This window comes from Pipra filicauda, unplaced genomic scaffold (assembly GCF_003945595.2).
Source record: "Pipra filicauda isolate LSUMZ 115617 unplaced genomic scaffold, ASM394559v2 scaffold475_size475193_pilon, whole genome shotgun sequence".
NCBI classification, from domain to species: Eukaryota; Metazoa; Chordata; class Aves; order Passeriformes; family Pipridae; genus Pipra; species Pipra filicauda.
Window position 1 is genome coordinate 155,056 of NW_024104615.1, and position 72,089 is coordinate 227,144.

A 72,089-nucleotide genomic window follows, 5' to 3' on the forward strand; every position below is an offset into this window, starting at 1 on the left:
AGCAGCCCACAAACGGTGGCCTCGGTGTGGCCTGATTATGTTTCAGCTAGGTTTGGATGGGACTTTGCAATCTTGGTAGAGGAAGGGAGAAGAAATTTGATACCCTGGCTCAGAGAATGTTCAAAACATAGGAAAGAAAAGGAAGGGGAATAGGAAGGAGGAAGAAGAAGAGGAGGAAGAGAAATAACTGCAATAAGGAAGTTTCAGTTCATGATGATATTGATGAATATGAAGAGTGTGGTAACTTCCACCACTTGCTTTGGAACAGCAGCCGTTTTATTTTCACTGCCCAATGAAAGACAAGGGGATTTGGAGGCATTGATGTAAATATGTTATTTTTTTCTTATTCTCCCTTTCTTTAGGGACAAGAGACCACCAGGTCACAGGATGTCTAGGTGCAGCATTGTGCAGTTTGTTTAAATGCCTATTAGCCCTTAGCCCCTTTAAGTTGCTATCAGATGAAAGGGCACTGCACTGGAATCTATGGGTATTCTTATATTTATAAGGGGACATTACATGTGATCATTGGGAAGTGAGCAGGGGTGAAAAATAGAGTGAAAATTAAGGGCAAAGAGGAAGGTACAAGAAAACAAAGAGTAGCCCAAGGGTAAATGTACTGCAACTTCATTAAATGAAAGCAGCATTGATGACCTTCACAGAAGATGGTCTTTCAGAAGATAGTCTGTCAGATGGTGTCTAAATTATTAAAGAGTTGCAAATACACTGGCATACTAATACTACAGGACACAGTTACCACCGTTACAATTTGAGAAGAATTAACAATACAGAAGTACCCCAAGAATTATCAAAGGAAACCAAGGTAGTATGTTTAGCAGCTGGAGTGTAGTGCTAGTTATAGTTCAGGAGCTGATTTTTGTTGCCTGCTACCCCAAAAGTAGAATAAGAGAGGAGAATACCAATCTCTTCACTCTCCAGTGACCAGTGACAGGACTCAAGGAAATGGCATGAAGCTGAGTTAGGGGAGGCTTGGATAAGATATTGGGAAAAAGTTTTTCACCCAGAGGGTGGTTGGGCACTGGAACAGGCTCCTCAGGGAAGTAGTCACAGCACCAAGCCTGTCTGAGTCCAAGAAGTGTTTGGACAATGTTGTCAGGTGCATGGTGTGATTCTTGTGATGTCCTGTGCAGGGCCAGGAGTTGAACTTGATGATCCTGATGGGTCTCTGCCAACTCAGCATATTCTATGATTCTGTGGTCTTCTGATAACGCTGTGGATTGGGAATGGTGTTTCTTAGGCTTTCTGTTTCTCACCCTGGCTTTAGCACAGTGAGGAAATAAAGTACTCTTCATCCTCTAACCTTTTCCATTAGTTGTTGGAACCCATTAGAGGGCTGAAATTAAAGGATGATGGGGTGGAGATTGGCAGTGAACATATACAAAAGAAAGATGACCTGTACTGGATGAGTTGCTGCCTACATAGTTCCCACATTCAACTATATCTCTAGAAGTCAGGGGCAAAGTGTTTATTCATTTCAATAGAAACATGATCTGAACTCTACTCACTTTTAGTGCCTTATATATGGTTTGGTTAACATTCTTTTAATATTTCTGCCTGGCTAATAACAGCAGCTTTAGCAAAAGAACTTCTAAATTATAATCTAGCTTTAATGTGCAATAAAAAGTAGCTAGAGATTTTTAGTGCTACTTATAAATAAAACTCTTACGTTTCATCTTTTTAGTCAGAGTTTGACATGTAATGGTGATACCTTTGAAAATGTACCAGCTCAACAAACAGTAAGTAGCAATTGTAAAAGCACTTTCAGATTCCAGTTGCTCCCATTCTCACACTTTATGGCCTGAGAAAGCAATTACCTTTTAGGTTGGAGAAGAAGCAATATACTTTTTAAGTTTAGCCAGGATTCTCCTGCATATTACTTCCTTTTTTTTTTTTTTTTAATTTTTGGTATAGGCATTAGCCAGGGCTTTACTGCCTTGAATGCTATTTTCTAGGTGATGAAAAGAATGGTATCATTTTTCTATTTTTCGAGGTTAATGTAAGTAGCAGAAGCCTAGATGCAAAACATTTTTGGATTTAAGTAAGTAGAGATTGTCTTTTTATGTGAAGACTATGTAAAGTTGATTGTTTTCGAATTTGAAATGATGTATCCTATCATTGCCTACCTAACTACACTGGATTGTCCCCTTCTCAGGACATACAAACCCAATAAAATTGGTACAGTTTTCACTTTTTTTGCAGGGCAGCTCCTATTCCCTGTTTCTCTTTCCAAGGTGTGTTCATTGTTGCCATTTACTCCTTTGTTTCATGCTGTTGCATGCTGCTGTGTGAGCCCCATCTTACACATGGACTCAGAATAGGAAATAAGGAAAAGCTACTATGAGTAGCTGCTTTCATTGCCTTTCTCAAGCACCTGAAGTTTCTCATTCTTCATTTTACACTCTTGGTCACTGATTTAAAAAGAAAGGAGATAGAATTGTCTCTAAAAGAAGCAAATAAAGAGCTTTTTCTTAAAAAAAATAAAAATAAAAGCTCATACAACCCTAATTCTGATACCCAAACTGACAATACTGTTATTATTTTTCGTGATGAATTTCAGAAATATTAGAGGCTTTAAAAATATCTTCACCAGCAATTTTAATAATTTTGACCCTCTAGGTCTGCATAAGGAAAGCTTTGCTCCTTCCAACTGGACTCTGTGCCTGGCTGGGGAATAGCTTCAAGCAGGTTGGTCCTTCCTTTGCTTACTAGAGAAGTGAGACTGACACAATTGCGATGAAGCTGAGCTTTCTAACTTTACACTAAAACACCAAATGACCATTCAAAAAGCTGAATTTGGATCTTCCATGGGAAGCAGTCACCAGTCGTATCACCTGCCAGTTGTGCTCCGTGGTGGCTGACACCACAGCAAAGGTGCAAAGGTGCATTAGGAAGGTCACTGGACTGAGCCCTGACACCTGAGGTGGGACCGTACCTGCAGGATGCTCCAGTGAATGCTGACCAGGAGTGAAAACTGTTAAGTACCTAGACAGATTGTCAAAAGTTTTCTACTACCCTGATCTTCCATCCTTGGCACTATTGCTTGGATAGTGGTGGCTTGAAGGTGTGTCACGTCTTAAAGCATGTTAAAGAAACAGTGGAGGACGCAGGAGGTGCCATGAGGAGGTCAACTTTATCCCTGAACCAGAGGGAGGAAATGGATGTCTGTAGGGGTGGTGAATCAGAGAGCTTCAATCAGACACCTTAAATAGTATTGTTGATATCCAGCCTATCTTCTGCCAATATAATATGACATCCCTGCAAAGGTTAATCAATTTGAATGTTAATATCATTCTTATTTTCCAACCATTATCTTTCAAATATATGGTATGCGCTTGTCGTCATTCGGGATTAACAATATGACAAGTCTGAACTTTTAAAAGCAAGACACTTTTTAGTTACTGGAGAGCAGAAAAAGGTCACAACGCTTCGTACAAAACAGAACCATGTACATTTCCAGGCCCATAATTTGCCTGTTTTTTCAATAATTTATAAAAACCCATGGAGAATAAATGTACCAATTCAGTAAGAAGAGGGACTGCTCTGCTTATGTGTACAGTGTAAGAGGAATTATTGTACAGGATAAAAGGAATTATCCATGTAGGTTGACTCTTGCACCTTTGTTCTGGTTGGCACAATATAATAAGTTCATTTGTTTCCTAAGAATGATACACACAGGGCCCAATTCACCATTCTGCCTAATTCTCTCTAGAAGTTATTTTTGGTTGCCAGTAATAGTCACAGAGAAATAGGAAAATGTATTGGTGTCAGTGTTCTCTTGATCAGTGTAAGGCAAAGGCAAACTCAAGTATTTACTTTTCTGCTGTGACTGCTATTGTCCTTGGGGACTGCTGAAACTTTAAATCAGAGTCCTAATTGGCACTCGGATAGCCATGAAATACTAGAAGCTTCAAAAGGAGCTTAAGAGAGTAGCTGCTGCCTTTTCTCTGCTCCATCCTTTGCTATCCACAGCACACACATAACAAGGATTTTGGAGGTAGAGTTATCGGCATTAAATCTTGCTGTGTGACTAGCTCAGACTTTGTAAGACTGGATACCCCTGAGCAAGGAGCTGACACTGAAGTCATAAACCTGAAGCAAATTGCACTGTGTAAGTAAGTGATTGGACGTGTGACATGATTTGCCCTGACTCATCCACTGATGTTTTTGCTGCTCTTCAGGTAAGCCTGCAATTTTTTTAAGAGGTGTGTTGTCATTTACAGCTTTTTAAAATCAAGATAGCTTGCAAAAGTCAGTATGTTCATGTGCCCATAGCCTAAATAGTCAGGAAGGGTGGAATAGCAGCTAAAGGGATGAATGTCATTTGTGGGAGAATGGAGGCAGAGAGGCTCCCCGCTTGGCTGGTACACTTCCACGTTACCTGGTTTGGAGTTTACCAGTTCAGAGCAACTTGGTTGCCTAATGGCTGCCTCCACTGCTCCCCCACCTCTGGTACATACTTTGAACCTATTAACCTGGCACCAAAACCTACTTTTATCAGTAAGCCCCCTTCACAATTGTAGCAATCAGGGTAGTTACTACTCAGGGTAGTAGCAATCACACAGCATTAATGGAAAGTCTTGCTGATCTGCACAGTGCTGGTCCCAGTGCTTTTGAATCCACTCTATTGCAGTGTTCAAGCGTGATGTAGGAACAAGCACAGCTGGAGCCATCAGGCTGTTTTAGTCTAGCTGGATGAAGGCAGCAGTGGTCATTGGAAACCAGGGAAATTGATTTTTTTGCATACCAAACATTATCTACTCCTGATTTCATTTCTCCAGGTTAGACCTGCTATCTAGCTGTTGAAAGCTGTTCTTGGTGACCATGTGTACACCATACTGGAGAGACAGCACAGCTGGAGTAGCTGTTCTCTCTCCTTTCTGCTGGCAAAATGGAGGAAAGTGTGAAAAGGACTCTAAATCTCATGCCAAGGTAATGACAGTTCAAAATTCACTTTAAACAGGTGAACCTTTACTTTCAATAGAAAGAAAATGCTCCTTGTACAGTGATGGGGTGGTTCTACTGTTCTTAACAAAGCAGGTCGTTGTAGGCCTGGGAATTTTGAGCAAGTTTTACTGGGTTTTAAAGAATCCTGAGTGTAATGACTTGGTTTTTAGGCCTTCCTTGGTGACCAGATTGAAACCAAGGAAGTGCCTCTCTCTTGGTATTCCCTCCTATTTTTTACATAAGTAAGGGTATAAATAGGAAAGAGAGGGGAGGTTCTCCCCTCTTGTCTTCCGGTGGACTCGAGAACGGCAGGTCCCTGTGGCTGGTCTCGCTCATCTGGGAGTTGAGGATCTGCAGGGCCTGTTGTTTCTGCCGATCCAGGAGGCAGTCCAGTAGCGTGGCGTGGTCCTGTTTTCTCAAGGGAAGTATTAAGGTTCTTTTTGTTTGCTAGCTCTCTATTAGCGGTGTATATTTGAGTATATCAGTTTTGCTGGTTTTTTTTTTTCCTTTTTCCCCTCCCTTTCCTTTGGGGAAGGAGGGGGTGTTTGGGGTTCTTTTTTATACGTACATAGTATTGTAACTGTATAGAACTGTGATATATGTAAATATATATATTTTGCTATAGTTCTGCTATTTCTTTTTTTTTTTTTTTTATATATAGTTTTTTTCCTCTTGCTCTTTTGCCAAAGAAGGAGCAGGGGGAGGAGGGAGCTTTCGTTGGGGATTCAGGGACTTGGCAGGGAGCCAGGTCCAAACCAAAACACTGAGAGACCTAAAACTCTATGATACCCCCAGAGCTGATACCCTCAGGCACCTCAGGCTAGCATAGATCAGTTAGGTAGGCTGGGAGGACATCAGAGGAACACTTCTTGTTTTGTTCTTTTTCAGCTCTGTGCAAAGAGAAGTGGCTGCACCATGCCCTGAACTGCCTTTGTTCCAAATCTCTGACTCTAGTAACTCCAAGAAGGGCTTCCTAGAGGAGAGAAGACCCATCATTTCAAGAGGAAGCCATCAAATTTGGTAAGAGAAACCGCAAAAGTTATAAGGAAAAGTCAATATCGTTTATGCAACATTGAATCTGGACCGAAACTCTGTTGCCTGGAGTAGGTTGTTTGTAGTTTTGAGTTGTTTTCTTACAGTTGTATAAGTAGCTGTGTTTCCATTTGCAGATGCTGATGGTTCAAGAGTTATGTCATGGAAATGGCACTTATAGCAGGAGTATAGGATTTTGATTACGGAAGAGCAGAGAGTAGAGCTTCATAAATTCATTCCCCTCCTGCATGGGAGTGGCCATTTAGGCTCTCACAGGGTCTGTACCCCCAAAAAGCCATCATTCCACAGATCTGAAACTGGTGCTGAGAGATCCCTATGGTTGTGCTCCCATGTCACCACCTTCTTGATCTGCAAGCTCATCAGATTTTTCTCTGAACTCTTCCCTTACCCCCTTCTGCCATAAAAATGTGTGTATGTGTGTAGGTATATACAGAAGTAATATCATCAAACATAAAGATAAAATAATTAAAGATAGCAACAGTTAAAAATAGTGGTGGGAACTACTTACTAACCCTCATTTAGTTAGTTCTTTATGAATTCCCAAGTATCCATATTATACTAGCATTAGCTTGTTCTCTGATAAAGGACTTAAAGTACAGATTCTGGACACTTGACTAATTTTGTGTGAAGTATTTTCAGCCTCCATCACATGAAATGGGTTCTTCCTTTGCTTTTCAGCTGTGGAACTGAAGCCTAAAGTCAGAGTTAGGCTCAGTTTTCCCAAGTAATATCAGTTGGCAAGCAATATCCCAAGTAATATCAGTTTTCCCAAGTAATATCAGTTGCCCAGTGACGCCTGGGCAACCTCACTGACCATCCAGGGTTTGCTCACATGTGACAGTCTGGAATTTGGCTAGCAATTCAGGTGGCAATGTGGTATAATGTGGAGAGAACAGTCCATCCATCAATCCCTCCATCTCTATGTCTATCTCTTTCAATGTTGTAAATTTGAAAAGGAAAGTAACAAGTTTTTTAGTTTGTGTAAGTGGAAAGTGCCCATTCGGTGTAATCTCTTCCTGCATGAGAGCTGCATTTTGATGCCAGGTTCCTTGTTAGAGGAACTTGATAGGTCCTCAGTGCTGTGTTTGGGGGAGAGTGTAATTAAAGCATGATACTTAATTATTTGTTTGTTTGGTTATTACATGTATCCATGCATTATATAGAAGTAACTTATTTTTACTTCCAATTTTCTTTTACTGGAAACTTAGAAGCCACATTGCACAGCTGGAATGGAGAGTATCTTTCAATTATTCATTTCTTGATTCCATCAAGAAAAATATATACCTTCTTTCATAATAGTACATTACCTTTGAAAGAAGTAATAATAAGAGAAATATTGGTTTTTGCCAAATAGAAAAAACAGCATTTTATAACATTGCAATCAGAAAAATCTGTATTAGGTTATTTAAAAAACATTTAATACTCATGAATGCATTCATTCAGTGGAAACTTAGTTAAATACTTACTGTTTGTTTGCACAAATTGTTGTTTGCTGCTTTGTTAGAAGATATCCTTTGCAGCCATTTTAACTTTTGATGTTGCTCTTATTTTAAACACCCAAATGTTGTTGGCAAGGTTCTTTACCTTCAATCAAGGCTATTATTATAAAAATTTCACAATTTTGCCAATGAGAATGAGATAGTCAGTTGTCTTGGCAGGCTAATTTAGATAACTTCTCAGGTATGCTTTTTTAAACAAGAGATGCATGAGAAATGAGAAAAATGTTATCTCTTACTGGAAATGCAAATGTGGCATTTGTTCAGCCTAATATGAATGCCTCTGCACCAGGCAACAACACCAGAAGTGCCAATTAGGATGCAGTCATGGTTCCAAAAATTCACCCTTTCTTTTCAGCTAATATGACATTTACGTGTCGTGTCTTTTTCTTTCAAAGAGTGGCTGTGCTTCAACCTACTTGTACAGAAATGCCAGTTGTGCTTGAATTTTATTTTAGCTAAAAACCTGTTATTGGGCCAGGCATCAATACAGAATGGTTATGCATGTTACGTGTTTTCTTATGGCTAGAATTTAAAGACCTGTGCCATATAGGTCAATCAGTGTTACAAATGACAGCAGTTGTTATCTGCTAGTGAGGACAGCAGTATAATAATAATGTTTATTGCACATCATTTTTCAATGATTTTATGCTATCATTTAGGAGATGAATGAAATGGCTCTCTAGCTGACATGAATGTAAATAAATTAAGCATTAAGAACCAGAGAGTTCTAATCACCTTTCTTTAAGATTGCACTAAATGGTTGCAATCAGTGAAATAGATGAGAGATTGCATTAAATTGCTCTCCCAGATACTATATCATGCCAGCTCAAACAAGGTTCACATGCATTACAAAACGGCTCGTTGAAGGAGCAGCTGGAATGCCTCATAGGCATGCATTAGCTGAGAGTAATGCACTGGACGTGTACCGCTGCTTACAGTCTTTTATATTAACATACATGGAGTGAAAAAGAGAAACCCAAACAAACAGACAAGGGAAAACCTGTGCTGTTTTGTTCCAGGGCTTTAGTCTTAATATAGATTTGTATTAATATATGCCACGGTTTAGAGGATTATGCAGGAGCATAGCACTGGTTGCAGTATTTTCTCAGCTCTTTCATTCAGCCTCTGCTGTTTTTTGAGGATGTTATTGGAAATTCACAGGGTGAAAAGATGACAGGTTGGAGAATGAAAGGAGGTTTGTTACTGTTACGAGGAGAGAATACAGGCACTGTGATATGGGTAGCAGATAGGCAATATCTGAGAAGCTGTCAACAGGACACATTAAGGCTGGGTTTTCAGGAGCTGACCTCTTATTCTGCCAGTACAAATCCACAAATTAAATTGTGTGAGCAGTTAGGTTACAGAAAGGTAGAGACTTCTGTATTCATCTGACCTATGGCAGATGCATGAAAGTGAACCTGGAATAGGGAGGGTCTCGGGGTCAGAAAAGACAGATTGGAAATTTGTCTCTTTGTACTCAAATTAAAATTGTGATTGTTCAGGTCCTCTGTTACCAACAGTAGGAGGAGCACCCCTTTTCATTTAAGGGTAATGTGTCCCAAAGTTATATCATTGCTGATAGCATACCAATCCTGACTGTGTGGCACTGCCTTGGTGGGATGCTTCAAGCACCTCTCCAGCGTCTGCTCTAAAGCCAGTTACAGCCCAAGCCCTTAGCACAAGGCTGTGCTGGAAGGAATGGGAGACTATAACTATATCCAGTTTATGGGTTCAAGTCCTGTCAAATAGTTGTCCTATTAAGAATTAGAAAATTCCATATTTCTAGATTTCCTTTTCCCTTGCTGAAGCATTCATTGAACATGCCAAGCTGACATGCTAGTTCTTACTTAACTGAAAAAACGAGTCTGTGTTGAATGCTTACATGTAGTATTTCTTCACCACAGTAAGAGAAAACAGTGTATGAAAGAAAAAGCTCCATTATCAGGTTTTACCCAATATTTTCAGTGACTACTTAAATTGTAGAGCACTTTTTTGTTGGTTTCATTTAGTTCACTTTGATTTGATTTAGTTTAGTTTAGTTTGGTTTGGTTTGGTTTGGTTTGGTTTAACTTTGTTGGTTTTGTTATTTTTGTTGTATTGGATATTCATTCAATAGCTTTTACTCAGGGCTAGACAGGAACCAGCCAGGTCATATCCTACACAAACATCAAATACAAACACTTGGGTAAACATCTGTGTATGTACATTATAATTGCATGTTCTTCACAGCCCAATATCCCTTTTAAAGAGTGACACCTGCATCTTTCTTTAAATGCCTTAAGATTCAATAAAAAAGCCTTTCAAGCTACAGTGGGAGGCAAAAGGAATAATTCTGAATTAATTTTTTTTGTAATATTGCTCATCCTTCTCAGTGGGCCAAAGTTTATGGTAAGGAGAAGCAAGGTTAACAAAGGTCTTCACCAAGATTTTCAGAACAGATACTTACTCATTCCACAAAGGGGAAAATCTTACTCCTTATCTCATAACTTCAGGGAAAAGAAAGATGGGAGCACCTAATTTGTCCCCGTGGCTCCCAACTTCACTTGCGGTCACTACAAAACTCATTGAGTGTCTACAGTGTCTGGTGCATTTATAATCCTGAAATACTCCCAATAAGAGTGCTTTTCTGAACCCAGCAAGAATTTAGTATCTAGACTGAGAGATTCCTCAGCAAACAGAGGAGTTCCTTTGTGGCACACCTGGTGCCCAAGGAGTGAAGACATTAGTGGACTATGTTGCAAATAGACATAATTTGTATTTGGTAAGTAACATCTGAACATGTTGCCTTCTGAGTCATACAACATTTTCCCTGTGCCTTTCACATTTAGAATCATAGAATCAACCGGGTTGGAAATGACCTCCGCGATCATCAAGTCCAACCCTTGATCCAACACTGCCACTGCTACTAGACCATGGCACTAAGTGTCACATTCAGTCTCATCTTAAAAACCTCCAGGGATGGAGAATCCACCACCTCCCTGGGCAGCCCATTCCAATGTCTGATCACTCTCTCTGTAAAAAATTTCTTCCTAATATCCAACCTAAACCTTCCCTGGCAGAGCTTAAGATCATGCCTTCTTGTCCTACTGCTGGTTGACTGGGAGAAGAGACCGACCCCCACTTGGCTAAAACCTCCTTTCAGGGAGTTGTAGAGAGTGATGAGGTCTCCCCTGAGCCTCCTCTTCTCCAGGCTGAACAACCCCAGCTCCCTCAGCCTCTACTCACAGGACTCGTGTTCGAGTCCTTTCACCAGCCTTGTTGCTATTCTCTGGACCTGCTCCAGCACCTCAATATCCTTCCTAAACTGAGGGACCCAGAGCTGGACACAGTACTCCAGGTGTGGCCTCACCAGCACTGAGTACAGGGGAAGAATCTCTTCCCTGGTCCTGTTGGCCACATTGTTCCTGATCCAGGTCAGGATGCCATTGGCCTTCTTGGCCACCTGGGCACACTGCTGGCTCATGTTCAGCTTCCTGTCAATCCAAACTCCCAGGTCCCTTTCTGCCTGGCTGCTCTCCAGCCACTCTGTCCCCAGCCTGTAGCGCTGCAGGGGGTTGTGGCCAAAGTGCAGGACCCGGCACTTAGCCTTGTTGAACCTCATCCCATTGGAATCAGACCATCTCTCCAGCTTGTCCAGGTCCCTCTGAAGAGCCCTCCTAACTTCCAGCAGATCAACATGCCCCCCCAGCTTGGTGTCATCTGCAAATTTGCTAATATGATGTGATATTTTCAGTACTACAGAAAGCTTCTAACTCAAGTCTCTGAAACAGACTTGCAGTTAAGACTCTGCAGTTATCACTGAAGTTAATGAAAGGTATGAGAAAATTGTACTTTAACTATGAAATTTCTGGTACTCAAGGGGTTGAAAGACTTATGTTATCTTTCCATTAATATTAGCTAATACACTTGGGTCCTCTGCCGTTCTTTGGTTTATTTAAGACTTTAATCTTTTACCTTACAGACAAAAATCTGCAAAAGTCCCGAGCATGAGAGCTGGCCACATAACCAGTACCACTTGTCTTATATAGACAACAATTTGCTGTCTGCTGAGGGGACACAGGACATATAATCCTATTACCTTTTTAATTTTTCTCTCCAGAACTTAACTGCCGAATTTAGAGACTTCCACCCAGAAGGTAGGGAGCTGTTCAAGTGGGATTTTGCCCCTATTTATCAAGTATTATCTCATATTTCATTGAATTTCAGAGGTTTATTGTTTTAATTCCCAATCAGGTAAATTATATCAAAACTAGAACAATAGTGTGATGTATAAAGGAATTCCAAGGTGATTCCGTCTGAATTGTTAGCAAATATTTGAGATACGGCTGTAGTCCAGAGCAGGAGGATGCAACACTGGCTTGATGGATGTGGTGACTGAGGCTGAGATTCAGATTCATTGGTTGTTCTTAACAGAGTTTCTGAAAGAACTCCCAGTGCAGCTAAGAGCAGCCTGTTTTTCTGCATTTCCACATCACTTGATCTGGAAGCCTTATGGTTTTGTCATTGCAGCTTGTCACTGTTTGAATGGTTTCTAAATCCTATCCAGGTCAATTCTGATATCCATGTTCCCATAGTTAGCAATTTGCAGGTGATGTCTGCAATCTGCAAGGAGAGCTTTTCAGCCAAACCCTGTTATGAGGGAGAAGTGCACTGAAAATGATGAAAGGTACCTCAACAAGATAATAAAGTCCATCTTTCATTTACCTATGTAACACACAAGAAGAAAGCAGGAGAAATCAAGGATATTACTGGTGTCTTGTGTTTCTGTAGCAGAAGTGATTTTGATAAGTGAAACTGTGGTTAGACTGCAAAGGTAGAAGAAGAACAGATACTGCCTGAAATTATATGAGTTTTGCTGACAGATATTTCAAGAGTGTTACGATACACATCCAGATACCTGAGGCTGTACCAAGTCAACTAAAGGAAATATGTGTAAAAAGGGATATACAGGTGTTTTCCTATTTCTAAAACAGGTAGACAGCAGTGAAATAGGATGTGGTGATGAAAACCTGTTTCTACAGTGCTAAAGAGCTTGAAATATATGTTGTGTTTTGATGGGGGTGGGGCACTTAGTGTGGAAATGGAAGTAGGTCCATGTCTGACTGGAGAGACTAGCAATGCATCTGTATAATGCATCAAAGTGGTGATGGGGATAAGGCAGTGTAACAGCTTGTGATATCATGGTGCAAAGCCTTTGCTAACAAAACAGGATAATGCCCCACAAAGGGAGCATCCTCCTGTCCGGAAGCACCAGCTCAAACACTGGCCTGTGACACCTCTGTGAGTTGAGACAGAAGACCTCCCAACTTTCTCTTTCTCTTTACTTTCTGGGTTAATTTTTCAGCCAATTAACCCCCGGGTTGGTTTGCTGTGTGGTGCAGAAGCAGCTGTGCTGATAATGCTGGAATGTGTGTGTGTGATTAGGTTGGGAGGTGGCCAGGAGAGCTGTGACTCTGTTTCAGGGTGTTGGCACCAGTCATCCTCCCTTGTGCACTCCCAGCTGGTCTGAGGTCCACAAAAGCAAAACATCATCAGCTTTTTTGCGTGTGTGTAGCTTATGTTTTTCTAGGCTTCCACTTGGCTGCAGTTTTTTTAATTGCTTTAACTCTATCTGAGAGGAGTATAAGTTTTTGTCTCCCAAAGTGTAACTCTGAGCAGAGATACCATTAGACCAACACTACAGTATCTTCTGCCAGTACAGTTTATTACAGTTTAGTACCTTGTGGGAACTAAAAGCAGAAAACTTGTGCTGATAACAGCATTTTCTGTGAGTGCATCTGTGTTCACATCCATTTTTGATCCTGGAGTATTTAAGACAACACACATTTCAGGGCTTTACCCTTTTATCCCCAAATGACTGTCAGGTCATTGCTGGGAAAATTCATTAACTATTTATGGCAGTAAGGCCAGTCCCTTGCACTGGCACAAGGGGTGGGTGATATCTGCTGAGGATGCTGTTTCCAGCCTGAGCCTAGTGCTAAGGCTGAAATACAGGTCAGCTGTGACTGGTAAAGAAGGTGCAATTGTTGTGTTGATGCCATGCTGCAAAGATGATCGGTCCAAGCTTGTCAGAAGTGCAACTGTTTTAAATACCACAGAGATAAATGCCCTGGGGGATACTATTGGCTCACAGGCCACTGCCATTCTCTACAATTCACCACAGAATCCCAGGAACCCTTATTTTCCAAAGATTTTATAACCTCCTATGGAGGAGTTAGGCATTTCTACCAAGCAGCTGCACTATAGCTAGTGTCTGCACCACTCCTGGTTTGCAGGCCACAGCCTGGAGACACTGCTGGTTCAGTACTGTACTTACTGATCTGAAAGTCATCACACTTAGGACTGTCCTAAGATGTTGCTAACATTTTTTTCTCACAAAAGGAAAATAAGAGACCTTGGAGGCTGCATGGCTAGTCTGGAAAACATTCATGTCTCACACTGCTTTTAGAGTAGCAGAAATCAAAGCTAAAATCAGTGAAAGGTATTTTGAAAGGAAAAACAGCAGAGGTTGGGTTGCAGAGGTTGCATTATAGGAAGGTACCAAAGCAACGTTCATGCTAGCTTGAATAAGTTATTGTAAGTGCCCCAAAATCACCATCGTGATGTTATCAAAAGCCTCATCACCTTTTTGTCAGGGATGAGACTGATGAAGAATAAGAAAAGTGGAGAAAAGAACAAGAATCATACGGCCCTCCTGACGAGGAAACCTCCGTTTGAAGTTATTGAGAGCATTGGACTTTGTTGTGTTTATTATACCAAGATGCAGTTTACAGTTTTATTGTATCTTCCCCTGTTTTGTACTCTAAAAGTTGTTTTTTAATAATTCTATATTCTCTGTACCCTCAAACCCTTCCCCTTATTGGCCGATGCTTGCTGCATTGCAGTGTTGCCTTTTATGGCCATCCTCTCCCTTGAATGGATTGTTACTGCCCTATTTTCCCTTGTTCGGATTGTAACCACCCTTATGTTCCCTTGTTTGGTCATCTTTTGCACACTCCGCCCTCGCTCCTCCCCTTCTTCCAGCAAGTTCTCTTCCAACATTATATAAGCCAGAACTCCCCTAATAAAGAGGCCGTTCTCCTTCAAACCTACCCCAAGTGTGGCTTACCCTTTCTCCAACTGGGGCCATGTCACCTTTTTAAAAAAAAAAAAAATGGATCAAGTTTAATCCAGTGACTTTAGGACAATTTGCTGATTTTATTAAGTAAAATGCAGAATTCTGCTTCAGGCGTCTCTTGCTTCTGAAATTTGTCTTAAAAACAAATGGAATGAATAGGAAAAACTTTCCACTCTTTCTGTTGTGGAATGAAGGTCCTTGCAATTATTTTGTTGATTAATGGCACATTTTCCATGGGATTATTTTTGAGACAGAGTACTTTTCATAGCAAATATTTTTAATGCAAGTAATGGGAAATGTACTGGTAAACCACAGGCTTTGCTATTGCATTGCATCGACACAGGGAAATTATGTTGGATGGATGATGGAAAATATATTTTGAAGACAAGTAATAATGCTAGTAAAGGAACTGAAGCTTTAAGCTTTTACAGCCATTTCTCTCTGATAAAGAATAAAAGGTGGGATTTGGAAGCTCCACAAGTCATCAGCTGGAATTATCTTTTTGGAGATCCAGGAGAAAATAGAAGTCTGTGGACAAGACCATTTTTAACAGACATGAACAGTAAAAGCTAACTGAACAGGCTAGTTTTCTTCCTGGTAAAGTGTTTTCTTCTAGAAGAGTTTTATTTCATCATCTCTTGTTCCTGATTTTTCTCTTGATTGAGCAGGTATTGTTGAAGGGACAAATGAGAGAGAACAAACTAATCTTTTTCTTTGATGATGGTTATCTTTACTTGACAATAATTTGTATGTAGCAGAACTATAGACATTCTCAAACACTTTACTCTTAAATCACTAAAAAGAATAAGGAAAAGTCTTAAAGCAGACAGTCAACAAGGCTGGAGAATTGGTGGCAAGTATAACCTCTACTTCTTGGTATTCATTGTGAGGTTTCTGATTGTTAAATCTACATTTTTCTTCGCTGTTACAGTAGTCAAGGATTCCAAGGATGTTTTAAAGGAGGTATTAACGGCTTCTGGTATTTTGAATTGTTTACACAGAGTGGAAGGGTTGTGATGGTAAACACTGGAGGTAATTTCAGTGAGAAGCTTGAGTGGAGCCAAGTTACACAGAGCAGATGAATGCAGGCTGATGCAGTGTCCGCTGGGACCAGGAGAGTTGATTCTCCTGCTCAGCTTTGGGGCTCAGCTTTTTGATATCAGTACCAAAAAAGTGCAGACACAAAGAAAGATATAAGCAAATTCCTAATGACTTGACCTTTCAGAAGACACTGTATACGTGACTTCTGCCCTTTTCATTGTTACCATCCAGTAGCCTTTCCTTAAAAAAGAGAAAAAAAGAGTCTAGGACAAAACAAACAAAACCTGAATTAATTAATGTGAATATGACAAGTTATAGGATGATCTCCTGGGACCCAGGCAGAGATATGGCTGGGATTTTGAAGTATCTTGCTTGCATGTAAAGAATGACATTTCAGCACAGTCCTCATGACTGCATATGATGAACTTTGTATTCAGGCCTAATGAGACTGTGTGGCTTTTGCGTTGGTTGGTTTGGGGTTTTTTTATAGAAATAGTGGAAATAATAGAGGAAAGCAAGGAGCAACAAGGAAAATAAAGTGAGAACCATACTACTTAAAAGTGAGAAACTGATAATGGACTTTGGCATAGGACTTTTGCAATAAGTAAAAGAACATTCACAGAGATTTCCTCTGACAGAAATCCAGAGCTTAGGGTTTCTTCACACACATTATTCCTTTCTGAGCATTTGGACTGAGAACAGGCACAGCATGACAGAGTTTCCAGACTAAAACTTCTGCTAGCATAATAGGGTATGTCAGCCAAAACCCAACTAAATTCCTGTAATTTTTTTCCAGTGTTTTACATTGTTCAGGGGTTTGTAAAAATGGAAGCCTAGTGGATCCCCTAGGGAGTTCTTTTAGTAAAAGCATACACCATTGAAAACATATATCCTATAAGTACATATCCTATAAATTGTAGCTTGGGACACTGAAAGACGATATAGCTAAACTCCTGGGAAATGGGCTGCGGGCTGGCAGCAGCGTGGTGAGGAGTACATTTGTTGTAATATGCAGCAGGCAGCAGGACAAGAGAGGTGTTCTATGAGAGATGTCAATGGGATTTGATAAGGGTACTTCCCATATAGTACCTGGCATATCTGAGCATCAACGGAAGGAAACAATTGCTTGTGGCACTGTAAAGGGGCAGTAATGCTGTGGAATAGGAGGCTTGAAGATTCTGGCTGATTTGTTGCAAATGCTGATTCTAGCAGCAATACTAGATGAAGGAATGACTTTTTGACAAGAAGCATAGGCATTGCTGTTCTGGGGGCTACTTAGTTACAGACACTTTGCACTATAGAATAGAATACAGAATTTTGTACAGTATTTCCATTTATTTTTTCAGTGAATAACTCTGAGAGCCAGTATGATATACCACCTGAGGTTTTCTCTGATGCTGAATCAATTTTCTTTTGCTGATACTTTATTGTTATAGTTATTGGTGTTGAATAACCTCTGAAAGCTTACTGCCATATATGAAACTGTTCCTTCATTAGTGTTTGACAATCCATAGGGACATTTTCATGGAAACTTCTAAATCTTGACCTGTAAATTTTCTAGGATTTGAGCAATCTTAATGTGAGCAAAAATCTCTGCTACTACAGAGAGGGGGAATTATTTATTTGTACAGTCAGCGGTGACTTTACCTCTAAGCTATAATAAAATGTTAAAACCAAGTGTTCACTAACTTCCCATCTAGGAATATTTTCTGAACCTTTCACTGTATACTTTTCTGTGGTTTGAATTATCACTTGTTAAATATATTATGACATACTATTTACCACAGACCACAGCTTTGAGACCTTTGTGTGGCTGTGTCCCCCAGGAATTTCATAAATAAATCACTGAAAAATAAAATATACCTCAATCTCTTTTGCTGTATTTTATGTCTTCTGAATGATATCTGCTTTAACTTAGATGAGACCAGGTTTATAAATGTTGCTTTATCAGTTGCTGAGGGCTGTGATGTGCTGAAGTGGAATTTGGACACTGCTGCTTCTTAACATGTATGACTTGTAGACTATAAAGCTATTATCCCAGATGGAGGGGGGGGATAAAAAAAGAAAAGGAGAGAGGGAAAAAAAGGGACTTATTATTCAAGACAGTTGAGCAAATTGAAAACTCTTGGTTCATCTGAAAACCTCTACTGAACTCTCCCCAAACAGGAAAATTAATGAAATGCTGCTTGACTATGCTTTTTATGCATTGTATTTTGACATTAATTTGATCTGAAATTTCATCTTGACTAATAGTCAGAATCCTTAATATTCATATTCCTTTGATGGCCCAGGTCTGTACACTCAAGGATTTGCTGATGAAATAGCAGTGTTTTGTAAAAGTCGGTGGTTTTCCTTGGTTGCTTACAGAAAGTAAATCTAAGAGAATTGGTCTATTACTGTATGTGCATCTGATTCTGTCAGTGAGAGCTGTAGATGCTCAACATTTCTCATTATTGAGACATACAAATAAGGAGGCACCTCAGGTTGGCTCATACATGCTTTTGAAAAGATAAAATTAAAAATGGCCTAATTCTGAGCAGCTCAATTCAAATCTTACTGCTTATCATTTAGGCATCATTCATTTAATAATGTAGCCTTATCATATAACACATTTAAGCATATATCTAACTGAACCTTAATTGTTACTTTGGTGCAATACTGAATATGGACAGGCCCAAAGGATGTGGGTTTAGATCTTGTTGCTGAAGCATTTGTGAACTCAACACAAACAAGACTCAGAACAGTGCTAACAAATGCCTGTGCTTACTGCTTTGCCTCGCTGGGACCAATTGCTGTCACACTGTCCTGTAAAATGCATTCCCTGTTCTGATTTTGTTTGAATTCAATATGATGCCTTTTGTACGGCTTTTGTCATATTAATTTTTTGAACAGAAGAAAGATTTTTAATCTGAGTTGCCTTTTTTGTCCTACCTGAATAAAATAACCAGATGGTAATAAAACTTATTTAGATGTTATATTTACTTTTATAATAATAAATAGATGGGATACTTACCTTTCATAACATTTTTTAATAAGTCATCATGCTCTTGGACCTCTTTGGCCATATATATGTACTCTTTGGCTATATTTATATACATGCATTTCATCTACACTGAAATAGAAGTTTTTAAGTTGTTCTAATAATTGTTACATAGAAATATTTGATTATTTTTCATGTGCAAATTTGGCAAGTTCTTCTTGTAAATAATTTATTACTGTTACAATACAATCAGTATTTTTACTTTATATATTTCAGCAGAAGGCATGTACTTTGGGATGTAGTGTAGTGAGATCAGCCATCCATTTATGAAATGCCCTCTTGGCATTTAGAAGCAGTATCCATTCTGCAAGATCAACAAAGTGTGAAAACCTCTAGGAAGTAACATAAATAATGGTTTATCCACTTGAAATATAGAGCCATTGGTTTGTAAATAGGACAGGTGTAACTCATATACTGCAATTTGGACGCTATTCTGTCATAAAATCATCTGATTTTTGCCATGTCCAAGATATGTCACATAGTGTATCACCTAGTTCATGCTCTATAGCTGGTGATTCATCTTTTTGTGATCTCTGAGAAATTAATTATTAGATCTAATGGCTTGATGAGATTAGATAAATTCTCAAGCTGAAGTAGAACATCTTCAGTGTATCTCCCTTTATCTTGGGCCTCTCAAATAGTGAATATCGTATTTATTCTTAATTACAAATAGGTGATTTGCATTTGCATTAACCTTTCTTTATTCTGCCATTTGAGGAAGTAAATTAGTGGGACTGAGACTATAACATTTTTTAAAAAGTGTAGCCAACTGCTATAGCAACATATCACAAAGCAGAAAAAGGTGTTTATGGAAAATTGCTGAGATTTTGAAACCTAACAGTAGAGAATTAAGCTTTTTGTGTGCTGTAGAATAATTTGTCTGTTAATTTAGCTTTAATTCACATTTTCACAATTAATTAAACATCAACCTAATCATTATACGGATAAAGCATTTAAATTGATGTATGAAGAATGATGGGAAATGAATAATGCTTTGAAGATCCATTTCAAATTAGTTGTTTGATTAATGAATATTCCACAAGGGCATCTGTGTGATGACCTCTGTTGATGACTTAAGGAAAGGCATGTCTGTTTAGATAATGAGAAGACAAAGTGAGTGAGAGTTATCTCTGAGAATAAGCAATGTAGAATTACAAGGATTAATCTATACAAAGCGTATTACTTTTTTACATTGCTTGTAAAAGATAACACAGAACTGTAAGTTCAGTAAGTAAGTTTGACATTTGAAGATGCTGCTTAATGACAAAATGTGCTGGCTGTATACGTTGGTTGTCTTTCTCCGGTTATGGAGGACCATAGTGGAAGGCTGTTCTCTCTTCCTAGGCCCATTGCGATCCTTCACAGCACCTGATTTTTCATTTTCTTGCATGCAACAGAAGTAAAATGTTTCAAGCTGCAGCTCATTCACTTCTCATTGCTTCTATAGTTACAAAGATGAATTGTAAATGTTTTACCTGGTAACCTTACTTAACAGATTTGGTTTTCAGCTGTTTTACTTCAGCAGTGTACAAAATATGTGTATAAAAGTAGTAGTAATCTTATATATATCAGAAATAGAGTGTACTTTGGCACCCAGAAGAGTTTCCATGGTGGAGGGTTCCTGCAACCCTCTGAGCTGCTGACTGTTCAAGACAGGATACAGCACTGGAGGGACCGAACAGATGTTCAGTCTGGTCATGTCTACCTTCCACAACCAAGAAAATATTGGGAAGAAAATGTTGCTGGGTATCAGTCTGGCCATTTTTTGTTTGTCACAAGATCCCAATGAAATATTTTAAGTATCTTGGGCAGCACTCTCTTCCCTGTGTTCAGCTTGTCACACAGGGGCAGTGTAGGGAAAATTAAGCCCTTTGGAGACTGCTCTCGAAAGTACTAGAGTCTAAGGAGCTCTTCAACAGACCAGGGGTACATGGCAGGCACCCTGGCATGGCCACCAGTCTCCAGGTGCCGTTTCCAGTGCTGTTAGGGTCACTTGCTGCTAGTGCAGCTGCCTTCAGTGATCATGTAGACACCTCACACCCCCTGACCTTACAGCAGACTAGGTTTTCCTTCAGCAGAGATGATCTCTTATGTATAAAAAGAGACATAACCTGCTTGGTTCAATCAGAGATTAGGATGGGTTCTCTCACGTCCTAGTCAATAACACTTGTATTCAGACTTCTTCTTTGTTTCAGGGAATACTGGGCAATGGAAAGAAAGACAGAAAACTTCCCATGTACAGACTGATCCAGAAAAGAGATGTGAGTGCAGGTTTCAAATACCATCTCTCATATTTTTTTTTCCCATTCCCCTGAGTCCTTTCTTCCAATATTTTTGGTCTCTTAGCTGTAGTCTCAGCGAAAGTTGAAACAAAATTCCAACATTTCTTCTTAACCTAGACAGTCAAGAGACAGCTAGGTTTATTTGCTTTCCTTGGAAGTAGAGAAAACAGCCAGTACAGCATGGCACCCTATATCTGCTGGGAAAGATGTTTCAAATTGGCTATCAAATGTAAAATTTTTTCTATAACCTCTGTGATTTCAAGGGCCACATTTGAAAATCTGAAAGGGGTGGGCATCAGGACAGGGGAACATCCACAGCTTTTAAACCATTCAGAGACAGAGAGAAGTCCCATCGTTCTCAGCTGCTCATCCTCTCTACTTCCTCAGCAGAAGTGGAAAACTTAGTCTGAACCTGTGCATGCATGTCTCTTGATCGGGAGGTAATATTTCAAACAACGGTTAATGCTGCTACCATGACTCCTTTCATATCAATGGGATCTGAGGTGATGCACTAAAACAAGACAGATCCTGTCCTCTACCCTTGGCATAGTGTCTCCTGCCTTCTGACATCCCTGCTTTCTTAGGCTTGGGCAGGAAGGATTTCTGCAAACTCTGGATACAGGAAAAGCAAGAGGTCCCATTTTTCCAGCTTACATACTATTAAAAATAATCAGAAGGTAAATTAAAGCAGACTTGAAGCAAGAGATAATGTAGTGAAAATGGTGAAATAAATTTAGAAATAGAGAATATTAGTACATAGATGTCAATCTCAGTATTTACACAAGAGCAATCAGAATCATGCCCACTGTGATGTCTTCCAATATGCTCCTTTGGAAAAGCACTATTTAAAGTGCACTACAAGGCCACAAATAGTAGGACTTAAAATGTAGAATGCCTTTGCAGTCATCAATGGATAATCATGATTTGAAATTTATATCTCTAAAAGTGATATCTCTGAGCTTTATCATTATTCTTTGCTATATTTTTTTGAATTTTGTTGCTCATTATTAATTCTGCCTGGTGATTGCAATGAATCAGTGAGAATGACAGGAAAATATATTTATTAATGAGTTCTTTTTAAATAACACTTTGAATCAATAGGTGCAGATGAAGCTGAACTTGCACAAAACATTAAGCTGTGACTAAACAAAGCTTTAAAAATAAAAGGTATCCCTGCCCACTGCGGAGGGGGTGGAACTAGATGATCTTTAAGGTCTCTTCTAACCCAGGCCATTCTATGATTCTGTGATGAAAATTTAGAAAGTTATTACATCGTGGAAGTTAGAAAATATACCTGTGATGAGAAGCTAGGAAGTAGACGTATTAGGCAAGGGAAATGCCATTTCTGGATTCATACATCACACCTACCTCCTTCTAGTGTAATGTATAGCCTATCGTGTGCTATTGATTACATTAGAAGTGCATCACCACCTATGTAAAATATATTTAAACATTCTGTAAAATTAGCTAATTTCTAATGATCCATGTAGCCCATAGAAAAAAATCCTAGGAAAGAGATAAGAACTATTCTGCTTCAAGAGAAAGCAAGTGCTTCACTCGAAGTTCTCATCTGGTGTAAATCAGTGTCCTCCAGGGACTTCACTGCTCAGGGGTTTGTCGCATTGTGTATTTGTCTTTGTGGTATAGCTGAAGTGAAAAGAAGGCAATTGTTTATCTCTAAGCTTCTTATCTTGTCAACAATATGTGCTGGAACACGTGTGTGTACGTTGCACAGGTTTAAAGTTATCACTGGAATAGTGAAACTAACATTTAACCAGAGAAGATTTTTATAAAATTGTAACACATATTCCCAAAGCACTAAGTGTTTTTATAGACTCATGATAGAAAATCAATTGAAAGATCAATTAGAAGTTTTCAGCTACCAGTGCCCAGTGGCAGCTGACTCCTCTGTGTACATTGCCCTCCCAGTCTACCCAGGAGACAGAGCTCCAGTGGGAGTGGTATGAGCAACCTAGCTCTGCTCAGCCAAAAGCTGGAGGAACAGCAGGTTTGCATTAATATGCCTTCACTAAAGGGTGAAACTCTCTGCAGTTTCTCTGCGTACCTGCGTCTGTATTTTTTTTTCCTATACAAGCTAGTCCTCATTAGTGCTCCAGAAAGAAATAGCCTTTCTGTGAAAATAAAAATGTTGAAACTCTACTTTTAAGTGTATACTGTTCCACCCTTGCATTTTCAGTGTTGAAAACTGGTTGTTACATCTACAGCTGAACCCTTCGAATCCTGAGCTTATTGAAAGAAAAGGGATCAATTTTTAAACTGTGCTGGAAAGAAAAAAAAAATGAGAGGAAAGCATTCAATGACAAGGTATCCAGCCATGCAAAGCTGTTTGGAGGGGAGAGATGCTGCCTTTATTCTTCAATGGCACAATTCAGAGACCTTTTAGAGCAATAAAATCACACCTTTGGCAATCATGGGGGATGACTTCTTCACAGAAATGATGCAATGTAAAAGTATGGATGATGGACCTTGAGCTTGTTTACCTGGCCCACCTTGGGGGATCTGACCTGTTGTTTATGCATCACTGTCATAGTTCTCTGAACTTAGCCACAGAAACCATTCATTTCTAAAGAGGCAGGTGGTTCACCACCTGCCTGGAGAGCCAGATATGATCTACTTCTACACTTTTCAGGGCCAGGTGTAATCTACTGCACTTTTCAGACCCTGGTACAAACAGATTTTTAGCTTTCCAGACAGGTGGATTCCTAAATTCTCATCCAAAATTTCCCACATTTTCAGATTTAACCAAAGGTAATACATCAAAATGAAATTCAGCAAAGTGATGACTTTATTTTGCCCAGTCTCATTTAGAAACTGTGTGGACCATAAGGCATGTGTTCTCTCAGGTATCCATCTCTCAGAAGAGAATGAACTGTAGCTCCCATGAAGCACTGTAGCAGCTTGAGGAAAGATTAATGTTGAACTGTCTTGAGACAAGATATTTTAATTGTATTTAGGAAACTAAATTAGTCCTGCATGGATCAATTCAACCTGAGCCAATCTGTTTCATTTTCATTTTGCACATCAGAAACTGAAACATGATGGAAAAATTCAGTTGTCCCAAATTTACTTTCTATTAAATTGCCCCAAATCACCCCAAAATTCTCTATTAAAACCCCCCAAATTACCCCAAAATTCTCTATAAAATTCTCAACTGAACTGAATATTTTTGTTTTCCTGTTCATGGCTGAAAGCCAACTTCCTTCAAGGTTACTGTTTGCAAAATCCTTTTGCAGGATAGAAGATATGCAAAGATCAAAGCTGTCCCTGAACTGACTGGTTTCATCAAGGTGAGGTACTTCTTCAGCTCATCAAAACATACACTCTAAAACTGGGCAAACATCCCAGAATAAATACTGTATAATGATTTCCCTGAAAGAGGCGGGTTTGGGGTTATAGCCATTCTGCCATGAACATGGATTGCTTCAGTCAGCTTGGACAGTGGGTTAATCATGCTTGCTTCTGTCTGCAGTAAAGTGAGCTGTTTTGAAGAATCACAAGCCAGCAAATTCAACAGTGGGAAGGAAGAGAGAGAGAGGGCATTGCGGAGTCATTTCACAAGGGCCAGTAACTACTGCTTGCTGGTGAGAGCCATTCCACACCTTATGCTTATAATTGGCACTCTAAGATACTTTTGCTTTTTATGTTTCCAAGTGAGCCATTCAGCTAATGTTAATTTCATTCAATGGCAATAAAGATGAAATCTCTCTAAAATAATTCTCTTCCTTTGCATCAGGATATGATCCCTGAGTAAACAGGCTTTAATTAATGGCAGACAGCATCCCATCAGCTAACAACACCCTCTTGCTCTGTGGGACTACACTAAATTCATGGCGATTTAAAAACAGTTCCTCAGACACAGCATCTGTGTCTTTCATCCTTCTGCCCAACACCCGTCTCTGCAGTGAGACGCAATGGTTTTGAGAGATGTGATACAAAAATAGCACCTAAGCAGCTGTACCAAGCAAGCCTGCTGTGCAGTTGGAAAGCAGAAAATCTTTCAGTTTATTTTGTGGAGGTTCATACAGTGGTGATATTTCCGTAAGTTTTAAAAATGTCTCATCTTTTTGCATGCCCATATTGAGATGATAGTCTCCAGAAAACATAGCGTGCATACCGTTGCCAGCTTTGTCTAGGAGTTGATCTCACCAGAATTCAGAGAACAAGACTGTTTTGATGACTCACAGGTTAGGTAAAAGAGTGCTGTACTTTTTGTCAGCTGTCAGTTATCTCTGTCTCACCTTGGTGCTGTGGGGACCAGTGAGACATCAGAAGGGTCAGTTTAGCTCTCAAAATTGTTTGGCAGCAACTTGCTCCTGGCCTGAGGTATCCCACTTCCAGTCCCTTTCCCTTCCCAGCATGTCTGAGAGTTGAGCAGTGCAGGCACTGGGGTTTCTGAGCGTTTTCTCAATGCTTATGGCTATTTCAAATTAGTTCTCTGTGCTGGGAATATTTCTTAAGTGATGCTTGGCTGCCTGCCAGAGTGCATGCAACTTGCCTTGCAGTGCTGCTGGCAAGATCCTCATTGTCCGCACTGAAGGGACCAAGCCATGCAAGCTCCCTTCTGCCATGAAGGACTCACGTAATGCAAGGGAAAATGCTTTGGGAAGTGCTGCATCCCTAAAGATTTCAACACCTCCCTTCTGTTCCCTCTGTAAGGGCACCTCATTGATAACCTGTGTGTGCTACCTGCTGATGAGACTGATCTTTGCCTTGTGTCAGAAAGATGCTTAATGATCATTCACATAAATTTCCTAGTGCCCTTGTGATATCTCTGTTTTGATATCTGTGTTTAGGAAGATGAACAGTGGTTTTGCTATATTTAACTGGGTTTCATGAGAGATTTCTTTTGCTGGTGGATCAAGCTAGTGAAGAAATGTTTGCTGGCTGTTGTGACCTCATTGATTCTGCTGACCAAATGGAAGGGGGGTATTTCTGCTGACTTGCCTGATCAGGTACTAGCACTTCTCCCTCTGCAAAGAGCAATACAGGCACTAGTGGTAAGTGGAGCTTCAGTCTCTGTACACTGAGGAGTTACTTGTTGAGAAACACAAGGAAAGAGACAGAAATTCAATTAGAGAGAGTATGATGAAAATCAAATAGGTGACAGGCAGGGTGCTGTGGTCACAGCATGCCGAACAGCTTTTTGGTGGCCACATCAGCATAAGCAGCAGCTGCCCCTGCTGCTGGCTCTTGCTCTGTGTTTCATGCGTCTCTCCTCATCCCACAGTCCCTGCTGGCACAGGGGATTTTCTAGGCAGGAAGTGAAACAGGCTGGAAAGTAAACACTCTTGATTATTTTCTTCTCGGGGACATTTTTCAGCTGGACCAAGTTCCTCCAACCTACCTGACTACATGGACACAAGTGCAGCAGCAGGGACACAATGATTCATGGCCAGGAGCAAGCCATCCAAAAGGATAGCTGAATGGGGCAGGAACCAGTTGGAGCACATCTGCCTCTAAATGCCAGACCACAGCTTCAGTCTTTGTGATACCATGGAAATGCTCTGTCTTTTGATTTAATATGCAAAAACTTAAAAGCTATAAAATATTGTGCTGTTTTAAAAGTAAACTGGCGGGAGAAATGAACCCAATTCTAGAGAGATTATAAATCAGAGTTACAATTTACTAAAAATAAATTACAATAGATGCAATGATGCAGAGAAACACTGGCTTTAACCCCCAAAAATAGATGTATAACCTAGCCCCCTGGGACAAGAACAGAACAGTGTTTGTTGGTCCCTGTGCTGAGCACCACTTGGCCCCCCTGGATGCAAAGTAAAAGCAAAGGAAAATCTGTTGGTCCGGACGATGGTGGTAGTTCTGTTGAGGTAACGATCGCAGTCTTGTCGAGAGTGGCAGTGGCAGTCCTGTTGGAGTTCTGGTTCTCCTCTCAGTCTGACAAGTGGTACCAGAAGTCCCAAAACCCCAAGATTATGTATGCTCAGGTTCAAGTGGGAATGTCCAGTACCTCCCCCAGGGCGGGGGGTTTCACAGTGGGTGATTTAGCTCTGTGAGTCATGGGATATTTTTGGAGTTTTGATGGTCTAGGTGTCGCAGCTGCCTATTATGCCAGTCCAGTATGGCCCATTAGCAGAGATGACCCCTCAGGCTGTGTGTGAAAGTGCTGATGCCTTCTTGTAAAGAACTTTGGTCTTTACATATACACATATCCTTGGCTCTCCTGTGTCTTTTTCCAGCAAAGAATCAACATGTTTTTTTAAAGAAAAGTGAAAACCCCGTGGCAACTTGTTGCTTATAAAAATGTTTTATTGTAGTTCTTGCCTTGCTTGACTATTATGAGGAAGAAAAATATGTGTACACCACACCCTGTTGATTGGGAAATTCTTTGGAGATGCTGGCAGGTTCTGGGTCCGACCGCCACAGTGCCACAGAGGGAAGCCCTCATCGCAGAGCTGCACTACAGTTGCTGGGCAGAGGTCAGGCCAGAGGGCTGGAGGAAAACCTGAGAACTCCTTATTCCTAAGCCAGGCCAGAGATCATGAACTGGGACTGTCTAAAACAAAAACTAAATATTAAATGAAAGCAAATCATAAAAATAGCTCTTTTTCGCTTTATACAGAAGGCTGCAGGGGAGTTTAAAGGGGTCAGTCACAGATGGCATAATTACCACATGGCAAAATAAACCAAAATTGTGGCTTTAATATCAGAGATATAATCAAGATTTGGCCTACTTGTTGCATATTTCATTTTACAGGCAGGAGTTATGGGTTTATGTACTGGAACTCTCTTTATAACAGCTCATCAAAAGTGCTTCACATGAACATATGTTTTCCCATGGTTGTGTTTTCCAAGCATGCTGAACGATTTAGTAATACTGGCTAATGATGCAAAATGGTTTTCAATAGCAATTTTAGTGGCTAAATGAATCATACTTAGGTAAGGGAAATATGAAACATTCCATTTTATGCAAAATTGCTAAATGACCTATCCAACATATCTCTGAGGAGAAGTTAACACAGGGTGGTTCGTGGAACTGGAAAAATACAATGATGTTTTCTCCTTTAGAAGTGGATGGGATTTTAAAGAGAACTCTAACATGCAATACCAACTATTTTCTTTATGCTTATTATCTTTAAAAAGATTCATGTGTGTCTTTGGAGATTAACTCTTGTCTTCCTTTTTGCATGTAATCTGCTGAAATTCTGCTTTATTTTAATTTGTTTTCTTTTTCCTCTAATTTCTGTGTCTTTTTCTTCTTTCTCATTAGATATTAATAAACAGAGAAAAACAGAAAAATAAAAGTGCTGTGACTTGGTAAACAAATGCTGTAGTGCCTATTTTACCTTACTGTGTTCTATACACCTATCAAGTGAGGTTATTTCCTCCAAAAAGAGTTTTTTCAAATCAGCTTAGAAAATATGAGAACATTTCTTACACAGTTTTGGACATGCCAGAGTTGATTAACAAATGCATTCATATTTGTAGAACCAAAATCAAATTATGGTAAAACCTAGAGAAAAGAAAAATGCAATTAGCTCAGTTCCATGCCATGAGTTTTATCAGAAAATTATTTGCACTATTCATATGCTTTTTATTTTTCTTAGAGACCTATTCAAAAGATGTGATCTACTTGCTTATTTGGGAAAACAAGAAACAAGGAAGGGAGAGTAAAACAATGGAAAATCTTGTTGACGTAATACAAGGCAAGCTGTCCAGAAAAGTAAGTGTTACTCTTGAGACACTAATCACTTAAGATGTTCACGGTTTGTGTATTTCATTCAGTATTCCAGGATTGGTAGATTACATTTCTAAAAGTGGTGCCTGAAAAAGTGCTTTATTTAGGAAGCATATACTATTTACTGCAGCACTGGGTAGAATTTTATATTGCAAAATACTTCTTAACTTTTAAATAAATTTTATCCCTGGTGACAAGTTAATAGATATCACACAAGGCTATTTGCTAGGAATTGATTTATGTTGGCTGTAGACAGAAACAGTAGTCATCTTATTCTGAGAGAAAATTGGCAGTGGGATGTGGAGGAGGAAGTAGTGGAGAAATGAATTTTATAGTGATCTTAATTAGAAAAATATTATAGCACTAGGGTCACACAAAAGGGGTGAAGCATTGTTTTACTTTATGACAGAAAGATTGATAGATTCCACCTAGGATTTGTGGCAAAAGCCCACTGGAAATTGCCATAAACAACAAATAAAAATTACAACTAGAAACAATATTTTTATGCAATTGGTCTGCACAATCAGGACTTGTTTTTCTGAGATATTTCATATTTTAAGATATCAGATATGCTCCTATCTAAGGGATCTCCATATTTTCAAAACAATCTTTGCCAAGACATGAAACAACTATCAACAGAATATAGAATTTAATGAGTCTGTGAGGGTATGTTATCCTCAGTGCATATAACAAGAAAAATAGAATATTTAAAGTTGACATTCACCTATTTAATTATTTCTTGGCTTCTCAGGCACTGAAACATGAAGTTTAGGACCAGCAGCAGAATGTATCCCCTCAATAGGCTGGAAGCATACTGAGGGACTCCATTGAAGTGTAAAGGAACATTACAGGTTGGCAAGATAACTGATAGAAGATTACAGACTCTGATTAAATTATTGCAAGCCAAAAGCAGTGAAAATAGCGCAAGAAATTAATTTACAGAAAAATCGGTCTTGAAAATGTTCTCAAGCAACGCTAATTTAAGCTTTTCATTGCTTTGAAAAAACAGTGTTACATGAAACTCAGTACACATTTCAAAGGCCTTCAAAACCCTATCAGATCTAAAATTATTTATTATCACAACCCTTTATTTATTATCACAAACCTCTCTTTTCTTTTGGCCCCACTAAGAAACACGGTGGAAAGGTGGAGATCTGCATCAGGATAAAGTGTGCCTACTTACTATGTCTGGGAAGAAAAAAACCTCCTAGAAATCTCTTAGCCCTACGCCTGGGCATGTCAAGTGATACTGTCAAATATTAAATCTGACTGCCAGATACGCAAACAAATGTCAGCAAACAGCTCCATGACAGGAAAATTAAGCAAATTCTTTATTTCCACGGGCTTCAAACCTATTCTTTTTTATTTCTCAAGGAGAAAAAAACTCTTCTACTTCAACCATAACAAACCCTGACCAGATTCCTGTTTTGTTTGGTGTAACTCCACATGCCTTAATAAGTTGCCTTCCTGCTTCCAATAGCTGCAGGCTGACTCCCAACTTGAAGCCTACTCTGCCTCAAGGATAACTTTTATTTATCAAGTCTTCTACAGGTTAAGTTTTCATCATGTGGAGAGAATCCCGCCTTGACTTTCTTAAATTTGATGTTTCCACATTCACATATGTCTTTCTCTTTGTTATTATTTTAATACCTGAAACACAGAAGCTTACTAAGCAGGTCATTGCAATATATCTGTATCAATATGTTTCAGAGGAAAAGGACACGTTTGAATCTCAGAACAGAAACTGAGAGAGTAGAATATATTTTAATGTAGATCTAATATTTATTTCTAAAATCAGGAATTAAATACGTTTCTTAAGAAACATATTTACAATATCATTAACAGCTAATTGTGCACTGTTTATATTCCTACTCTTTTAAAACAAATTGTTTTCTCTAAATATTTTTTCTAAGTCTCAAAGCAGCAGATGTGTAAAAAGAAGACATACATTTTGCTTGAAAATACCATAGCAAATATTAGAAAAATTATAAAAAAGTTAGATTGCATCTTCTCCTTTTTTTTTCCACTGTGAAATTGTGCAAATGACATTACAACATTTTGGAGTGTTTTTATAAATAATTTTCACTTTACACTGAATATTTACCCATTAATAACTTGGGAATTTTGTCATTTTCATTGTACTCTTCCTTCATGAACACTCTGTGATTATTCATAATGAGCTGCTGATGTCTTTGAAACTACTGTAGGCTGTGCAAGTATGATAAAAAAAATAAATTTGTAGGGACTGCAAATGAAACAGCTCATTAATCAACTAGATGGCATTTCAACATTAACATTAGAAACTTCAGTATGTCATCATTACATGTTTAACCCCTTAAAGGTTTAACCCCTCTAATTCATACCCTGGAACCTGTGTGACAGCATTGCAGTAAGAATCTGTATCCTGAGTTAACAAAATGTGTGCTCCAGACCAAGAGTGGAGCCCAAGTCTCCTCCTGGATGAGTTCTCAGATCTCTCTCTACGCTTACATAAAGAACCATCTGAGCACCAATGAGAGAAACAGCTCCCTTTCCAAAGCATTTGGATAGCTTAAGAAACTGCTGATTCCCCAGTAAGAGGGTATTTATAAAGCTAACGTTGATGGATTTTTGTATTATAAAGTCAGCCCAGTAATGCTGACTGCATTTGCCTTTCTCTGTGTGTGTGTATAAGTATCCCATTTTTAAATTCTTTGAAGAATATTCAAAGTGTTATAAAATGCACCACTTTTCTCTGAGGAAGCTATGGAAGTATCTGTCAAAGTCTATGGCTAAAAGGCTGGGACACATTTTTGCATCTATTAACCATTCAGCCCCTGTTAACTCTGAAGCGCATATTTTGGGACCATATTCTGGAAATACAGTAAGTGACAGGGAAAACAGCCTGAAACTGTGTGTCTCTCAGCTCAGGTTAATCAAGAGATATGAGCATAAAACACAAAGTTTCTTACTTGAAAATTGTTACAGACTTTCAGTAGAGACAGTGCTTTCTTATTTTTTTTAAAGAAAGTAAGCCTTCTGTAGGCATAAAAACAAACAAACAAACAAACAAACAAACAAAACACCCCACAAAAAACCTCCAAGCAAACAAAAACCAACAAACCTTCCCACTCCCCAAAAAGTCTTATAGATTTTTCTGTTTGGTGTGTTGCATCTGTATGCATTACACTTATCCACTTTTCCCTGAACACTGTCGAGCCCCACTGGATCCAAAGCTGGATTTTGCCAGCCATCGCATCCCTACAAGAGACAGTTACTTCAGAGGACTAAGGGCTCGAAGGTCACTGTGCTCATAACTTGGTTTGTGTTCACTTATGTCTCTAAGGAAAGAACAGAGACCTGAAACAGTGTCAGGCTAAAGGAACACTTGCTGTGGGTTAGGCAGCCACTGATAACAACATGGTGTGGGGTTAGACTCAGATCTAGCTGAGCAAAGCTGTGGCTTCCCTAAAGACCTGAGTACTTTTGAGGACTGAAAGTTAATGTGATCATTGTGTGGTATTATAGGACATGCATTTAATATATGGTAATATAAAATTTGTAGTCCACTGTGATCCCAAGGTGCTGTTTATAAATTAGATTCTCTTAAAATCTTTATTTATACTAGCTTCACCTGGACTCCATAGCTGAGAAGCTTCTGGGAAGAGAAGTCCATGGCCCCAAAGCAATCCATTACCTGGGTCTCTTGCACTTGAATAGGTGGAAGCTGGGACAAACAGCATCCTTGTGCCCTCCCCAGGCGAGCAAGCTTACCTGCATCATCCATGCAGTGTCGTTTCCTCCTCTTTATTAGCTTCCCACAATATGAGACAACAGAAGTGTCCATGTGGACAAGCAACTCTTGCTTGATTTATTGTCGGTGATGCTGACACAAGTAATAAATTCAAAGGAAGATGAAAATTGCCTAACAAGAATGATTCAAATAACACCTGCCTTCCTGGGCAAAGGAGCACTTATTTTCTTCTACTCCACTGACAACAGACTCGCTGACCTTTACAGGAATGGTGAAAACTGCACACATGCCAATATTTAAGAAATTAATGCCTTTTTATATCTTGTCTCTAAACAAACATAAAGGAAAGAGCAGGTTCTATGCTCTGGCACTTATTATATGGCAAAAATATGAAGATTAACTCTCCTACCAATAAGGGGTAGAAATCCTACTTAATAAAAATTTAAAGATGTATTAGAATGATGTAGAAGACACATTAATTCTGAAATGTTGATAAATATTTTGCAATGCTGTGTTGAATAAGTGATTTTTGTAACAGTCAGTGCCAATATAAGTTTCTGTCCACATATTAAGTGTAAGTTGTGATTCTCCCAAGTGAATGAAATTAAGATTTGAATTTGAAGAGCAATTTGCATCTTAAAATCACTATACCTCATTGAGTACATTTGGTAGTAGCATTCTGCCCATTCATGTGCCTTCTGTGTCCTATGAGGAGAGGCTGAGGGAGCTGTGGCTGTTTAGCCTGGAGAAGAGGAGGCTCAGGGAAGACCTCATCACTCTCTACAACTCCCTGAAAGGAGGTTGGAGCCAGGTGGGGGTCGGTCTCTTCTCCCAGGCAACCAGCAGTAGGACAAGAAGGCATGATCTTAAACTCTGCCAGGGAAGAATTAGGTTGGATATTAGGAAGAAATTTTTTACAGAGAGAGTGATCAGACATTGGAATGGGCTGCCCAGGGAGGTGGTGGCTTCACCATCCCTGGAGGTTTTTAAGATGAGACTGAATGTGACACTTAGTGCCATGGTCTAGTAACAGTGGCAGTGTTGGATCAAGGGTTGGACTTGGTGATCTCGGAGGTCTTTTCCAACCCAGTTGATTCTATGATTCTGGGTTTCAAGATAGGAAGTAATTGCTGGAAATAAATGTAATATGTCTTTCTGTGACCTTACAGCTGGAGATACTACTGTATAAAAATATAGAGAAATACTCTTTTCCACCCAAAGGCCTGCAGAGACATTGGTATCATGAGAGATTCAAAACTCAAGCTGAGCTGATCTTGAGCAACCTGCCTTTGGTGGATGCCCTTTGAATGGGTAGCTGGACCCAGAAGACCTCTGGAGATCCCTTCCAGCTACTTTGCCCTGAACCACTTTATGGTTCCTTGCTGGTTCCTGCATGCATGGCATTAAGAATTGTGTGATTTCTGAAGGAGTTAAAGGGCTAATAGATGATGAAAAGGGGTGAGGAAAGAAGCCAAAAGCACAGATTACTTAGGGTTAGGGCTGTCAACACTTCCAGTACCTCTTTACAACCTTTTTTAATTAGGACTAAATTTTGGAACCGAACATCTCCAACAGAGTGAAGAACAGCCTTGCATAAAAGGTGCGTAATATGGATATACGAAGCTCTCTTCAGGATGGTTGGTTGATGGAGACTGCTTATCTTCTGGACTGGTCTTACTGAGAGCTTGGTGGAGGAGCAGCAGCAGAGAGTACTGAATATGTGTCATACACCCAAGAGCAGTCCTTCAAGGAGTGAGCATATCACACAACTGCCTTATGGACTGATCTGCTTCTTGCCATGTCCCAGAGAAACAGGTAAATGAAAGTAAGAAAGACTTTTATTTGTTCTCCTCTTCTCAATTGCACCATGAACGCTCTGTTTAAGAGGGTGATATGCTTCAGCCATTAAAAGACAGTCTAGTAATTTTATTTCCTCTTACAGGAATGGAGTGTTTGCTAAGAGTATTCTTTTAACACACAGGTTGGTTAAAGGTGTTTTTTAAGTGCAGAGTACTGGGGTTTTTTTGTTTGGTTTTTTTTGTGGTTTGGTTTTTTTTTTGCCTTTAAGGATATAGTCCAACACAGCTATAGTCATGCAAGCATTTAAGCAATTAGCACTCTGTATGTTTTAAAATAAATGGCAGTATGTTGGCTCAAGGTAAAAATGACAGCATAAAGACATGCAGGTATGGGTGGTACCAAGCAGAACTCTAAGGTCTTTTTACTGTTTTATACTAAAATAACATGAATTGAGGTAAATCTCTGTACTTAGGTACCTCTCTCTTTCAGTTGCGAGACCCTGAGATGTCTAGAGCAGCAAAATGAAAAGAAATGGGCTGCTGATCTCTCCAGTCCCAGTAGAGTTGGAGATGAACAGCTCTTCACACAGCCACAGCTGCGCACCAGGCACATGCTCTTCTTCATTTAACACTTTGGGACTGACCAAACATGGAATCTGATGTACTGCTCAGTAGACAAGTGTAAAAGTTCTTCTTTATCATAATTTGTGCTGCACTGTTTGGTCAGCTTCCATTATAGCTGTCTAATATGATAATAGATGGCCAATAATGTTTGACTCACCCAATAATCTCTCCTAAATTAAGGAGGAAAAGAGCCTAAAATATTTATAATGCAACCCTGCCTATCAAGCTATAGATAACCTCATTTCTGAGATGGAGTCAGATATCCTCATTTTTCTTGTATAATTCTGGACTTTTTGATATGACTCTGACACAGGTTATAGCCCATGGGTTTCTGAGCAGGAGGCTGATAACACTATAAGTTGTGACAGTAGGATCAAGAGATAGGAATATCCTTTGGAGTGTGAATAATAGACAGAAATGTTTTCTACAGTGACCAAATATTATTTTTCATCAGCCCTCTAAGAAGTTTCAACCTGTCTTAATTTTCTCCATTGAATCTAATAGAACTGGATTAAACTACAGGGGAGATGAGAACATAAATTTGATTCCTTTCATTCCATGTAATATTAGGGTTTGTATTCTTTCAAGCTGTAATAACCTCTAGACTTCAGCAAAATTGAAAACCTTTAAATAGCCTTTCACAACCTTTCAGTGTAGTAATGAAGTTTTAAGTGCTCACTGGGGATTTTCAGTTCAGAAAAATCTAAGCAGCAGTAGATATTAAAATCTAATGTTTACTTCAACTCTTTTACAGCCTAATGAGTTTTTCTGACAGTGTAATTTTTAAAAGGTTGTGTTTCATTTATTAATATAGCATACTCACCCTGGAAATCTTTCTTCTTTAAGGACTCTGGTGGGAACCTTATACTTTGTTGGAGCACCTGAAAAGCCAGCTAGAACAGAGAAAAGGAAAACTTGCCAAGACCTGACTAGAACGACAAGCAGGTTAAAAAAACCCAAACCCACAACCCATGATTTAAACACCACAGGAGGCAAAAAACAAATTAAGGATGTAGATTCCCTGTGTGCACATAATTACAAGTATGTGAGTCACTGAAGTCAGCAGTTGTTCATCTACCTAAAGACCTGGAGAGGATGTCTGGCTGCACTCGACTTGGGGAGTAGCTAAGCGGATTTTGTTTGTTTGTTTGTTTGTTTGTTTGTTTATTAAGCTATTGCTCAAGGGGGTAGCAGCGGGGAGAGAAAATTGAAGGGTGAATTTACACTGATTAAAGAAACACCGTCTGTGTACACAGGCATTTCTGAGGCACAGTGTGAGACTGGAAGAATTCTGGGTTTGGTGCTGCTAAATTAGTGGTGAAAAGAGTATCTGAATTTCATTGATACAGTAACAGTGTAAGTCCCAGAGGGATATTTTTCATTGCTGTATTGCTCTGTATACAATGTTTTATACATATATATTTTTATTATGTATACAAACAGTCATTAGCATTTGCTGGGAACATAAAGTAAGATGACTGATAGCTTTGCTTCCTTTCTTAATAATCTATTCATTCAGCACTTAGATTTCTTTTGTTGATAGTTTTTCATCTTCTTAAATCATAAAATGAAAGCAGAAGGAAATACAGAAAGAAGGAAGTAAGAAAATGATCAAAAATTTTTGTATCTGACAGATAAAAGTCCAATGCTTCTAAGGTAAAAATTACAGTGTATTTTCATTAAGAAAATAAGCATGTAGGAGAGGGAGGATTTGCTTATGAATATCTCTTAAATACATAAGCATATTCAAATAATAATAAACAGGTCCCGACATAGATATATATGTAATAGCAAAACATCCCATGGCTGGTTTCTAATTTCTAGCAAATTTTGACTCATTAGGTGTGCTTAACATAAGGACCATGTTTCTATCTATTGGTTAAACAAAATGCTATTGGGCTAACTACTAGTGCAGTGTCCTGAGCTGCCTACTGAAATCCCTGTTACAAGTCCAGATTTATTCATTCAGGCCATTGCTGGCTTCTCAGGGAAGGGATCTTCATGGCTTGTCTGTGTTGCTCTGCAGTTGTTCTTAGACTGTGCTTTACGGAGAAGTGCAAGAGAGTCACAGATCAATGGCTGAAAATTAAGAGTTAAAAAGTGTTACTAAAGAACATGAATGCCTGTGCTCAGTGCCTTTCACTCCCAGCTCCTGGCAGATGTCCTTCAGCTGTTCAACACTCTTGCTCAGCAACAGCAAAGTGTTAATATCTCAGAGAATGTCAATTGTTGAGCAGTGCAAAATGGCACAACTCTTCAGTCTTCCCGAGCTGAAAGAGACTAGAGGCTTTAGGTAAAGGGAAAAGCTAAGAAACCAGAGAAGTGATCACAACATAGGAAGCAAAGCTGAGAGAGGGAAATAAATACACAGTGAAAGAGGTTTGAGAGAGATACTGCTGGTTCAGAAAATGCAGTCATAGGAACATTTCAGGGAAAGATACTTCATTAAAAAATCTAAGAGACTGAAATATGAGATTTCCTATTTTATTTGTCATGTGATGGTCACCATTAAATACTTTGGTTGGATGAGATATTTCCAAGGAGTCATTTGAGCACTTTTCATAGGTATGGTTGAGGCTGCTGCTTCTGAGAGAAACACAAAGAAACTCCACTCAGCTTCCCTCCTTGTCTCCAGATAGGTGTACTTTCTGACCCTGTGAATATAGCTTTCTGCAGTGCATAAGGTATAGAAATGCAGTGCCAATAGAGCATTTGCTTTTCATTTTCCAGGCAAAAGTCCCATTCACATTTATTTCCCACAGATTTACTTAAATCAGTCTTAGGCAGATAGAAGATGGAAGAAAACGAAAGGTTAGGAGCAAGAGTGAATGCTGACAGAGAAGAAAAGCAGGTTAGAAAGAATAAGTGAGACCTAGAATTAAAAAATGACAAATGGATTACCCAGACCTCTGTTCTCACACAGTAACAGAAGGAAGTAGGGGAATGAATAAAAAGGAAAATGAAATGCAGAGAAATGATAATTGAGGAATATGAAAAGCTCAGAAGAGCTGCTAACACAGGCTGGGCCAGATATCTCACTTAGTGTAGCTCTACTGATTTTGTAGGTATCTCGGAGTGGCTTTATCAGAGTGGGCATGCATGTCAGACCCACTGAGGGGAGCAAACCCAAGTTTACTTGTGCAGTAGGTCCTGGTCTTTCCTTAGACTTAGGTGTTTGAACTCTGCTTTTGGGAGATTTGTGTGCATCTGCCATTCCCCACTGGTCCCCAACCCTGTGCTGTGGTGGAGCAAAGTGGGAAATTCAGGCAGACCAAAATAAAAGCACAAGGAACACAGCGGCGAATTAAAACACTGCTGGTGAATACAGGCTGATGGACTTCCGAGAGAATACTCTGAGTTTTCATGAACATTGATGCTTTGAAATTCGCTGTAACTAGTAAGGAAAAAGACTAGGATATCACTCTGGACAGATCACTGTAAACCTCTGCTTAATGTGCAAATGTGAAGCAGTCAATTAAGAAGCAACCCAGTCAAACTGTTATCTAATGAACTAAAGTAATTCTGTCTCGGGAGGATGTAACAACAAGAGGGAGGAGCTGCAAATAACAGATTTATGGCATATTTTAAGACAGAGAGAGATTTTGGGTTGACTAGATGATCTTACAAGTAAGGTCCCTTCCAACCTGAGCTGTTCTATGAGTCTGTGATTTTGAAATGAGAAAAGGCCAAAAAGTATCAGGACAGTTATATGTGAAAAGGACATTACCCCGAAGAGGTAGTTTGCTTCTGGGTCACTTTTTGCTTAGTAACGTATGGGAGAAGACAAAGTAAATCTGAAAAACAGTGACCTTGGAAAATAAATAAATAAATTTAAAACTGTAACCAATATATCCGGTTGATAAAGACACTTCCATATCCTGGGAGTTGAAACAAGAACTGAACATTTGCATGGACAATGAAAACCTCCGTTCTCTCTTCAGATAGGATCCTTTTTTTTCCCCCCCACACTTCTTATTAGTCGGGATTATAAAAACTGAATTTGCTGGGATTCTGAAATTCTGAAATTCTGAAAAAACTGAGCTAATTGCCAGGTGTATGTTTCCATTGCAGAAAGGATATTGCTGTGCAGATATGATTGAATTAACTGAGCAAGAAGCGAGGCAGAGGTCTCACCCAAATTGCACTCTTTGTCACTCTAGGCACTTGAGATTGCTGTGTTAATTATAGAGTTTGGGTATGTCTCTGTGGCACTTCTACCTTAAAACTGAAAATGCAAGATATAAACTTCTCGTCAGAGATTAGCTCATGTGTCTCGCACCTTTCTCTAATTGTAAAATCACGTGAAAAGATAGACTGAGAAAAATTCAAGATCTTTCTAGTCTGTCTCTCCTCAACAGAACTAGACCAAAAAAAGCTGTGTGTCTTCATGCAGAACTGTCTATCTTTAAGACCAAAGAATGGACATTACACAGCCTGCTCACCTGCCACTGTGACAAAAAAGATTATTCTCTTTGTTTTTAAAAAAGCTTATTTTTGATGATTCTTATTGTCTCTTTCAGTCTGATGAAATGATCCATTGTAGGAAATTCCTATTTCTCTTTCCAGGTATTCTCCAATAGTGTACAGTTTTGTTCAGTTTCTTCAAAACTCAGCACAACATTTTAGCTGGAGATTCTCCAGTGCTGGATAATTATTTTTTGAGCATCTCTCTATGTTTCTTGACCTCTCATCACAGCATTTTTGAAGCAATAGGGCTTTATTAATTCACATTAGTAAGGTGGTATGTTTTTTAAGTTTTGCACTCTGTTCTGTCATGCAGGTGGCTAATGGAATTATCAGAGAACAGCAGACTCAGGTGTAATGCACTGCAGAGCCATGATTGATGTAGTCCTCTGTTTGATAATCAGCTGCTGGTAGCTACATTTAAACTATGTTTTTCTAGCAGTTACACCCAACCTGAAAAAAATTCCACCCAGAACAGTTTTCCTTAGCTTTCTCCTGGGATGGTGTCAAAAGCCTTATTGAAGAGAAGGTATTTGACGTCTACTGTAGCTTCCATATCTTTTTGTCAGTCTCCTGTCACAGGAAGAAATTAGATTTTTTTGACGTGATTGTTCCCAGGAAATCAACTCAGACTGTTGTTTATCTTGTTTTCAGGGCTTATGAACAGTCCTTTTTTAAATTGTTTCAGTGCTTTTTAGGGGATTTGAAATCGGGCTGGTCATTCTCTAACTTCTCCTGTATATATCAGCTTTCTCTTGGCCCTTGCCAGTTTTCTAATATTTCACTAGTCACCTAGGAATCCTTGAAGGTAGTGGGTAATGGTTCTGACTTTGCTTCAGCCAAATACTTAAATACAATAACTGAACTAATTACTTTTTAACCTCTTACCTGTGTTAACCTGAGATATTATCCCACTGCCATCGGTATTGTTTGCTACCGTATTGTGGTTGATTGCTCTAATAAAGAGATGTAAAAAAGCAGTAAGTTTTGGACTTCCCAAAGTTTTGGACCTGTTGATAATTTTTCCTTTGCAATTTGTGTTCCAACATTTTTTTTCATCTTCTAGTATAAGTAATGTTCTTGAACGATTTCCAATTAGGCAACATGTCACTTTGTAGTTCTTTCTTGTTTCATACCTTTGTGAGTCTATCATCTTTTGCTATTTCTGTAAGCCTGTCTGTAACTGAACATGATTTTTGCCTCCTGTATGTCTTACAGTATTTCTAGTCAGTGAAAACACTATTGTTTACTGAAATCTCTCTCTCTACTTTTCTCGTTATTATAGTTTACACTTATGTCCTTAGTATAGTCATGTTGAGGAACTGCCATTTCTCATTGACTATTTTTCACCTTCAATTTAGCTCCTAAAGAGATGACCAGTCATTTTTTTGAGGTTATCAGTATTTTGCAGTCCACTGGTTTATGTTTTTCTGTTCTTTCTCTGTAATGATGTTCACTTGAGCTATTTTCTATATTCAGGTTTTCAAATGACTCATCACTGGTTAGAATCAAATACAGAAATACTTTTTTTTCCTGGAAGTTTTTCTGCTCTCTGTATTGAGTAGTTGTTGCCGGAGCATCTGAAGGAAAATGGGATTCTGTGTCCTGGTATATCCAGTTTCCATTAGTTGCGTATCTAGCTGAAATGCTTGAGTGACACCAAGTCCTTTCATCTAAATGATTCTGTTCATAAAATAATCTTCTACCAGATCATCCTGTTTTGCTGAACTTTAATACATTGCTCACCACATGTATTTCCTTTACTCATTACTTAAGAGCTTTTCAGCTGCTCAAAAGTCCTCTGCATTCTGGGATCTCAGAACAAATAAATATGTACTTCATATTTGAAATATCAGATCCTTCCTTTCTACTCAACCTTTACTTCTTGAGAAAGTTTTGTACTACTTCTTATGCTAGCTCTGAGAATGTGGTTGGACTGAGTCTCTATGATAAGTAAGCAGTAATTTTGACCATGTTTGAAGACTTCAGTCTTGTTTATTCCATATACTTGTGTATTGGTATGCAGATGTCTAAGATAATCACTGAATTGGATCCACTATTCTCTTCCTTGTCTTATCTTTAATCCTATTTTGAATAGGTTCATGCTCCCAAATTTTTGTGGCTTGACCAGATAACTCCTGTTAATGCTTATTGATGGTGACTTGCCTCCTTTGTCAGCTCTCCCTTTTATTCCTAAGACAGTTCATATAGGCTATACAGTCTCATGTGCAAAGATTGACCTCTGGTGGATTAGAGGGGCTACTGGTGTGACCCGTCTGGGTTTCTGCATCTCTTATGTGTTTGCATCTCCTTTATCACTATACACTTTGGAGCTGAGGTTCCTGATAGTGGCAGGTGAGACTCTACTTGGTGTTTTCCACCTCTGCATGAGCTGCAGGCTGATGGCTCCACAAGTGTCAAAGTCTCTCTATTGGGCTCTTCTCAGATGCTTGGTCCTCCTCAGGCTACCAGGCAGTTTAGTGGGAGAGGAAGACATGGGGATGGAGGAGGAAGCTAGCTCTCACCCAAGCACCTCTTGGTGAGAGCAGTCATCTCACCCTGGCAGGGTTTCCTTGTGTCAGCAGAGAGAGGAGAGGAATCCAGGAACGTCTTTTCTCCCATTGACTTTTTCAAGCAAGAAGCATTCCTCTCTCATCTGCTCACTAATATCTGTTTTTTTTTTTTTCCTTAGAGTTACGTCTTTTCTTTAAAATAATTGATTTTTTATTGGGGGATCCTGAGAAGTATATTCAAGTGGAGAAGTTGGGTGGACATGAAACTGCTGCTCCTCTTTTGACCTTATTTTCCTGCTGTTAGAGATTTATTTTTTAAATTGTGTGTAAATGCATTTCACATGCTGCTGTGAAAGATGGAGTTCATTAAGAACTGCATGACCTGCCTTTATATTACAGATTCGGATTGGATAAATAAGGGGAAATTCTGGGGCTGGGGAGTGACAGCAGGGGAGGCTGAAATACAGGCAGTAAAAATAAATGTTGCCCAATCCTATACATTTCAGATAAAAAACCCTGATTTTTTTAAACCTTTTTCTTATTTCAGTGCATTGTGTTGAACTGTTCTGATGGACGAGACTACAAAGCCATCGGGAAATTCTTCAAAGGTCTGGCACAATCTGGAGCCTTGGTGTGCTTTGATGAATTTAATCGTATAGAGCTGGAGGTAATTGTAGTACCAGTTTCTTAGCAAAGTTGGTATTCAGTGAAAGTGACAAGCTTGACAACTTCATTAACAGCACTGACATTAAACAACATTGACTGAATTTTACTGTTAGATGAAAAAAAATACAACTTTAGTACAATTTAATAAAACACAACTGGTTGTCTACGCCAAATCTGTCCTTGTGATTTTTTATGTTTTCTGCATTCTTTACTGTAAATATAGCACAGCAATATTGCTGTTGCAACCTTCTGAACACAGTGACAGAAAGAGGTTTATGGGGAGACATTGTATTTTGTTCGTGATAGATTAGCGGTGAGATTTCTCTTTTGCACTGGTATGCAACCTGCCACTCGTAGTGCTTTGAAAGACAGGAGTTAACTTTCATCTTCAGAAAGCTCACAGCCAGGGGGAGAGACTGCTTTAATGCCACATTTATTACCTTGCTGGGGAGGGGGAAGAAACAAAAAACCAAAAAAACCAACCCTGCAAAGAGGGATGTGCGGCAAACGAGAACTCTGGGTTTTAAGAAACTAATTTATTGCACAAATAAAATATACACAAAGCATAATTAAATGTCCACATTGGGAAATGCTGCATAACTTATTTTCTTGTATAAACTGATCTGGTTGGTCTTATATAGCTCCTAAATTCTTCTGATCTTTTTTCTTTTTAAATCACAGCTACTGGCAACCCTTGGTAGAAGGTATTGATATTGAATTAGTTTATAACCATTAATTTAAACTTCTGCTTTTGAGGTACCACTGAAACAGGCTTTAAAAGTACAATGTACTTGCTGTATTTTCCATTATCTTGTATTAGACCATTAGAGATACATAGCTGTTTCTGGAAGATGCTACAGCCTTAGCATTTTCATTCATTTAGCAGGTTATCATTTGATGAATAGGGAATTTTTCAGTGCACTGGAAAATTTATTAGCATAAGGGTGTGATGGATTTTTGGTTTTATTACATTTAGTAGCACATTAAGCCATCATTTTAAATTTTAAAAACAAGTGTACTGTTTTTTCAAACCAAAAGTGTGTTGAAAGTCTTGCTTTACACTTTACTTCAATGTTCTTTACAGCTGTTCTGCAAATATTGACCCTAGAGACATCAGGTCTAGGCTGATGTAGGTGTAGGAAGATATGTCTGTACCCACCTCCCACTAAGTTTGTTATCAGCAATTTGGGTGAGCTAGAGGAGTGGAGCTGTCAAACAATCCAAAAGGAACCATAGTATAACAACTTTGCTAGGGTGGACAAAATTATAAGATCATTTCTTCCTTATCGCTGTTTTGATCCTCTACTAGACTTAGAGAGATTTTCTCCCTAGATTGCAGGACCATGAAGAGCAACTGCACCTGCATTGGTTCTTTTCCAATAAAAAGGCACTGTGCACTCCTTTTTCTATTAGAGTGCAGCATGCACAAAATAAATGCCTAAGTGAAATCTCGTTTGCCTCTGTGCACTTTTTTCCTTCGCCCACTGACAGGAGATCCCTCAAGACCAGCAATAAGCTCCTCTTCATTAGAATCCAGTTTTCAATTTAAATTTTAATTAGAATGGATGACTAGGATACTCACCATTCGCTGTAATTTCTGCATGCCACTAATCAACAACCAAAAAAATACTTCTCTTTTTTCTAATTTATTTCTAAAAACTAAGTTACTTTTCTATAAAAGGTTTCTTGCTGGTAGTTAACTTTCTTTTAGCTCATCCCATATAGTTGCATTTTTGAATGGGCTTCATGCATGCAAAGTGATAGTCTTTTTTAATTCCTTTAATGTAAAGTCACTTAAAACCTGGATTCTTACATTAAATTCGGGCTAGGGTACAGTTAGAGTTAAACCACATGTATGTGCAGTCCTAAATATATAGTGATTTTTAGCCTTTCTTTGACCCATAATGAATTATCATTTTCTGTTAAATTAATATATTGTCATACACTGGATATAATGATGTATACTTGATGAGATTCAACTGGGGGATTACAGCTATCCAGTGTTGATTTTACTTGTCTTTTTATCATTATTTTTGTTTGTTTTAATTATGAGACCTAGCTTGAATTCTAGATGTATTCCAACTGGAAAATAAAAGATTAGGAGATCTAAATATTACCTGTGTGGTATTTCTCGTTCTCAAACTGCTAAGGAAATTTATTTCCAAAGCAAATGTACCATACCATTGGCAAAGAATTTTGTCTAACCAGAGGGCAATATTAATTAAGGAGTTTTTCAGCCTCTGACACCCATAGGCTGCCACAGATGGAGTGAGCTCGTAAGGGATAACTTTGGTAGAGGCCACACGTATATGTGAATAGTCTGATATAATTTGGAGGCTTTTATAGCATATGTAGATCAGTGCTTGGAAATCATTAAGGGGCTAGTAGGTATTTTATCCTGGTTCATGTTGCTGGTCAGTCCCCACAGCCACTCCCAGCCACTGTTTATTATCACAGTAATTGCCTGGCAGTAATACAGTTAGGTCTGTGTTGGAGCACTAACGTCAGAGCTGTGGGTCAGAAAAGACTTTGGGTTTCCTAAGGTTTTTTTCATGTCTGAAAAAAAAGCTCAGGTCTAATGCAGCTCCTAGTCTGTAGAATTCAATTTAAAAAATGTCATCTTTACCACATGTCTGGTTTCTTCCCTCAGTCCAGTACCATGACATCGGTCTCATCTGCACAAGCTTGACTCATCTGCTATCACCACTCCTGAATCTAGAAATTCACAAAGTTATTCATTCCTTTATAAGTGTCAAAATGGATTAGATTAAAACACAGAGACTCTAAATGTCCTGTAGGGAGAACCATTGGGAATTCCACTGGGAATTTCACCATTAAAATGTGTAGATCCAAAATTTTGTCTCATTATCTTTAATGCTCTTCAAAAGCTCTGATACTGTCACTCTTAATTTTGTTTAAGTATACACACAAGAATATTCAGAATATGCGGTGGGGGGTTGGAAATTTCTAAATATTTTTAAAGTAACGTACTTGAACACTTTCTTAATGACATACTATGGGAAAGAATAAATGGGAGAACTAGGAAATCAAATATTGCCTTAGAATTCTGAGTACTAAGATCTAAATGACTATAGGTTCACCACTGGCATGTTACAAGGCCTGAAACTGTGTAAGGGGTAAGTATTTACAAGAATTTCAGACTGTGCAGGAAGCTAGCTGGTATGCCACTGCATCAGACCAGATATTACATTATAATAGATCACACAATTTAAACAGCTTTAGAATTTCTCTCGTTTCATATTATGCTGTTTCTGTGTGCTTAAAGAAAGTATATTTTGACACAGTTATAATCACAAGAAAAGTAATACTGTAACAGGAAAATTAAATAGGATGGTATATTGTGCTGGTAAATAGCAAAAGAAATTAACTCAACTTTTCTGGAAGTATATTCCCTGAACTAGATATAAAAACTCATTTAATTTCTATAATAAATATTCTAAGAGAGAGAATCCAACCTTTCACTTTCTGACCCCAACAGTATTTGTTGTTCATAATAAAGTATTTGGATTACTAGCCTCAGCAACTTTTCCCTTTTTTTTTCTTTAATCTGTTAGCTTGTGTTCCATTGTGGGTTTTTTTCAGTGCCTGAATAAGTAACATGATTTCAAGTGTGGAAACAGTAGCTATGAGGGAGCTGTAGAGAAACCAGCAGCATGGTTTTATAGTATATATCAATTGTATTTATTTGTCATTCTCCCTCTGGAGCTCCCGTACAGTGCCACCCACCCTAAATGTGTGACCTGCCCAGATGCCCTGCTTGGACATGAATGGGAAGAAGCCATTGCATCACACCATGTAATCACCATGAAGACACTGGAGCTGGATGGATCTGGTTTTCTCCAGGTAACCAGAAGAACTAGAGGATATATGTGAAAGCTGTTTCACATGCGCTTGTCTGAGCTAGCGCAAAGATGGTCACATAATGATGCGTACTTGAAGAAGAATGCAAAGATTTCTTCTTGCCATTGAGCTAGTGTTTGGTCTCAAGGAAGCTGATATCTGCTTTGCTATTGGTATTTATAAATAAGGGAAGTTGATGGAATTATCTTAAAGGAGAGCTTTACTTTCAACTCACATGGGGTAAAAGAAGAAGTAAGTCTCTGTTATTTGCCTCCCTACACGTGCTTGATTTGAACCGCCGCATGCACTTTTCCTCACTGCCAATTTTTGTATTCCCTGACCAGCAGTACTCTTCTCTTCCCAGATTCTTAACCTCCCTTGCACATTCTCTGCCACTGATTAAAGTCTGAATTGGGTTCCATGTCTCCACATTATCTTGTGGAAGCTGAAGCATGCACACAGGTCCAGATTTAACACTTTCTTCATAGACACATGCTCTACTTTGGCACAATGACAGAATTATTAATTTGTCCTCAAAAGATGACTTACTAGTGCTCCCTCCCACATCCATGGGAAGGACAGACACTGCCTAATGGAACATATCTTCTCAGTGGCCTCAGGGCAAATGTCTACTCCCAGGACTGTGATTCAAACTGTCACACTGAGGTCTACAGTAGTGACCTGTGTTGTATACAAAGACTTCTGTATTACGAGATCATCTCTCACTTTTGAAAACATTAAATTTTAGAAACAGAAATGCTGTTTACTGGGAGGTGCTCACTTCCAGCCTGTGTCTTCCAGACCAAAATCAACATGAGCAAGACAGCTTGCATTTTTTCCTTCCCTGAGAGAGGCTCAAGGGAAGATCCATCCTGCTCTCAAGTGTGATTTCCTGATCTGTAACCAGGACTCTCACCTGAAACCCACTCTGACCTATAGATCTCTGTGCATTCAAAATACTGGTAGAGTTCAGTACCACCTCCAGCTTTTCTGCCACCCTGAAAAGGTGTGACATCCTCCAAGTATAGGATAAGACTATTGAATGCTATTGAAGGTGTTGAGTTGACACCATAACCTTATACTGCCCAGTGCTGATTCTGTACATTTTGTGCAATAATTCTTTCAAAAATGTTCTTTTCCCATCTGTCAAACATCTTCTGGTGTGTGTCTCTGCATATCAGTTATGGTTATGTATTTATGATAATTTGGTAATACTTTTTATTTTATGGTAGCTCACAAGGCTATTCAATTTTCACTACTATTATATGATACTCTTGTGCAATGTATCACTTTACTGGTATTTTGTGTAGCTTATTTTAATTACCATTTATTTACACAGCAGCCTTCTGAACAGCATACCATCATCATTTTTCCTTAAAAGTGACAGGAATACCTGATTTTGCCTGTCCATTTTCTAAATATCACTTTATAAATTCAGCTCTTTTGTACCCACTGAAACCACTGTGAATAGGTTCTTCTATTTCCTTATTTCCTTATTTCCTTAAGCAGACTTTTAAGCTCATTTGTCCTGTTTCTAACATTTTCAATATTTTTTTCTTTGAAAACTTCAAAGAAGACTCTGGATAATTAGTTCAAACACTGAAATCCCATTTTTTCTTATGGATTGTCTTGATATTCATAACTATTGGTGTGAAATGTCAGCTGTTTACAGTTTGTTTTCTTTTTTAAGTATGAAAACATTTATTTTTGTCCTTAAAGGTAATTATAATTAAAAATAATCCTTCACTATACCCTCTTAAAATACTCATGCAATGTATCTCTCACTGTCTTCTATATCAAATGTGTGTATTTCAGAAGATTGAATATAGAGTATCTCAAAATTTAAACCTGGATCAGGACTTTTTTTCTGCTACTTAAAATTTAATGCAGTTCAAAGACTGTGCACTGGACATGCCTGCCAGCACCCTTGCTAACAATTCAGAAGGCAGAAGAGGATTTAGATCATTTGTCCGAAGCTCTACAGTGCTAGCTCTGCAGCAGCAGTCTCGGTAAAATTGTTTAACATTTATGTAGTGAAACAACTTGAAATCCTGACCTTACCACAAAGAAAGTGTGGCCGTTAACTTTGAAGGCATTATATACTCTCTTGCTAATTTAGCAATGTATGTTGGCTTGTGATTAATGAAAACAACTACTGCAGTTGATTTACTTGACTGGGACTTGGGTCTGTGCAGATTTCAAAACACATAGAATATCTGTTCTTTTGTATTAATTTTTTTCTTTGTAACTAAAGTCCTAAAAAAATTGAATCTTATTGGACAGTTGTTTTGTTTAGGACAGTGATCTTGTATTTAAGTGAACCATCCACATGTCAGAGTGGTACTTTCTTCATGGACATATTGCCAAGTTTGTATAGAAATCCACTTTAAAATCTGTTCTTCCCTCAGTATATTTTTGCATATTTAATTATGTGGAGGAGTAGGTATTCTGAATGCCCCAAACATGATATTATAACAAGAGCTGTTCATTGCCCTGGCCATTTTAGATCTAACTCCATACTAATTTTTTAAAGCTTTTCATTATTTGTCATTTAATGTACATGAAAGTTGGACTCAAGTAATGGGCCTAATATGTTTATAGCATGTAATATCTTCACTTGCATTTCAACAATGTGCTTGGCTATACTTATATTTATTTCAAGTATATAAATTTCCCCAATTGATGACCGCACATCTGTGTATATATTTTATCCTGGTGAAAGGTTGCAGTATTTTCCTCAAAGAAAATACATGCCATTTTACATTTCCTTATGCAGTTAATGTTGAGATAGTTGTTGTGGAATATTTTATTTTTAAACTAAGGGCTAGAGCCAATGTTTATTTTCTATTTGATAAAAGAAGAGCTAGGTTGCCGTAGTTAAGTGTACTGCCCTATTTCTTTGGAGTAAATGGAAAGACAACCTTCTAGTCAACTTGAATGTTTTAAAGTGTTTCTTCTGAAATGTTGGATTCTTCTGTTGGAATTTTATATTTCCTTACCTTCAGCAGGGCCAGACTTTAAGGCCTGAAAGCCTGGAAGTCCCTAATCAAGTAACCAACAAAGAAATTTGGCCCTAAATAGGGGTTTTTAGGGCGAGGAGGATTTGTCTGGCCAGTGTACTTCTGAAAGAAGGAAGCTATATTTTTTCCTTTCATGAAGGACAGTTGATTAAAGAAACATAAGGAATGTCTTGGCAAAAGGTTTCTAAACTGCAAATAGAAGCAATATTGCTTTTCACAAAGCTAATGTTGTTTTATGTCAAAAGCAGAGTTCAGGTCCTAGTTACACTGCTTGTGTGATGATTTCCTTCCTCACGCATCAAAGACTTGCAAGGACCCTTTTGAATAAACTACCACTCAAAAGTTAAAATAGGGGGGAAAAAACAACCCTGAAGGTAAGAGGTAATAAGGAGGTTTGCACTGTCTTTTACAGAGAGTGGGATGCAGATCTCGAAGAGCAAAGTGATAAGGAGAGAAATATGGTGGGGTGGGGTGTTTCAGCCACTGCAGTGCCTCGCCTCAGAGCAGAGACACAGCATGCATTAGAAACACTGGTCTGGTGTTCAATAAAAGCCCCTCCCAAAAATCATTACCCCAGAAAGAGAGAGCAAAAGAAGTGTTTGGACTTGGGTTTTTGTGCAAAACAAGAATGGATTGTACCCATCCCCAGCCCGGAGCAGCCTTTGGAGTGGCCATCGTGCCCTGGGCAGCTGCATCCCCAAGAAAGGCAGGTGACTGAGCCCTCTCCCCTAACTCTGTGCAGGACAGTTTTGGGGATGACTCCCTGCCCTTAAGGGTGCCTTTCCTATGGCATGGAGGCAGCTACAGCTGATGGCAGCAGGGAGAGGAATTACATCCTTAAGGCAGTAGGTGGAAAGTGTTATACTGCACTGGAGGCTGCAGACTTATTACCTACAGAGATGCCTCCCCAAACTAAATAATCACGTGTTTCCCTTTTTTTTAATGGTTGCTTCCTGTTTGCTTGTTGATTATTTTAATTCTTTTTTTAAACTGCATTCCTAACCAAGATAGCCTGTGACATAAAAGTAAACAAAACAAAATCCCAAACTACTGAGTAAATTTTCTATCTGCTACACCAACTTTGATACATTAGTAGCTCCTTTTTAACTAAGTCATTTATTTTTGCCTATTGCAGTTTTAAGGAATACGTTATAATTAGCATGCTCATATTAAAAAGGAGCTGATTATCTATGTTCTTTTTCATACAACTTGGGGAAAGTGATTACAAGTCAAAATAAAATGGAATATTTATTATTTTGCCCATCTGTTAGATACATTTAGTTTTTGCATCCCTGGACAGAGTGGAAAATAAGTCTGCATTAATTAATTCAAGCAATTCTCTGTTGTCTTTGCAGCCTTTTTCAGCTCTCAAAAGGGGTGAAAGGAAAAGACAGAGATATGTTTGAAGCAATGTAATGATAATTTAGGAGGGCGATCTTTTAGGAGTGGAAGAGATTGTGGTTTGGGGTTTATTTTATTTGGATGTGATGGGTTTGCAGGTGTTTTTTTTTTCCCTGGAGTAATTGCCTTCACACATACATGGAAAAAAAATAATAACTGAAGTTCCTCCTGACTACCTGCAGTTAAGTTGGAAACAATGCATTATTCCCTGTACTTTTTGCCCCTGCCCTGTACGACAGCACTGTATCTTTGATGCTAGATTTCCAGTAGGTAACCTTGTTACTTTGATGAAATGTCTTTGAGAGGTGGGTTCACAGTAGAGAGTTTGCTAGTCTTGCTGTCATATAAATGGGAATGTTAAAAGAAACAAGAATGGAAGCTATTTGCTCTTTACACCTAGGGAAAGTTTTATTTCATTCTAAAGGATGAAGATTTCTTCCATAACCCAAATATAAATCATTTTCCCATTAACTACACTCCTTTTCCTGACTAGTTTAGTTTAGTTTAGTTTAGTTCTTACTGTCTCATTTCAGAGCTGTGTCCAGCAGCTTAGTACAGAGTGCAAGGCACATTGCTACTTCACTATGCATACTTTCCACACTCTAGGCTGGAAGAAGAAGAAAAGGACACAGTATGGCTCCTACTGGGATCCTACCAATCTCCAGTAGGATGTCAAGATGGTCCACTGTGAGGGTTGAAAATGTGAGAATCAGCAGAGCTCTGGTATCTACTGTAAACAAAACCACCATTTCATTATGTAACTTGTGGCAACTTATCAGCTTTTCTTTTTACCAATCAATCTTGTTGTTAGATTACGGAATAACAAAATCTTGTGGAAAAGCAAATATTTCATCTAAATTTGAATTGTCTCTGGTAAATAATTTTTTTAAAGATAATTTTCTTGAGAATTACCATTATATTCAGGAGAGATTTATCAAACCTTTTTCTTGTTTCTGTGTGTAATTTTAGAAACTCCAACTAGGGGAAACATTTTTATAGCTAAATAAGGAGCTCAGCTTCACTGGGGAGTCGGCTACAGAGATTCCAAGCACTGACAGTTTTGCTGAGATAGTTTCATGACCCTTTAGCACAAAGTGATGAGCAAAGAAAACTGCAACTCTTGATTAAAAAGAAATTCACTTATTTTACATTCTTTCTTTTAATATCAATTTAGCCTTCAAGTAGCCAGTGTGAAAGCAGATGCAATGCTGCGTGTCTTGCTTGTATGTATCAAGCCCTTGAATGCTTTCATTTTAATTTTGAGCTGAAGTTTGACCTAATTTAAAGTTTCCCAGTCTTATAATTATAAATTGGATGTATTCCAATGGCTATTGCTGTATGAAATATGCTTTTAAAATGAGTTCCAGATTTTTAGTTCTTGTTACAAGATCTATCTTTGCAACCCGTGGGTGACAAAGGTAAAATCTGTCCTCATCCTCACTGGAAATCTGAAAGTTAATTTCCAGACATTGAAAGTGTTCGTTCTCAGCAAAACAACCAGAGATGTCAGCTTGCCAAAATTAACTCTTCCTGACAGTAGCAGAGGGCATTTTCCTCAGAGGCATCTATTTTATGCTCACATTCCCTACTGTCTGCTTGTTCTCAGGAGGAACTGGTGGAGTGACAGAATCAACTTCTTCCCTCCTTGCTGCCAAAATATCTTTTCTGACCATTACAGAGAAAATAACTCTGTCAAACTATTCTGTTTCAAGTGTGTTAGCACATTCAAACATGAGGCATCAACTATTTCTTTAAAATAAAAAACTTCCTTGAGTGTTTATGTCCTGTTTCTGCACTGCGTAATGCAAATTTGTGCATTCATACATATGAATTCATAGATTCAGCTCACAAAATTCCTCTGTGTAGGAATTGGGGTTTCTGGGGGTGCTGGCCTGGGAGGCAGGGAGTCAATGCCCTCCTGAAGGAGCACTGACCACCTTATCACCTGCTGCTCCAGGGTAAGAAATGCTGCTCAGCCATCTCAGCCCCTGCCACAAGCACAGAGCAACACACATGTTTAACACCAGAACCAAACCAAACACCCTGACAAAACTGAGCGCTCCACTGCACTCCCTGCTCTCCCCCCCAGAGAGCAGAGCAGAGAGGGAATAAAACATAAATGGCAGGTATTAGATGTGCTGCTGAACACATGGCTGGAGGGTATGCTTATAAGAGCTATAATGTATACTGATAAAGAATATAAATGCATAGCATACAACAAAATTATACGTATAAGTATATATTAACAATACGTTTGATTTCCTATTTCTGCTATAGGGTAGCATTATTATTTAAAAGCATAGTATGATATGTTGTTTAAAAACAGAAAAGGGACATGTTTTGTCAGGATGATTTAAGACCACACAGTAAAAATAATCCAATGAAGAGAAGAATTAAGCATTGGCTGGAGATGGGGCTAGCAGAGGTGTAATCAGAGGTACCGACAGTGTAAGGTGTAACCATCTTGTAGAGGGGCTGCCCTAATTGCCCTGGGTGCAGGATGAGCCTGGCTGAACTGGCAGTGGGTTAGTCCAAACCTCAAGGAAATAGATTGAGGTTAATGCAGTTAGAAGTTTCAGACTCTGAGTTTTGGCTCATAATTGAGGAATTGTGCTGGTTTTGGCTGGGATAGAGTTAATTTTCTTCATAGTAGCTAATATGCAGATGTGGCTTTGATTTGTGCTGAAAACAGTGATGATAATTCTGGGATATTTTAGTTATTGCTATGGAGTGCTTACACAGCATCAAGGCCTTTTCTGCTTCTCATACCACTCCACCAGAGAGGAGGCTGAGGGTGCACAAGGAGCTGGGAAGGTGCACGGCTGGGACAATTGATCCCACTGACTAAAGGGATGTTCCATACCATATTGCATCGTGCTCAGCATATAAAGCTGGGGGAAGAAGAAGGAAGAGGGGACGTTCAGAACGATGGTGTTTGTCTTCCCAAGTAATCATTACATGTGATGGAGCCTTGCTCTCCTGGAGATGGCTGAACACCTGCCTGCCCATGGGAAGTGGTGAATGAATTCCTTGTTTTGCTTTGTTTGCATGCACGGCTTCTACTTTGCATATTAAACTGTCTTTATCTCAACCCTTGAGTTTTCTCACTATTACTCTTCCAATTCTCTCCTCCATCCCACCAGGGGGAGTGAGCGAGCAGCTGCATGGGAATTGGTTGCCAGGTGGAGATAAAACACAGCAGGAAGGCTCTATCAAATGGAAGTTGGGCTTTGGGTGCTCAGCTGAGAGGCAGTAAATTATTAAGATCTCATAATTTGATCTTGTTTACATGTAAGCTTATACCTGTCATTGCTGCTGTGGGTGGATAGGAACTGACTCACCTGTTTTGTGGATGCTGAGTAAGGAATGTTTGTGCAATGCTATGGTTTCTTACTATATTCGTATGAGGTTTCTTTACCCTCATATCTTTTTTTTTTTACCAGTCATTCCCCCTCTTGTTTTTGGCCAATCAAGAATATGTTTCCTGATGTTTTACTCTAGGAAAACCTACACAAGGTTTTCCAGGAGGAGAACCATCCTAGCAAGTCACCTCTAGGAAGTTGCCTCTTGTGTAAGCCAAACCCTGAACTGGGATTTCCACTGTATTTAAACAAGCTATGATCTCTGCATATCAGAAATCACATCTCAGTGGAGAATTTAGCAGACATACTCGGTATGGCCCATTATGGTTAGCAATATGACCCTTAAAATTATTTTAGGAGGCTATTTGTTGCTGGAAATGAAAAGTGATATATTGAAAATGGGATTTTAAGCTAAGGAAATAAAGGACTCAGAGCTGGGCTTGGAAACTCCCCAAAGGAAGACTTTTGAAGTTTATATCTTGTTTACTATGTTTTCTCACTCACTAATCAGATAGTATGTTATGTTTTCTTACTTTCATAGCTACTGAATGAAAAAGTTTAACAAGCAGCCTAATGCAGGAATTTACAAAAAATAATGTCTAATAAGATATAGAAGACAATTCTACCCAAGATGAACAGTGTAGTTCATCAAAGTAGGAACATTTCATTTTATTTATTTTTACCATCAGTTTGGATATAAATTCATGAGGTTCACAGCAAGTTTGAATACTATTCATTCTGTCTTATCTTTTTTTAAGGCAAGAAAATGAGAACAAAGCCATTAGTATCTCCGGTTCATGTTTTCCCCAGTTTATAATGACATACCAGGAGACTCATAAGGACTAGAAATAAATGTCTGCAAAAAACCTCTCTGTTCTTTTTCTTCTTAGCAGGCAATTATACAATCAGAGTTGACTTTTAACTTCAATTAGTGTATGAAAAAATCTGTATTAGACATTGAAGATTCTATTCTAAAAATCAATCAAGCATCTTCCTGACATGAAACCCCCAGTTCAGATCCACCTTATGTTGTAAATAATAAAGCAGGAGAAATTTCACTCTTTTTTTTGCAGCTCGGGGGGGGGGGAAGTGAATCCTATGTTCTGAAGGTGTAATCCTAGAAGAATAGCGATTTGCTAAATATGAGAGGTTTTGTTTTGTTTTTTTAATAGGACTCATGATTTCGGTTTGTTTTGCAGTTTGAAATTGAGAGATGACAATTATGATGAAAAGAGGTTGTCTCTTACACTTGTAGCTGTACCATATTTATGAAGGCTTATAAAGGCTGTATTTTCAGAACCATCTTTTCAACAACTATTGCTGGTGAGTGACCTAAAACTACCACATTAGCCAGCAGACTAGAAAGTAGATAGCTCTATCCAGGCTGAAAAGCAAACGAATATGGGGTCCATGGAAGAGGCAAGGCGTTATCCAAAGGATTTTTGTAACTTGCAGATCTCCCTAACCTTGAGTGCATGCATAATAAACTGTGTCTGGTTAAGGGATCTCTTTGCTGAATGTTTATTACTTGTTTGTACCATGAGAAGCAGAAGAATTCTGAGTTAAATACAGCTGGTTTTTTAATCTATTGTCAATTTTAGCTACAAATACATGTCTATTGATTGGTTTCAGTTGGGCTAGACTTGGAAAAGTGCACCTTTTGGGCCAGGGACACCAAGCACAGCATTCTTAATTATCTACAGGACCTTTTTATGTGATACTTCTTTAAATTCTTATGAATTGTTAAAGTGAGACTTTGCAAGGAGGCTCTATTTATAAATAGATTATAAGAGATTAAAGGCTTTTTTTACATAGTGAGTAACAAAATCTTACAGTGTGCCTCCTGACAGGTTACTTATGTTGATTCTGGTTTATGTCTTAGTGACCATTTGTACTTTGTAGCTTCTTTTTTTTTCAACCTCCTAAATATGTGGGGCACTTTATGCTCATGCATCAAGTACAATAAACCATTAAACTCTGGTAATCTCTTCTGATTTGTATATTAAAATGGGATGCACTGAATTCCACTCCCTGAGATTCACCCAAAATAATTCTATAGCAATAATAGAATTATGACACCACCTATATATAATTAATAATAAAATTTTAACTAATCTTGAAAGATACTGTAAATTCTGCATTAGAAAAATTGTGATGATCATGTAAAAAAAAAAATCCCAAACTGCCCACAAACTATGTAAATCAGGAAATCAGGTACATTTTTTCTGCTAAATACCCTCTAATTTTCCATATGGGGAAATCTTTGTCTATTTAACCAGGCAGCAATCCTTGAGAATTAAAAAATGTAAATTGTGTAAGAAAAAAAAAGAAGCAATGGCTGTTGCCCCATTTCAAATAGGGGAAGGAGAAGAGAAAGAATAGTAGCTAGCTGGGCTTGAAAGATCACAGAATCAGAGAATGGTTGGGGTTCGAAGAGACCTCTGGAGATCATCCAGTCCAAGACCCCTGCTAAAGAAGGTTCACCTGGACCAGGTTTCACAGGATCATACCCAGGCAGATTTTGAATATCTCCGGAGATGGAGACTCCACAACCCACAACCTCTCTAGGAAGCCTGTGCGAGTGCACGGTCACCCTTAGAGATGAGATCTTTTTCCCAGTATTACACTTCAGGAAAATCACTTGGGTTGGGCTACACTTCACCTGACTCTGATTAAGACGTCTAAGTTTGAGCCGATGACTTTCACTGCCCCAGCAGGAGAGATAGAGATAGGGATGTTTCCAGAGGGTTATTCAGTGGATAAGCCTAGGGTGACATCTAACTTAAGACACTTAAATTAGGGCAGGAAAACATTGTGCTTTTTTTCTCTGACTCATAGGATAATGGCACAGATAGGCTGCGCACTAAACGTATTTAATACAGAGAGGTACTCAGGAAGCCTGCTGTTGGAGGCAATATCAATATCTCAGATGAATACACAGACAGAATTTGCCAGGACATTCCCAGACAGGAGAGCACTTCCAGGGGTTCTGGGATTTATTTTTTGTTTATTTTTAGGGTCTGTTTGTTCAAAATATGAGTGAGGCTTTAACTGAGTGGCAACTTGGGAGAATAAAGCTCCTTAGGTAAAATAATTAACATTACTTTAATTAATGTTGAGTAATTAATGTTACTTTAATGTTAAGGTAGAGAAAAGAAATTTACTGCTCATGCCCTGATTATGAATTAACTTTTGCAGGAACTTTAAAGAAATGTTCACACTTTCATTAAGAGTGTAGGTCTGAAGCTGCTGAGCTGCTGTGAACAAACTCATCTGAAAGTGGGGAAAATGAATCAGTACTGCCAGATTTGCACTGATCTTCATCTTCTTTATTCTTCACATACCTGATCAATTTACAAAATACCAACCCCAAAGCCAGAGAAAATTCCTCTTGAATAGGTGTTATCTGACTTATAATAACTGAAAGCAGATTGTGCTATTCACAGAAAGCTAGGAATTTTATTTTAGATAACTCTTGAATAGAAAGAGTAGCATTTAACATTTCAGTTTGTAAACATTTATTTAATTTATATATCACCATTTTACCACCATTTTTATATCCCTTTGAAGCCGTTCCAAGAAAAACTTTCCTTCAGTTGGAATTCAGTTTTGTTCTTGATTTACATGGTAAGAGGCCTAGTTAGTTGTATTGAACATGAGCACTCATAGCAACAGATTTCAATTTTGCAAGAAAATTCCAAGTATGTAGAAAGAACCTTAATATGTTGTACTTTAAATTCCAAGGAGGGCACTATCTACTCTGGAACACATTTTGGTAGCTTTGGAAAATATATTGATAGAAATAGATTAAAATTTAAATTGGAATAGATCCTATTCTCCAGATCCACAATCAAAATAATCAATAACACATATTCGCTTCAATGCTTTTTCTACTTGTAGAAAACAGAAATGCAACATGCAGCTCCCAATTCTTATGTGTTAAAGATGCTGTTTTTCCGTAGTGAAAATTAACAAAAAACCATTTTTTCTATCCCCAGCTGTTTAAGCCTTCTCCAAAGAGCCGGTTGGATCCAGCATTTTCACACAAATGCAGGCAGTGACAGTCAGATGGCTCCACAAAGAGCTGTTGCTCAGTTTTGGGTGCAGTTCTGACAACACTCAGGCTGTGATTTTTTTTGTACAACAGCACTGTCCTTTATCACCTATATAATTCCGAGGAGAATTAAGAGGGGATAAGTGGAAGAGGGAATGCCTACTCAGGATTTAGCAGGAATAGCAGCCATTTCTGTACTATCTGCCTTAAAATGGAGACCAGTCAGGGTTTGCTCATTCTACAGAGAGATAATTTTCTGCTTGAGATCCTGCAGATTAATTGCCAAGTGTCTCAGCTATCCCAGGAGAGATGGTGGAAGGTGTATTGATAGTACCTGCAGATAGCCGCGAGAGATGAGCAGTTAATGGGATTCAAAAAGTCACCTCCCCGGCAGGGGAGAAGCTTCTGGTCTTAACTTAAAAATGAAATTCACTTGTCAGAGAAGCTCTCCAGCTCTGCAAGGTTAAGAGTTTCTCTGCACACTCAGGATTTCTGGGCTTAACTGCATGATTTCTGTGTGAAGTGTGGGACCCTTTGTTTTGGTCAAGCCTTGTCCCTGTCAATACGGTGCAAGGGCAAACAGGAGCTCTCCTTGGGATAGCCCACAGAGTCTGCCCCCTGAGGTGTCATTCCCAACGTAGTCCTGGGGATGAGGTTTGTGAAGGGGTGGGAAAATTCCCCATGGTGATGACATGTGTTGTAAGAGGTGGACTTATACCAAGTCTATGTTTCAGGGCTACATAAGCAATCTGCAGCACTGCACGCAGCTGCACTGAAGGAGTGGACTCCCAGCCATGTACTGCTGCAGTGGGTGGACACGCTGCTTCTATTCTTCATCAGTCCCAGGAATGTATCAATTAAAATCTGGGAAACAACTGGTTCATAAGAATTCATTGGTGAGGCTTGTAAAACCCAATTTTAGCACACTGCTGCCTGTGAAATCTGTGACCCCTTAAGAATCAGGGTAATTTTATGTGGCTTCTTTCCCACTAGGTTGTGGAAGTAATTCCCCACACACATAAAACAGGTAGTAATGCGGACTCCAGCAGATTTCAATGGCAGGGTCACACGATTTGGGAAGGTTTAAAGAAAGTGGAAGCATCTGCATGCACAGGGCTGACAGCCAGATAACAAGGTAAGATGCTAACTTTCACAGGTTGTATTCAGCACTGAAATTCAGTAGAGAACAACCCGGAGGAGTTCAGCAGACCATAGAGTAAGGAGGTATTGAGCATTTGGGTAAAGTATGTGCAGCTGGTTAGACAAGCCAGTGTAGTAGTGATTTGGGTGAAAACGCAAGTGTGCTACAGACTCCTTGTTCACAAATTTTACTCAGGAATATATATATGAAAGCAAGGTCACTGTAAATGACTAATTCAAGTAGAATAAAAGCCTTGAGAATTAAAAAATCAGAATTGTTTCTTAGATAACAAGAGAATCTCTCATCTTAATGTTTTTATTAATGCCAACGAGATTGAGTGTCTGGGGCTGAGAGAGCTGATTCAATCTAGGCACTAGATTGAAACAACTGAACATACAGAGAGAAATGAGGCAAAACAATTTCCCTTAATACATGGACACCTATACCCAGTGCTATAATATTGCCACCCCAAATGACTGCCTACAGAGTTTAGGGAATACTGCACTTACTGCTGCATATGGATACCAAACATGTCTGATGAAATCAGAAATGTTACAAGCTTTCATCTGCAGAAGAAAATGAAGTAAAATCTTTCCCAGGTTTGAAAATTTGAGTTCTGTGAAATATTTCAAATTATCGTTGCCTTTTCAAAGCATTATGTGCTGTCTGGGAAGGGGAGTAAAAATGTTCACCATCTCACAGTTAAGCTGGTTTACATGAGATTTAATGTTGGTCTTGAAGGCTCAAAGAGCTCAACTAATCACCTGGATCGTGTAGTAAAACAATCTCCAAACAATATCCAAGAAGTCTGCTCATCACCACTCTGCAGTGAAACTTATGGGTACAATTATGTCTTTGCAGCTGGGGAGGGGGCAGCTGCACTTGGCTCTGCACTGGGTCTTGTACGATGGCACGATGGGGTCCCTGCACGAGGTTCTCCAAATCCCCCAATGAGCCTTTCTCGCCTCTTCCAGGCACCTTACTTGCCTGCTCTCCTGGTTCTTTCCAGCTTCTACTTCCAGCTCCAAGGCTGCTTTAGTCTCAACAGGATGACTCCACACCTCACGGGCCCCAAGCAGCGTGTTTCAATTACTAAAGCTAACAGCTGAATTAACACATTTCCCAGTTATGATGTGCAAAGACATCATGCTGAACAAACCTGAAACTCTGTAAAAGTTTTACTTTTATAGAAATAGCAATGGAAGGGGCAAAATTTTCCAAGAGGCAGGAAAGGGGACATGGGATGGAGGCTGATGAGAGGTGGGTGGGGGTGGAGCAGGACTGTATATCTGATCTGACTTGCCTTTCTCCATGGGTGGGCTGTGCAAGGCATCCAAATGTCATCTCTTTATATCAGCCACTCTGATAGTGACTGCTTCTGGGATATGTGTGTGGGGAGGAAGACATTTTAGTTGTCTCAGCCTATTTACTGCATGAAAAATAAATAAACCTTGGAAATTTATTACTGGGTCCCCGAACAAACTAGCATTGTCCCTCTCTGATTACTCTCTTTCACACCCATCTCCTCCAGTGACCCCTTTGTATTTGGATCTTCCCTGCCAATAGACAAAAGACAAAGTTGTATATGTATTTGCTAAATAAAGACATGATTGCTATTGTGTCAGAGAGCACAGATAGTGGCTCTTCACAGAAAGGTACTTTTTTGATACAAAAGGCTAGGAGGGAAACAGTGGGAAGGATCTATTTTTTGTAGCCTTAGCCACATCTGCCAAGCAAGAAAAGTGTATTTAAACATAGCTGATTGCAGAAAGAGGACCCTAATATTTGCCTTATTTGGAGGTGAAGTTTCTTGAAAAAGGGGGAACCAACTGCGATGAATCTAGACAAGGAAAACAGGTCTATACTAATGCATCCTTGATAGATCTCCCCAACAGATTAATAAGAGAATCTGTTTTCTTGCTCAGATATATATTATCTATGTGTATGTACATACAAATATAATTAAAGCTTTATATCCTACCATGCCAAGTTCTCTTAAAACAATTGACTGTTAATCTACTACACTCCTGCTTTCAGCTCCTGCTCTCTTCCCTCCCTGTGAAACATGGATTTGCAATGTCTGACAGGTCCATGTTGTCGTTAATAGAATTACTTTCAATCTATGCTGGCATTGATGAAGGGGATGTCTTGTCCTTTTCTGTGCCTACTGTCAATGAAAAATCATTCTTTCATAGTTGCTACAAAATGTGGATGGTGAATGACTGGGATACTGTAGCGGATAGCGGGAATTTGAAACTGAAATGTTTTGTTTATGTGAATCTAGTGAGACTAATCTATGAGACAAATAGAACAAAAAATTTCTTTGCTGATCAAACTTAATTTCATTAGCTAATGAGTCTTGTAATTAAAAGCAATGTGTCCATTTTCCTGTCTGGCCGGACAGGTCCTGGTAGGTATTGCTGACAACACCAAATGAAGGGGACTGCTGGGAGCACAGAACTAGAGAGGAACTGAATACTGATGGCCTCACTGCAAATCTAGTTCTCTGCATTGTAGACATCTACTTTTTATGAAGTGCGATCTTCATGCTGGGCACCTTCTCTGATGATAACCCTTAATTTAAGAGACAGTGAACAGGAAATTGCTAAGGATATTTTCTCTTCCTAAAACAAGAAGTATTTTACTGTGAGAGAGATGTAAATTACAGCAGGGAAATTAGCCAACTAAGCTACCAGGGGACTTGGTCTGGGGAGGAATTAAAGTTAGTCTCTTTATTACACACCTTATGAAGATGCAGCATTTGAGATGCAGCTACAAGAATGGCAACCTCGTGTGTCCTGCACCCACAGACACAATAAGCTGGCCTTTGGGTCCCTTTCAGAGTGCTGGCTGCCCATCAGGCTAGCTACCATAGGATATGCTGGCCTCCCCAGAATCTTACTACCTGCTTGGAAAAAAAAGGTAGAAAAAAACAAGTCCCAAGGGCAGCTCCAAGGCAGTTTTTGTAAGACAGTCCAATTTACCATGGATTCTGCAGCTTGCAATGCCTCTAACCTGCTGCTGCCAAGTCCATGGAGCAAAAAGTGAAAAGTTTGTTTTCTATACCTTTGCCAACAGAGTCCTAAAGATGTATTTTTTACCTTTTTGTGATCTTGCACAGAAGGAGATGACTTGCAAATATATCCCTCAATGCTAGATTCTAATTCTTTATTTCCATGATGTTCTGCATTATGTATTTGCCAAGTAATTCCAGGTTGTAATTCATTCAAAACAAAGAGGTTTGTGTGGTGTTTAATGATTGGACAGTGGATTAGAGCAGACTTTTGGCAGAGATCCTTCAAACTTGTTTACATTTCCATCTGTCTCTGCATCTTCTTGAGGTTTTTCAGGTTATTGTGCATGTACCTTATTTCATACTCCTAACAGGAACAGGCATTTTAAAAATAGAAATAAATTAGATATTTCAGGTTTTGAAATTTCACACTTAGGTATTTCTTAGTGTTCAACAGACAGTTTTTTAGTTGTCTTAGAATTCTGAACACTTTTGTTCCTTCTACAGCTAATTTATTATGCCCTTCTTGAGAAAACCAGATTGCTTGGTTTTTAGCCTTTAAATGCTATGGTATAGCTTTTAGTCGTTGTCTTGCATTAATGTGCTGGATCTATAGTTACGGAGACTAAGAAATATTTCACTTTCATGTGTTGGCTTCAACACTTTGAAAAATAGATCTTAGACTTGGTGTTTCATATTCATCTCCATTTTTCCTTTGAACATGCATGGAAAAGTGGCACGGTAATTTAAGTTGTTTTGGTAGGGAATTTGCTAGTAGCCTTTACTCCTTGAAATGCATTTGGAAATGTTTTTATTGTTTGAAAAACCTGAAAGCATCGTTACAGCCATGGAGAGTTATTAAATATATATTTTAATGGAAGATATGAGATGTTATTTTCCCTTGGATGCACAACTGTATGTGTATGGAGGGGGTGGAGGATTGACAGGCTTTTATTCTGGAAGTTGCCATTCTCTTTGTTGATCTGAATTATGTTTACTGAGTGATAAATTTCTTCTTTTTTTTATGGTTTGAAACCTCTCTTCAGTGTATTTATACTGCCTTGTAGCAACCAGAGTGTTTTAAATGTCACAGTGAGCAGTTGAGTTCAATGTATCTAAGCAATTTGATCACACAGTAGTTACCAACTGTTTCTTTTGGGCATGATTGCAACCAAATCTCTGATAGGACTAAAAACACACTGGCAAACAAGATGTTTTTTACCATTTGAAATTTGGATTTTAGAGATTTTTGTGTCTTGAAATAATAAGACATTTTTGATCTTAGAAATGTGAATAATGTCATTTTTACATACTTTATCCAAAACAGTAGCATTCTTTCTAACTACTTGTTTGTGAAAACCAACCTAGCTCTGCTAGGTCAAGAGGGGAGACCACATTAGGACTTCTCAGAAAGCTAACTGTTCAAAGCAGATCTATTTAAGTGCTGTTAAACTGAAAAACCAGAAACAATTCACAGTTGAAAATCTTTGGCTTGTATATCCAACATACTACTCACACGAATATGTTTTGCTCCTTGCAGGCCAGGTTGGATGGGGCCCTGAGCAACCTGGTACAGTAAAAGGTGTCTCTGTCCATGGTAGAGGGGTTGGAACTATATAATCTTTAAGATGCCTTCCAACCTGAGTCATTCTATGATTCTATATAAAGGTATATCATTTAAAAGAGATACACAGCATATACTTCTGTATTGCAGTGGCAGAAACAAAAGAGATACATACCTATTCAGGTATCCTGCTGAAAACCAGCAACTTTCTTGTGTCAACCATCTTCCATGGTTGCAATTATTGTCACTAAAGTATCCTTAGTTTGTTTAATGGTCTCAGGGGACACTTCTGTGCAAGCAGTTGTCAGCAGGAGTGAGCTACTACTGATGCCCTACCTCTACCTCATTGTGATGCTGCACATTGAGAGGGCGAGGCTGGAAGAGCACCAAAGGAGGTTGGCTGTTTGGATCCAGATAGGACGTCATCTGCTTTCAAAGCTACAGGAGCAAAACTCTCCAAACTGCAGAAACTACCTGTGTTGATTCCAAACACTGTTGAAGAAAGACAGGGAAGTGCTTGACTAAGGGGACTGATCCAGAGTAAATTGATTTATTTTCCTAGGTGCATACATGTATCTATATATACAATAAGAACATTAGAAATGATGAAGGGTAATGATGTCTCCTCTTGTGTTGAAGCAATGCCATGTCCTAAATCTCTCAAGGCAGCACTACTGCTCATGCCGTAGGTCATTCTGATGGCAGCAAATTTAGAAAAAATATCCTTTATGAGGCGAAAAAGCACAACACACTTTTAGATGCACAGGTGCTTTTTCAGTTCTGAAATGGAATCAGGAAAGGATGTCTTTTACACCTGTTGTTAAGCTGCTTGGTCTTGATTTTTTTTCTAGAAACACTTACTATACAAGACATTCAAAGGTGGAAGAGGTAGTCCTGCCTATGCAATAAATGAAAAAAAAATCAGATCAAAAGCAAATATGTAGAGAAGAATGGAAAATATGTCTATTCCTATGGCAGTGTAGCTCTGGAGCTGGTCTGTGGTGCCTGCAGCACGCTAGTGTCCTCTCAGTCTCTGGCTTTGGTCAGAAGGGGGATTGCATTTTGTAGTTCCTTTGTCTCTTTCCTGCTCTGCTTTCCTTCAGTATCTCTCGGGCAGTCTAGTGAGCAGAGTGGGCTCTGTGCCCCTCAGGGGTGGTTGTGCCCACATGCCCCCTACTCACCCCACTGCCGCCTTTCCAACCCCAGGCAGAGCAGCACCAGCCCCTTGGCCAGAGCTCTTTGGTAGCTGGGAATATCCAAGCAGGGCTTGTGCCGTGGTGCACTGCCTCACCTTACATCTGGGCTGGAAGAAAAAGAGAGGGTGCAATGCAGGTGGGAGTGGCTACGTTCCCTCAGAGCAGGCTGAGCCCAGCGCTGGTCTGTGTGACACTAATGAAGGGAAGGCACACAGCAGCTCACCTTCCTTAGACAACGCATCAGGCTTATCTCTATGTATCAAACAGGACTTTGTTTAGCAATCCAGGGCTATGAAAACAGCCTTTTTGTGTGACTCACTTGTGCAGATATCTAATCTGGGTCTGAAAGAACACAAAATATGTGTATGTACAGTTCTTTTTTATCTTGCTATTGCTGTCATTGCTGTTATGAAAGTCCACATTTAACTCTAATTTGAGGTCATTTCCTTGTGCTTATTGCTTCTATGTGCTTATGTCTTCCCAGTCTGTCTGACCCTTATTAGGTATGAGAAGATAATCTTTGCATCCTTAATGGGCTACCCATTATTTTAAATGAAAAATTATTTTCCAAAGTAGATGGAATGCTCATTCTCTTTGATGGCAGCTCAGTATACCACCGAGTATCATCTTGGCTTATATCTTTGCTACTCTGTGGTGGAATTTTGACAATAAAATGCTCATTTTGGGCAGTTTTTTAACTTGTCACCCTCAGAGATGTTTGAAAGAGACTTTTGATTCACAAAGTTTTATATATATTTTAGATGATGAAAGGCCAGAACTTTACTTTTATGTTTCAGCAATAAGTGTGGAGCCTCTGAACTACTTTTTAATAGCAAATCTTATTAATTGTAGATGAAGGATTAAAGGAGATTTGAATAAGAGAAGCTAAAATTATTACGTTAGTTGTGGCCCTAGCTGCACATTCCTTATCTGGTTTGTTTTCCTTTTTAATTTTCTATGCCTGTCCCACAGTATTCTGTTTTCTGATAGCATCATTTCTGACCTCTTCCCAGGGGTTGTTTCACCACCTCCTGACCATGGCATCCTGAATGTATCCATCAGGGAAATCATACAGAAAATGAATCTGCAGCTGGTTCCTCGGTTCATTGGTTCATTTGTTAGATAATACAAACCAGGGCATCTTTCTGTTTAATGCTTTAAAATGTGAATGTAGAATTCTTTGTTTTAAGAAAATAACGTGAGAGCATTCCTGTGGAATCATACATAATCTTTCGTGTCTTTAAATAGTTATTGTTTTGAACCATGCATATACACTTGTTTAAGCAAGATGATAAATGGACCTCCAGGGCAAAAGTTTTAGAAATTAAAAAAAGTATCTTGTGAAAAAACAACCTTACCTTTAAATCCGTCCTCCTTCCCCAATATCCCACTCTCTTTATTTAGGAAAGTTGTGATATTGCTACTTCTGTATATTTTTTAGTGTATTGAATCAGTTTTATATATCACGTTAGAACTTCAGAGGTGCACCACTTGTCCTTCTGTCATGTTGCATTAGATAACAAACAAACGAACAGACTTTTTTTAGGACATAATATAGATCTTGTCTTTTTAGAAGGGGATTTAGGCTATGCATAGCAACTTCTGTCATGGAAAACTGAATGATCTCTTCGTTAAGCATAATAAATAAATAAATGTGAAAATTTTTTTGTCTTTGAAAGTCTATGAACAAGTGCTAGTTTGGCTTGGTTTTATGTTTGTGGAAAGCTCTCTAGGATGCAAAAACCTCTGCTTTGAAAGTTCTTGCTAGATTCTTGAACAGCAGGAAGGAATAAGTCTAATGAGTGACCATAGAGGAGAGCATGTTTTCATATGCCCCAGAACTATCACTGTGGAGCAGTTGTATAGCAGATTTGATCCAATTTCACATGAATGGAGTGATGGCTGGTGTTTCAGAGAGCAGAACAGGGCTCCTGTAGTGAAAACTACTAACCACTTTAATTATATTTTCATGCGTGACCTGTTTTATAGTGCAATTTTCCTGAAAGGCTTACAATTTTATTTCTCAGATTCAAGAGGTTAGTTAGGTTACGGTTTTCTTTCAAAACTAATGGACACCTGGCAAGCTTTTTCTTTTTCTTTTTTTTCTTTTTTCTGTGCTTCATGTGTGAACATATGTTACAAATCAGCTTTACAAATAAACAGTTAAAACTATTTTCAGAAGTGATACTGAATTAAAGGCCAGTCTTAACCAGCAGTGTTCAATGTTAATAAGTGAACTGCAAAAGACTGAGGAGCTTGTTCTGATGAAGTGCCTGGCTACAGTTCATTTTGGTTCAGAAAATGTCTTTGCAGTGCAGACTGAAGTGGACAGGATGACTGTAAGCATGCATGTGCATAACTGTCTGTCTGTAAAGCAATGACCTGGCCTTTCTGGATAGTTCCTGCTTTAACTTACAGGCTGATGTGTCCCTGAGTTAAGTGAGTTGAAGATCAGGATTTGGCTATGGGGAGGAGAATAAATTCTAAACCCATGTTTCTGACTACATACATATTGAAGGAAAAACTGTTATGGACTCATGCCATTTATAGAAGGCATCTTCCTTTCAGTAGAGTCCCTGTTAGTATTTTCCATAAATTGGATAGTATAAAGAGATTATTTTGCAGTATAGTTTAATCTGATTCTGAAACAGTCATAAGGAAGCAAAATGCAGAAACTGTCCAGAGATACCAAAAAGAAAGATATCTAGCCAACATGATTTTCCAAAAGGAAAACAAAACTGTGTCTTGAATCATCAGTACATAATCATGAAAAGACTCGTTTTCATAATGTCCTTGAAACAAATTTTATGTTTTTTTAGATAAAAACATAACGTGTAAAGATACTGTGGCAAAAGCTACTTCAGACAATATTAAATAAAAGTATTAATATGTAAAATTATATTGCTGAGAGAAAGGAATTAAGGAGGGAAAGAGAGAGGACACGTTGCCAGAAGTGAAGTGAGATAGAAAAGAGATGAGAATGATATAGGAAGAAATTTCTTGCAGATGGTGGGAGCATGAAGGATGGGAGATGAATGCTCCTGAGAGTAGCAGGAATTTCAGAAAAGGAGGAATGGTAGTGCTAGCTTAGTGGAAAGAAGGAAAGCACAACAGCAGAGAATAATTCCACATTCTATTATATGCTTGTTAAAAAACTGGCTGTGGTGTAATTTATGTCATGTCTGTGCCAGTCATCAATGAAGACCTGGGTTTTAGTTTTGTAGGGGCAGCTGCTCAGGATCTCAATAGTTCTCCCACATGAGGATTGCCTGCCCACAAAGAACTGCAAATAAGCAAAATTTTTTTCTCATATTTTCAGGAAGATAAAAATCCATGGAGACAATGTTCTTTTTAACGAGGTCACAGGTTTGCCAGCAGGACTGCTCAGAGACTTATCTGGCAAGAAATGGTTTGTTTAGTGCAGGTCTTTTTTTTCTGCCCCAGACTCCTCATCTGCTCTCACTTCTTCAGCCAGCTGGGGCTTCATTACCCACTTCCATAGTGCTGGACAAAGTGGCTTACCTTTTCTTGTGTCGTAGTTCAGGGCACCCAACATGTTTGTTCGGCTCCAGTTTAGCAGGACAGCCCATGTGTTTCATACTGCCAGCCTATGTAGAGTAGGGTAGAAACACCTGACACAGTAATTTGTGCATTCTGCCTGCTGCAGTTTCCTCAGTGCCAACATATCCTGCCAGAATGGGAGCTTTTCCCCCTAAACACGTGCACATAATCTAGACCTCTAGTATTTAAGTGACTTGATTAAAGCTTGTATGAAATTTTGTACCTGTAACCAAAGGTGCCTTTTGGATGATAGATCCTGCCTTCAAGAGCAATGAAAATTTAATTTGTTCTTACTTTGAGGCATCTGTCCCATTTTTCTTAATTTCTCTCTTCTCAAGGACCATTGGGATGTACTCAGTGATTGTACAACTCAAATGCAGTAAGAGTAACTATCAGCAGAGATGTCTGTCCTTCCCAAGAAGGTTTCCAGGAATTCTTGAGTGGATACAGTGATGTAGACAATGCAAGGAGACATGACATAATGAGACAAAGAAAAGACCAAACAGAAGCAGCAAGACAAAGAAAATATCAATTAAAAGGAAGAGATTAACCCAAAGATGAAGAGAGGGCCTCAAAACCAGTTTTCTTCATGCAAAGACAAAGTCTCACTGAAGAGAATTAAAATATGTAAATACTTCTGCACAAGCAGTTACTGCAAGTGCTCCAGGGATGTCGGGTAATTGTGACTGGGAGGTTGGGAGGGAGGGTGATCGCTTTATTAGAACGTGGCCCACACTGTGAGAAAATAATAATAAATGGATTGCAGCATCTTCAACTCTTAATTTAATTTAATTTAATTGCATTTAATTAATATGATTTTTTAATCAAGAAGCAAAATCTAATGTATGATAATAACTCTGCTCTTCAGGAGAGCCTTTGAAAATCATGCACGTTATTTGTAGATGGTACCAAAAACTGTTTAGTCTGGGGGATAGATGCCATATATTTCAAGGATATTGAGTTCAAACCCTATGTAGTTTGTGTTTTCATTAAATTTCTATTAGCTTTTTTCCATTGATACAGGATTTGTGATTTACTTTTTTTTTCAAAGGAATTTTTTTTCCAAAGGGATGTGTAAGTTAACTTATTTCTCATGTAAGAAAGAGAAATTAACTGAGAGGTAAAGTTACTATTGTTCATCAGCTAGTGACTAACTTTGTGTCATTTGGAAATTTGTTTGTTCATTTCCAAAATTCAGGTTTCTTTTAATACATAAACCATTCTTTAAAACACTGAGAATATCTAAGATCTGATTCAGATGTTGCTCTGTTTCTTGTCTTCTCATGTTATGAAGTACACAACTTATACAACTCCATATTTGTATAAATAAATAAATATATAACAGGCTTCCATGAGGTACCTAATTCCTAAACTAAAATGCCATAATGCTAAACAAATAGCTTCACTTCATCCCTTGGAACAGGATGGACTGCCAGTGGAAATAATCCGTGATACTTCTTCTGTCTTTTTTTTCATCAACACAGGAAATGATACACCTTGAGAATGCTAATAAAGTCTGCAAGATGTGTTCTGCACTTGCTGCATTTGCTGACAAGTAAATTTTCATTACTATGGGGCAAATGCCAAGTCCACATTTGGGAAAGTCTCTTCTGGTTCTGTAGATGAACATAGTGAGTACAGTCTGGCAATAGCAATCACAACACACTTTAGGCTTCTGTTCCACATAGCCCAGTTGCCTGGAGCTAAAAGATCTATATAGAGCTGTAGTATGTCTTGCCCAGGTGACAAGGGTGTCATTAATGTGTTAGAAGAATAATAACTAAGTACTCTGTGCTGAGACAGTTCTCATATACTATGCATAACTTTTTTTTTTATTGTTGATATTTAAAAACACAACTTTCAGGCTCAGTTCTGACTCCATTTGTCACAGTGCTGTTTTTCAAGGTCTCTTTTTCCTACACTGATGTATTATTCTCTAGTCTGAAAAGCAATTTCAAGTCCTCGAGATTCATAAGCAGTTTGAATCCTTTGCTGACTAAGGATGTGATTTAAATAAATGCAGGTATGTAGAAGCTGTGTTACATGGGAACCTCAATGTGCTCTCAGTGGAATTTGGTGCTATAAAGCACAAAGATATTTTTCACGAAAGAGCCATTCTTGGAAAGGTCTCTCATGAAAAAGAACAAACGAGTAAGTGCAAGCAACCAAACTTTCTGAGCTGTTCTTTCAAAATCCTCCCTCTGTCCTTCCATTCTTCTTATATTCAAAAGAAGTGACACAATTACCATGACATTGAACTGTAAACAAAAAACGGCCAAACTGCCTCTTCGGTTCTCTGGATATGGCAGACCAGCGAAGTATGAACCTTCAGAGCTCAGGTATGTCTGAGGACTGCACAACCAGTGCAGTGACCAACCTTTGGTCACTTGTTACCCCTTCAGGTGAGAGTTCCCTTCTCTGGGTAAATGCAGCCATGCTTTGCAGTTTTTACTCCCTCACCCCTGTCTCCACCGCTGTTTCTTTGCTGCTGTCTCTGTGGATTTCCAGAGCTGTCAGCAGCAATTTTGGCTGGTCTGTGAGGAAAGCACCACTGTACAGCTGATAAAGGTGAAGCAAGCTGTGAGAAAATGCTCTTCTCAACAGCTTTTTTGAAAAATTCCCCTTACTGTTCTAAACACAGGAAGAAGAGGTTGGGATGCCAAATAGAGGACCCAATCACATACTTGTGTGCTGTTTTTCTCGCTCATCTTCGATCACTGGTATTCACAGAATCATAGAATAATTTGGGTTGACAGGGACCTTTAAAAGTCGTGTAGTCCAACTGTCCTGCAATGAGCAGGGACATTTTCAACTCTTATCAAGATGCTCTTTTCTTTTCTGTCTGTAGGCTTTATAAAACCAGTGAAGAGGTAAGGAAGTTCCTCAGTTGCAGACTCTGATTCTTCCCCTCCTTGTCCCTTCAGCAGCAGCTGCTCAGAGAACTGGGTCCTCAGTGATCCTAGCAAAGTGTGTGCTCATCCCTCCACAGTATAGGACACTCAGCTGCTCCTTCCTCTCTGCCTTTACTGTGTTGCAGTTGCTCAGCTCAAGCTACCTTTCCCCTGTGAAATCTTTGTTCTCCCCACAGTGCTCAGGAAAGGTAGTACTGCAATTTCATATTGGTTTCTTTCAGCTTCTTGCACTCAAGTGTTAAAAGCTCTTGGTGATGCTGCTGTGATCTACAGCTGGAGGAGACTATGGGATGGGCATCGACTGTGTGATTTGTATCTTGATGCAGGGAAAGCTTTGCTTGCATCTTGTGCTTTGTTAGCCACCAGGCAGACCAACCAGAAGACACAAATACGTCTGAAACTCATGTTCATTAGTTCTGCTGTTCACAAATACTTGTCTGAAGGCATAAAAGCACATTTCCTTCCTTCTTTCTTCCAACCCATAAGATTTTACC